Below are 72089 nucleotides of genomic sequence, written 5' to 3' on the forward strand. Positions count from 1 at the left end.
ACCATGTCTCTAAGCACCATGTCCAACCATTCCTTAAACACCCCCAGAGACGATGACTTCATCACCTCCCTGGGCAATCTGGTCCGTTTCATCTTCCCAAGGAAAAACAAAACAAAACAAAACAATACAAAACACAAAACAACAACGACAGAAACAAAAATAAAACCACAAAACCAACACCAAAACCAGCAACAAAAACAAACAGAAAATACCACCACTGCTGCCCAAATAAAACAACAATAGCAACCCCCAAACCCTCTGTAAATCTGTAAGAGAAATAAAAGATTGTGTATGGTCCTTTTTCACCATTCTTAACACGTGTCTCTCTCACTGGTAGATCCTATCTTCTTTTATCTCTATAGCTACTCTTTCACACTATTCCTTTAAAAAAGGAACAATATTGTAAAGCCCAGTGAATTTCTTATTAAGCAAAAAATCATTTATGACAGGCAAGCCAGATTATGTATCTAGTGTGTAATTTTTGTATTAGTAGCCTGTGTAATAGCTGCTGCATTCAACATTTCCTTGTGAGTTTTCATTTATATATTGTGCTTCCATGGCCCTACTTTTGACCTATTCTACTAGATATCACATTGTAATTTCAGATTAGTTTGAGTTAGGAACAGTACCAGCAACTTCCTATCTATCTCAGTGAATTCAGTAACTTGCAGTTTATCGCCTTTTATTAAACAAGCTTCTGCATTGATATGTTTTCAGAATGAATTGAAGAAATACTGTCCACAAATGCAGGATGCTCCATGCACACATACCTTTGACTTGTCTACCTAAGGAATGTGCCAATAGCCTAGTAACCAGTGAATAGCTTGCATGGATAAATTTTTTTATTTCTGCTTGACTGAAGGTCTGGGATTCTTCATATGTTCCTAGAAACAATTACAGACGCTTTTAAATTCAAATACTAGCATTGTTCTCCTCTGACTTTACTAGCAAAATCAGCACTAAAAAACACATAAGCAAACAAATACCCACAAAAAACTGTAAACTCTTGAGCTCTAAATTCTGCTTCTGCAGCAGATGTAACGTTTCATCCAGTCACAGTCTCACAAACCCATTAACTTCTTTTGGCAATACTTCCTCATCACTGGAAATACGCAATTTAGTGATTTGAAGGTGCTGTGTTGTAGTACATGAAGATATTTTCTCAAGCTAAATAGGGAGGAACTCCATGCATTTATGAAGAAAGTTTGTCTGCCTGAACTCAATAGCAAAGGTAATAAATACACACTGATTTACTTAAGATCATAGTCCCCAGACTGGAGCCACAAACACAAGTATAGAAATGCTCTTTTTTCTAATCTACCTCTCACTTGTGACAATGTATAAACATGATCTTATAGCAGTAGTTCCTCTGATTTTTGTGGGTGGGAGGACAAAAACTCTGTGGAGTAGTGCAAACCACAAGTAAAACTCAACTGAAAGAAACAATTTGCATCCAGCCAGAAACCTGAAATCCTGCACTCAAAAACATGTAAGTCAATGGGAAAGTGAAAAGCTGTGATTCATAAAGAGTTGTTCTGCAGCAAGTGACAATTCCCTGTGCTGACTGGTGTGGTGGCTGTGGCTGTGCATCAGCAAGTGCTGCAGGGAGTGAAAGAAACATCACAGTCCCTGTCCCACATGTCCCCTTGCAGGCTGGAGCAGAGTGGGTGGGATTGTAGTGAGCAGAGCAGATCAGATTCAGCTCTTGCTGACAGAGGAATTTCCATTGTAGTTTATTTTATTTTTTTTCTCCCCAAGAAAGTACCTAAGGCGGAGTGACTCCTAGTTTGTCCCACAGCTGTGCAGTTTAAACTATGAGCATTTGTGAAGGAAGAACATTGAGTCCATTTGCCTTTAATAGGGTCCCACTGGTGTAAGCATTGACAGAATTTGGTTGAATGAAAGCAATTCAGGGAAGAAAACAAATAGGGGAAAAAATGGCCAGCCCTTAGGGATGGCAGAATTACATAAACACCACAAACCCCTGCATAACAGTGCTCAGGGCATTGCTGTTTCCAGTTCAGATTAGCCAGTGACAGCCTGACTGTGAAAGGGATAACTGCATGCTTTAGAGAGCCATAAAAAGGATGTAAGCCATTTTACAGGGGTCACAATTGCTTCCAATGTGCAACCATATGTTCACTAGTGCAAACTTTTCACTCCATTCCCTCCACTGGTAAAAGTCTTCTCATCTTAAGAGGGTTTTAAAACAGCAGTTAACTTACCAGGACTTATTAAGTTAACTTAATAAGTTAACTCGAGTTAACTTATTACCGGTAGCTTTGAAGGAGTTAAAACTTGTAAAAACTAGCCTGGGCACTTTAAAATGATTTATTTCAGAATACAAATCTTTCTGTTTGACCTTTGGCTAGATTACAAGATAATGTGGGCCAGCTATATATATGCCACTTATCCTAGCAGTCTTCATCTCACAATCCTTTTAAGCCAGAAAGCAACAGTTAACACCATTTTCTGATATTATAAATCTCTGCAGAGCAACAACGATGATAGTGTTAACAGCCTAGATTTCCCTCCATCTCTTTCCTATTGCTAGCTGCTGAGTTCATGCCCACTACCACCATCAGCTGCCAATAAATTTCCCTGCATCAGGAAACTAGAAATGACCTCTCTCCTTTTTCCAGATGAGCAAGTCAAGCAAATTCCAGGGTATGTTTTCAAATGAAGATGCAGAAACCTGCCAAAAACCTCAGGTCAGCCCTCTGTGTAACAGCATGATCACAGCTCAGGGGAGTTGCCGTGGTTTAGTGGGAGCACACAAAAAGCTGCTTTGTAAGGGAAGTTGCTCCTTCAGATAGCTCAGTGCTCAAGCACTTTTTACGTGGAAATAAACCATGATGCATCAAATATAAAAATAAATGTGATTCCTTAGTCTTGTGATGTTTCTTGATGCGGATGAAGAAGAGAAGATGTCTGGATCTGCAGAACACTGGGAGGAGAGAATTGATGTTTCTATATGTGCTGCCCCCAGGGGCTGGGCCTGTCGTCCAGAAAAGAGCAGTGCAAGATCATGCTGATGTAAGAAGGTGCAAGTTAAGGCAATTCAGGTTGTGGCTTGGCAGGCTGGGTGAGATGCCAAGGCAGCACATTTCTGCCCTCTGTGGTGGGCAGAACAAAACCATGAGATGTATCCAGGGGGCACAATGGTGGCTAAGGGCAGGGATCACCAGGACTGTAGACCTGAACAATGACCCCACCACATCCCCCTTTACTATCACAGATCTCAGCAGGTGTCAGAGAAATATCCATGCCCCTGCTGCCTGGAGAGCAGATGCTCCCCTTCCTTTGCAGTTTCCAGCATCTCACCTGTGATGACTCAGGTTGTGTAACCATCTGATGGGCTGCTCTGCTGCAGAATCATTTCCAAAGTTAGTGACAGTATTTCTGTAGGATCTTTCAAATTTTATGCTGAGATCTCTAAATGACCCACTGAGATGACCTCATTTGTCTTTGAGAAGAATTCCATTCACATTCTTGTATTTGGATAGTTCTGAGAAAGTCACTGCACTCAACCCCTTAATTTCTTGCAAACTTTCTTTAACTAAATGTCATTCTGTTCAGGTCATTGCTTTTGATCTTAATATACTTCTGGTGAATTAGGCTTTTCAAAAAAAAGAAAACAAAAAAACAACAACAACTTATAGCAGAAATGCAGATTGCTGTGCATAGCACTGGCGGGCTCATATAATTTCTGGGCAAGCCATATTCTGTGGTGATTAAAGCTTCTCTGATTAATGGAACAGGAAGATGATAAACATTTATTAATGCAAATATATACCATGACATGGAAGAAAAAAAAAAAAAAAAAAAACAACAACGTTCTGCACAGCAATAGCAACTTAAGAGAACACCAGAAAACATGATCAGAAATACATTGTCTTAGGATCCCTGCTCTCCTCAGTCTTCACAGCTGAGGGCACTTGTACGACTTCAAAATTATCACCAGGAACACAATAACATGGTGAGTATTTATGTTCATTTGACAACAAGAAGTTATTCTTGAATAACCTTGTTAAATTGAATTCTTTGGCTTAAAACATGTAATGAATTCTATAAAAAAAGAAAAAAAAATAATAAAAAGAATTTATGGCATAATTGCATTATTATTATTATTAATTTTAAAGGGGGATTAATTAGGAAAAAAAAAAAGTAAAAATAAGTGGGGGGAATAGTTACCAAGTGGAGTTCTCTCCCCCTCCACCTTCCCCCCCCCCCCAAATCCTGAAATTGGTTATGGTAATGCTGATGTCTTCAAGGTTCTTTTTAATGAAAAGTTTGGAAAAGTTTTTTTTGAAAAAAATTGTAGTGAAGGCACAAACCTCCTCAAACTAAGGAACACTGGTGGGGTTGCCTGAACATCCTGTTTTGTATGGTCCAAGCAGGCCTGACTTCTTGCTATCCTTTGGCCTTCACTAAGGCAGAAATGAGGCAGAACACAGAGAATCTGGGGGCAGGACACCAAGAGAAACCACTTCCCCCTGCAGAACCTTGAGGCAAAGCCACCCATGCTCCGCTTGAGCTCATCAGTGGCAGCAAAGCGATATCGGATCGATGCCGTTTGTGCTGTCGGGGTGCTGTCAGCACCATCAGTGCCCAAAAGCAGGAAGGTGGGAGTCCTGCAGCCCAAACCGGAGGGACCCCAGGGGCAGCCTTGGCATTGTCTCCTTTGCCCTGCTGGCTGCCCCTCTCCCCGCTCCTGGGCTGTGGGAGTGCGGGGCACTGCTCGGTAGGTGGCACGGGCAGGTCCCCACGCGTGCCTTAGGGACGGGACCCCACGGGTGCAGGATGCAGGGAGAAAAAGTGGGAGCTCTTCGGGAGAGGAGCAGGACCTCCACGGTGGAGAGGGGTTTTCCGTGAGCACTCATGAGGGACCCCCGGGTGCAAAGGAGGACCTCCGGTCTCAGTGCGGGACCCCTGGGGCGCTGTGCGGGACCCGCTGGTCTCAGTGCAGGACGCCCTCAGCCTCAGTTCGGGACCCCTCCGGCGTCAATTCGTGTCCCCTGCTCGCAGTGCTGCCCCCCGGGACCCCCCTAACCGGCAGCAGCGCGATTCCAGCCGCCCCGCCGGGAAGGTGCCAGTTTCTGGGCGGCTCCGGGACGGGAACCGGGCTCCGGAGGGGGGGCTCGGGGGGTGCCTGGGGCCGGGGTGGGGACTCGCCTGATCCCGCCCGCCGCCGCCTCCCTTCCCCTCCCACCGCCCGCTGCGCGGAGCCCGGCGGAGCCCGGCGGGGCAGGCGGCGGAGCCGGGCAGCTCCAGGTAGGCGGCACGGCACGGCATGGCACGGTATGGCATGGCATGGCACGGCATGGCACAGCTCGGTACCGGAGGTGCGATGGGTTCTCCTTGCGCTTTGCGGGGCAAACAGCCGGGGAAGGAGGAGGAGGATGAGGAAGAGGAGAGATGCTGCAGCTTGGTGCTGGGGAGCCCCGGCTCCCCTGAAATCGCTCCCGGAGCAATCCGTCCCCCCCCAAAAAGAAGCAGCCCCGGAGGTGGGGAACACTGGAGTTGCGGAGGGGACGAGGCGATGCTGGGGCGGCCGCGTGTTTCCTCGCCGACTTCTCCGCGGGTGCTTCCTAATGGCTTGTGAGGGAGCAGATCAATAGAGATGGCTCTGCGTCCCTTTCGCATTGCAGAGCTCTGCCTTGCCTTTTAAAAACACATTTAGATTAAAAAGTAAACTCGCTTTTAGGAGCCCTAAATCACTGCAGTAGCCACTGTGGGTACAGAAAGGCGAGAGAAGTGGCTTCTCACTGTGTGGCTGGTTTAAAGCAGACTTACTAAGTTGGAGATAGTTTCCCTGGTTTTAGATCCAAGGGGATTTTGAAAGGCCTTTCTCTTATAATAAAGACTTTTCTTACATGCTTCTGTTAGACAGTGAAAATCCTCACTGCTCATTTCTGGATTTTCTTGGCAGTGCGTGCTAGACCTATACCAACACTGTCTCTTTTTTCTGCCTGATCCAGACCACAACTGCTGGTTTTTCTGGGAGCTGGGCTCTGAGGCAGCACGTCTGCTGGGGAAGGTAGACCTCAAGATCTGAGCAGCAGCAGTGTATTGATTCCATTAGCAGAATTTACAGATCTACTGTCAGATCCCTTTTAACACAGTCGCTTTCCCAGAATTAAAGTTCTCCTCGGAGCATCTGTCGCAGGTCTAGGCCAATAGATGGCATAAGTTATTCAGACTAACATGCTAAGAGGATCTAGGAGGCAACAGTACACTTTGTGCAGGAGCCAGGGTTTTCGGGGGGTGTGTGCGAGTCAAATCCTGGGAGTCCTTATGATATATTGAGAAGGTCTCATTTTCAGAGGCATGTCCTGAGTCATGCTTTCTTACTTTCCTCAGTCAGCATTTTCCAAAATCTTTCACTGCTCAAAGCAGTTAGGGTTAAATCAGCCCCAGTTTTGACAGGATTTGATTAGTGATGATGTCCTAGGCTTAAGGGGTAGCAGAGGTGGGCTTTATTTATTTATTTATTTAATTACTTTGTGAGCTATATTTGTTATTCACTACAGGGTGGAAGCTGCCCATTGCAGTGATGTTGAGATCAGTAATCATTTGTTTTTTGTTGTTGTTGTTTGTTTATTTTTTAAATAGAGAACTTCATCTCCTTCTTGTTGCCTTCTACTTTTCTAAATTTCACTCCTCATAAAAGTAGCACTTGGGGCAATGGGAGACAAATGGCTAACAATGAAAAAACTTTGTGGATTCCTTATCCAAACTTCTGCTGAGACAGCACTGTGGATAGGCAAAGAGGATTTTATGTTCTGAAATTGGGTAAATGATTTATATATAGGTAGGTAAATAAATGATGATAAAAGAGCTTTAACTGACAATATTCATACCTAGCTTTTGTGTGGTGCTTGTTTTCTGTCAATTTCAAAATACTTCTTTTTATAAAGAGACACTAACATTTTTTTTTCAATTTTTTGTTTTCAGTTGCAGGAATTGAAAAAATCGGAATGGTACAGAAATAATATCCAAATCTCTTGGTTCTTTACTTTGTCTAATAGACATTCTTTATCCAGGCTTAAATGATTTGTTTAATTTGATCTTAAAATAAGCAAAATCTATGTGTATTTATAGCAGAGGACATTAATGCTATTGTTGAAGAGACTTTTCTCCTTGGACACAATATCTAAAGGTCTGTGTCTTATCAGGCTTAGCACTAAAATGGCTAAAAATGACAGGAGCCCTTCCACTCCCCATTTGTGTCTGTGGGCAAAAGAAAAGGTACAAATAGAGGTTTTCAGTTGAACTGATGCAAACTCCAGTGTGATCCCGAGAGTTATTCCAGAGGCTGGTGGGGTTGGATGTTTTCCTAAAATGTCTTGTCCTTTGAACAAACAGAGAGGTTCTAAGTAAAGTATATCTTTGCTCATGCTCTCTAGGACTTAGCAAATTCCCCAAGGCAAGAAGAATATAAGCACCTTAAACCTGAATAGATGATAAATCAGTATTAAGGCACTGGTATCGCCTTAGCTGTGGAACTACAGCTACAGGCAAAGTAAAACCAGCCATTAACTGTCAGTGCCAGGACCATAGGGTAGGCTCAGCCTTAATGCAAAGCGAAGTTCAGCAGCGACTGAGCTGAGCTGTGAAGGCACCTTAAAACCCGTATGGGGAATGGAGATGGCTGGGCTTTCCCCGTTCAGCCTTGATGCATGTGCCAGGGATGAGCACTTTGTTCTGGTGGAGCCCCCAGCGAAACTGGTGTTGGACACGGTGCCTGCCTCTGTGCTGGGACAGCTGCCAGACACCGCTGCCACTGCTCCTGGGCTGTGCGCTGCGAGCATCCTTCCTCTGTGCCAGCTGGGCATGCTGAGCCCCGTTTACTCCCAGGTAAAATAAATGCCAGTTAGCCAGGAGTGTGTGTGAAAGACAGATGCCCTGACACAAGCTAGAGTTGGAGTGAGCAGCAGAGTATAGCCTGTTGGGCAACGTCTTTCCCAACAGCCTGTCTGTTCTCTTAGTTACTCGTAAACAGGTTGTGGCCAGGCTTGCTTATTGTCTTTCCTCCCGGAATCCCTCTCTGGCTGTGGCTAAGTCCATTTGTTTGCAGCGCGCCTCCTGTCAAAAGGCTCTTGATTTAAAGAACTTGTTTACTTGCTACTGGGGCACGTATATTAAAAAGACCTGCCCAAGGCTAATGACTAGAAACAAGGCTCAAGTCTCTAAACTCGCATCATTCTCTGCCCTGCAAATTTTCAGTTACGGGATGTCTGCCAAGGACACATAATAAAACAGTGCTCATGAATAAATGAAATGTATTCCACTAACCTGTGGATATTTGCTTCTTATCTTGCTTGTGACCCATCTCTTTTTTTTTTTTTTTTTTCTTGTTCTCCTTCCATTCTTTTCTGTTTAGCTTCTTTCTCCTTGTCTAGACTTTGCTTTCTCCTTTGTCATTTGTGGGATCATCCTTATTCTCTTCCTGTGTTGCCTCTTTGTTTCCTGGGGGGGAACACCCCCAGAAGGCCAGGCCTGTTTGATTGCCTCTGTGTGGTTCAGTGCAAAGGGCCAAACCCTCACCTTAGAGCAGCAGTCCTTGACCTGTTGCAGTTGATGGTTCTGCACCAGATGATGCCAGATGTTCAGCTGCTCCAAGGCATGACCCCAATTTGCTTCTCCATTCTCCACCATTTGTTCTTTGATATACATCATTTCCCTCTGAGCCCTTTTATTTTTTCCATATTTTAATAACACTTCTACCCTTTATACTCTATTTCCCATTTTATTTGAATCTGTTCTATTCTGTCTTGTCTTCCTGTCATTCATAGTATATCTAGAGTCCTAACAGTACTGTGTTAAACTGCTGTCATCTCCTATTTGTTGATAACTTGTTCTTTTTTTTTTTTTTTTCTTTTTATTTGAAAGGAAATTCTGTATTTGATGCTTGAATTTATTATTTTTATTTTTATTTTTATTAATTATTCTGCTCTATAAGAGATGCCTTTAAAATATTTATCTTGCCTGGAAAGAAAGATGGTCTTGACTGTGTTGGTCCTTATTTTCTGAGACAGCTCATTCCACACTCATTTTCAAAAGAGATTTGTCTTCTGGAAAGAAGAGATTTTTACCTTAAGTCCAATGTGGCCACTGTTCTTGTTCTGGAGATTTCTTTGCTCTGGAATCAGGTCATTTGCAGTGTTACAGATAAAGCCTGAGACCTTGAACTTCGCTGTAAGGAGCTAGGATAAGTCTGAAGCAAGCATGATCATCTATGTGGGTAAGTTCTTGGTAACATTTGTGTAGAGGACTGTGGAAGGCTTCACTCAGTTTAATTCCTCTAAATTGTTTTCCTCACTGATATCTGTTCTGCTACACACTCCTGATTCAGTAGCAGCAAGAAATGAAATGCAGTTGTCCCCTGTTGCACAGCAGGTTGTCCTGGCAAGGTGTGTGTGCTCTGAAGATGCATCTACTTTGTGGGAGCCACATGTGCTCTGAAGAAAGTTGTCTTGGGGTAAAGACTAATAAACAACCTTTTTTTTCTCCCCCCCTCCTTTTTTTTTTTTTTTTTTTTTTTTTTTTTTTTTAGGAGGGGGTAGGAACCAACATGGAGAAAACAAAGTGTGGCTGGTTTAAGGAGGACAGGTTACTTATCATCTGAGTTAGAAAGAATTTTGCTTCCCTGTTCTTTCCTCCACTTTTGCACATTTTTGTCCTTTGTTCATCAGTGTGGACAAGCAATTTAGATGCCAGCTGGTATCTTAAGAACTGGTTAATTCTTCAATGTGCTCGTTCATTCCAGTCCAGTGCTGTTCTCATGACAGGCTCAGGGCTCAGCCTGTGCAGAGGGTTGCTGGTCTCTCTCCCCTTTCAGTTCTCACAAAAAGCAAAGCAAAGACAGAGCCTTTATAGATTTGGGAATGTTGAGGTAGAACATGTTGGCCTGCTGTGTGATGTTGAACGGGTCACCCCTCAAGTCTCAGGTTCTGCTTCCAAAGCAAAGAACTGAAGGTATCTGCTTCACAGCAGTTTAAAGTTAATAAAATGATACAAGATTTATGGACAGAAAGTGTCTTGTATGTAATAGTGTTGTACAACTTTATATTAGCAATTTGCTGCCCCATATAGGGGGCATTTTATATTCCTCTGCATTTTATTTTTCTCCGAGCCTAACAAATTGATTGCTGATGTTGATGTAACTACAAGCAAGTTACCTGTGGGAGGCAGATAACCAACTCAGGAAAAATCTATGAACAGTTTTTATTTGCATAGAGGATTTAAGAAACAGCCTGGATAGTTTGCCAAAAATTGGAGGTGCTTCTGATAGCTTCATGCTGCTCCTTGCTTCTCTTCTACCTCCTCCCCTTGAGCTGACAAGAGCTGAGGCTGTTTCCAGTGATGTTAACTGCCATGCAGACTTCTGCACAGACACCTCCCTGATACAGGGGGAAAAAGTGCTGCAGAGGGCAAGAGGATTCTCATTTCTTACTTTAGTAGGAGAAAAATTAACCTTGTAGTTTGTGAGACAATAAATGTACAATATAAATTTAGTGTATGATTGCTGTCAATCAGTATATCAGTGTGTTTAAAGGGTAGTGGTGGGGAGGATGTCCCAAAGAAGACTTTTATTACAGTGCTTTTATATATATATATATATATATATATATATTATTTTTAAAATTAAAATTCTTCACTTATCTGAATCCCTGTAAGTGCTGATTTAACTGGATTACAATTCCAAAGCTGCTTTGTAATTTTATGAACTTGGTTTATTGCCAATTGAAAGAAGAACAAATAGAGCCATAAGTTAGATTTAGATTTTGAAAATAACCAACTCATTACTGCAGCCCAAATTTAAGTTAGTCCTTGGTGTTTTAGCTCTAGCTTGTGACAAGAAGCTTTGAATGATGGTTTCAGCATGACATTTTAGTGGCACCTTTTCCCTGAATAAGCTGCAGAAAAGGATGCTGCCTTGTATATCCTTCTTAAGCTAAGAAACTCTGTGTGCCTGCCTGTTCAGTGCAATGTTTGCACTGAAAAGGACAGCCAGTGTGGATCAATACTGCTCTTTTAATTCATCCATGAAACCGGTAAAAGCTTGAGCTGAGGAAAAGGGATAGCAAGGGTCCTCGCTGGTATTTTAGCTCAGTGCCTTTAGTCTGGAAACAGTAATGGTGGTTATGGTCTTTTTTTTTTTTTTTTTTTGTAAGCTGTTCTTCTCAGGGACTTGTGCTTTTCATCTTACAGTTTTCTGTCTGTTACGCCAGGCAAAGAACAGTTTTTCCCCCTTACTTTGATTAATTTGTTAGGATGACAAAAAGGTGAAAAACTAAGGACAAATCAGTTCTTTGGGTCTCAACAGTATATCTGATGCTCACAAGAAGTTTGTGGGTACATGGAAAACTGTGAAGCTCATAAATGAGAAGAGCTTAATGTACAAGCACGAGTCTCTGTTGGCTTCTCTAGCAGTTGTTGGCCCTAGACCTGTGACTTGGATCTCACAGACATTCAGACATTTTTCTCTCGGTGATAAATCCTAGTGATTACAGCAGGTAGCAAGTGTTTTTGCATTCGCATACAAAGTCTGAATGTTAAAGGGCTTCCCAGAGGCCTCTGAGGAACTGCTTGTCCTGATTTCAGCTGAGATAGAGTTAATTTTCCTCATAGTGGCTGCTGTGGTGCTATGTTTTGGATTTAGCAGAAAATTAATGTTGATAACATGCCAATGTTTTGGTTGCAGCAGATCAGTGCTCATAAGTCAAGGACTTTTCAGCTTCTCATACCACCCTGCGAGCAAGTAGCCTGTGGGTGCACAAGAAGCTGGGAGGCCAAAGGGCTATTTCATGCCATAGAACATCATGATGAAAAATAAAACAGGGAGCTGGTTGGGCATTGGTCAAGGACTGTTGAACAGTTGCATTGTGCATCACTTTTTTTTTTTTTTTGGATATACTTCTGTCATTATCATTATTATTATTTTAATTTCCTTTCTTTTCTGTCCTATTAAACTGTCTTTACTTCAACCCATGCGTTTTACCTTTTTTCCGATTCTCTCCCCTATCCCACTGTGGGGGGAAGTGAGTGAACAGCTGTGTGGTGCTGAGCTGCCTGCCAGGTTACACTGCAACACTGCTGCACAAATGAAGCAAAAGGCAGGACACTTTGCACCTCTTCCTTCCCTGCAGAATGAGTTGTCCTTTGGCTTCCTGATGTGATGCACTGCTGAATGTTGGCTGTTTTCTTTGAAACTTGTAGCCTTGCCCTCCTTGTATAATCATTCTGTTTCTCTCTAAGGTTTTATTGAGCACATACTGAAGTACTTCATTTAAATGTAGACCAGAAGAAAGAAATGTGATTTCAGGTGTCTTCTTCTTTATCCCAGTGAATTGTAGATTAGCTCTGCTGCTAAGGTCAAATGGGTCTTTGCTTAAAGTGGTGCTTAGTGATACTTTGCTTTAAGCAGCAGCTTATAAAGGGAAACTACCAACTGACAACAAATATGTACTGTTCTTAAATTAGTTTCTTCTGATGCACTGAATATGCTTAATTAAATCCTGCTCTGAATTCTTCCCTACTTCAAGGCTAAGGAAAGTCTCTGAAACATAACTTCTCTCAGCTCAGAATGAGGCTTGGAAAGTGCCCATGAAGTCTTGTGTCCATGCATACTTATGAGTTTGGGTAGTGAAGTGGGAACATAACAGTGCTTAATTTAACACAAAAAAATTGCAGTAAGGGAAACACTGACAGATTCATCTCCTTTTTGGTGGATAAGTAGTTTGGTTCTTAGATGTCTTTCTGGACCTGTTGGTAGAAGACTGACTCTCCACTGTTTTTCTTTTGCAATCCTTGGGGCTCTTTGTGGGAGTTCTGAATCTGTCTAGCTGAAGTTTACCCCAGGCAAAAACCTAAGAAATCCATTGCCCTGTCAAAATCTTCAGCAAAACCTTTGCTTTCCCTTTATGGGATTAAAATTTTACCTAGCCATCTGTCCTCATTTTTCTCCTCTGGACATTCATATCGGTCATCTTAGACATTAGAAGACTACATTTGTAGAGGTAGGGTGGGAGAAGGATGGAGGGCAAGGGCTGTTTCCACCTTCTGAAATTCCTTCTAATTTGGTTTGTTTTGATACTCTTAACCAATTTTTCTGTCATTGAAAAACAATGGTAAAAATTACCCCTGAGTAACTTTAAAGGACTTGACTTTGAGTCCTGGGTTGAGTAAATGGCTGTATTGTTATGGACTGTGCAAACACATTTATTAGTTTTGCCAGAATACAATCCATTCACATAACACCTCTGGTACCTCACAAGTTATGCCAATATGAGGTATTATTTTACCTGTGTAAATCCAGGTGTTAGCAGCTAGTCTTCCAGAGAAAAAGGGATGGTTAATAATACTGAAAGGTGCTGAAATGAATTGCACTCATAGGCTAATGCTTATTCAGTGAAAAACTTATTTGCTGGCTGTTCCTTTTTGCATAGAAGGACAATGCCTCAGCTATTTCTGTGAATACTCAATTGAACACTTGTGTAGTGATGCAATTTTATATCTTAGCCTGTCTTATACCTGCCTCACACCTTTTCTGGCAAATGCCCTTCTTGCTAAATGCTTTGTGAGAACAGCCAAGTTGAAGTAATCGGGGAGGTTAGTGAGGCTGAGATGGCTAATACTACATCGGTATGCTGAAGGCATGCTGCTAAAAAGGTTTTAATGTCCTGGCAAAATTCCATCCAGGCTTCAACAACCCCATCCAACAGTACAGGCTAGGGGACTGACTGAATGGAAAGTAGCTCTGAAGAGAAGAACGTGGGTGTCTTGGTAGATAACATACTGAACACGAGTCAACAGCATGCTCTTGCAGTGAAAGGCTAAGCTTTAAGAGAAAGGCTGTAGCTAGCAGATCCACAGAAGCAGTTATTTCTATCTGACTGTATCTGGACTATGTCCAGCTTTGGGCTCCCCACTACAAGAAGGATATTAACATACTGGAGTGAGTCCCACAGAGGGCCATCAAAATGGTCAGGGGATGGAGCACACAGCATACAAGGGGAGACTGACAGAGATGTGCTTATTCAACGTGGAGAAGAGAAGACTTGGGGAAACTTTACTGTAGTCAACAGTTACCTGATGGGTGGGTACAGAGGAGACAAAGCTAAACTTTTTTCAAAGGTGTGCAGCAATGGGATGAGAGCCAGTGTACTCAAGTTGGAATGTAAGAGCTTCTGGTTAGACATTAAGAAAATATTCTCATTATAAGAGGGGTCATATACTGGCCAGTGGCCCAGAGGGTTTGAGAATTCTCCACCTCTGCAGACATTCAAAATTCAATTGGCCCTGTGCAACCTGCTGTAACTGGACTTGCTCTGATCATTGCATTGGACAAGATAGCCCGCAGAAGACCATTTCAAAACAGATTAGTTTGTGATGCTACCTGGAAAGTCAAAGAGAGGAGTGGAATAAAGTGATGTCCACTATTTGAGTGCTGGGCATGTGCCCAAAATGCAAGAAATGAAACCGAAGTATGGGTAAACTTTACAGACTGGCTCTGAATAGTATGTCCCTAGAACTTGGTCTGTACCTAATGCTTCTGTAGCACAATGCTACCCTCCTTTTCCCACTCTGAGATGGCATCTGATGGTTACAGCTAGCGGGCTTGATCTGTAGCTAGTTGGCTAGAAGTCTGGTCCCAAATCCTTTGTTGTATCCAGAGGATTCTATGCTTTAAAAAGTGTCTCTTGCAGATATTGTCTCTGGCTGCCTCAGCATACCCTCCCTTAGCACGTGTCCTCATGTCATGCATACTCACACATTCACACGTTATAAAAGTTATTTGAATTATTTGAAAATGATTTTCAGATCCAAGGAGACAGCAGAACTTATATCAGTGAGATCTGGAGCTTTGCTTCAGAGCTGTCTTGGGTCAAGAGATTTTTTTTAATTATTATTATTTTTTTTTTTGTTTCTGAACACAGTGACTCCTTTAGTGAAAGAGAATTACTTCAGACACAAAGGTTTTTACAGTTTTTTAAGCTGAAGGTTTCACCCAGAATATCCACAATAACAATTACTTGTGTTCTTGTTGCCTAAGAGACTCTGCAAATATGTTGGAGAATTTCCCTAGGATAAAGAAAACCTTTCCTTATCACTGAGATTAATAGATTTTCCTCAAAACATTTAAAAATGTAGATATATAAAAAACCCATGTCACTTTAGCTACTCAGACTGCAAAGTAAAATTAGATATGTAGCAAAGGAAGAAAATGAATCATTAAGAAGATTTTGGAGATAGCCTGTTTCTACTGTCTGTCCTCGGTGACTTGATCCCATTCCAAATCTACTCTGTTTATATATCCATGGACTTGAACTGCAGCACAGGATGCTTAAGTAGAAATTAGGAAAACAACTTTGAGGGGACAAGGGCATTCAAGCACTGGACTAGATTCCACAACCTCTCTGGGCAGTCTTTATCGTGGGAGATTAAATAAACATCTGTCAAAATTTGTTTAGGAATAACTGATCCTGCCTTGAAGAAAGGGAGGGTTTGAATTAGATATCTCTTCAGGGTTCATTCCCAACTTAATTTCTGCAGTCACTGGTATGTTACTAACACAACCATTATATATATATATATATATATAAAGTGATTGAGACGCACCCATAATAATATTGTAGACAGAGTTTTTAAAGCAGTTTATCCCAAAGCTAGAGCTTTACAGAATAAAACTTGCATGGATTCAAAAGTTATGGGTAGCCAATTCAGTGGTTTAACATTGTGCCATCCATGGCTGAATTGTCCTTTTAGATATTTTGGTTCTGAGTCTGAGTGCAAGTGAAGGTGTGATTGCTAGTACAGGAAGGACTGATTTCAGATGTCTCATAAAAGGTTTTCTTGCTGTGATGTCCTATACACAGCACAGTCCTGGGTTTTATGTTCATAGGTGTCTCCTCTCAGCATAAGGTGGGAAAATCTTGCTTTTTGTGTGTACAGATTTGTCCTTGTTCAGAAAAACCATTTCATCCAATCCAACTGAGTTTTGCAAATTGACTTTGTGTGCTTTACAAATATTATCTTGCTTCTAAAAAATAAATATTACTACTACTAGTAGAATCATAGAATCATAGAATATCCCGAGTTGGAAGGGACCCGTAAGGATCATCAAGTCCAACTCCTGGCACCGCACAGGTCTGCCCAAAAGTTTAGACCATGTGACTAAGTGCACAGTCCAATCATTTCTTAAATCCAGACAGGCTTGGTGCAATGACTACTTCACTGTGGAGTCTGTTCCAGTGTGCAACCACCCTCTCGGTGAAGAACCTCTTCCTGATGTCCAGCCTAAACTTCCCCTGCCTCAGCTTAACATTCTTCCTGCTGGTCCTATCACTGGTGATAACGGAGAATAGATCACCTGCCTCTCCACTACCTCGCGAGGAAGTTGTAGACTGCAATGAGGTCCCCCCTCAGCCTCCTCTTCTCCAGGCTGAACAGGTGTCCTGGTTTCAGTTAGGACAGTTATTTTTCCTCCTAGTAGCTGGTAGGGTGCTATGTTTTGGATTAGGATGAGAAGAGTGCTGATAACATGCTGATGTTTTAATTGCTGCAGAGCACTGCTTATACTAAGCCAAGGACTTTTCATCTTCTCGCTCTGTCCTGCCAGCGGGCAGGCTGGGGGTGCAGCAAGAGCTGGGAGGGGACAGACCCAGGACAGCTGACCCAAACTGACCAAAGGGGTATTCCATACCATCTGACGTCATGCTGAACAATATATAGGGGTGGCTAGCCGGGGTGGGGGGGCTGGCTGCTCGGGGTTGGGCTGGGCATCGGTCAGCGGGTGGTGAGCAATTGCATTGTGCATCATTTGTTTGTACATATTATTATTATTATCATTATTATTTTCTATCTTAATAAACTGTCTTAACTCACAGGCTTCACTTTCCCGTTTCTCTCCCCCATCCCAGAGAGGGAGGGGGGAGGGTGAGCGAACGGCTGTGTGGTGTTTAGCTGCCAGCCAGGTTAAACCACAACAACAGGCCCAGTGACCTCAACCGCTCCTCATATGTCTTCCCCTCTAGGCCCTTCACCATCTTCAGTGCCCTCCTCTGGACACTCCCCAATGGTTTAATGTCCTTTTTGTACTGTGGTGCCCAAAACTGCACACAGTACTTAAGGTGAGGCCACACCAGCGCAGAATAGAGTGGGACAATCACTTCCCTCGACCGACTAGCAATGCAGTGCTTGATGCACCCCAGGATACAGTTGGCCCTCCTGGCTGCCAAGGCACACTGCTGGCTCATATTCAACTTGCTGTCTACCACAATCCCCAGATCCCTCTCTGCGGGGCTGCTCTCCAGCGTCTCATTGCCCAGTCTGTACGTCAGGGTTGCCCCGTCTCATGTGCAGGACCCGGCACTTGCTTTTGTTAAACTTCATGCAGTTGGTGATTGCCCAGCTCTCCAACCTGTCCAGATCTCTCTGAAAGGCTTTTCCACCCTCTTCCGGGTCCACAACTCCTCCAAGTTTGGTGTTGTCAGCAAATTTGCTCAAAACACCTTCTGGTCCTGCATCCAAATCATTTATAAAAGCATTGAAGAGGACTGGCCCTAAAATGGAGCCTTGAGGGACCCCACTAGTGACCATCTGCCAGCCAGATGTGTCCCCATTTACCACAACCCTTTGAGCCCTGCCCATCAGCCAATTGCTCACCCATCGTATGATGTTTTTGTTTAGCTGTATGCTGGACATTTTGTCCAGTAGGATCCTATGGGACACCGTTTCAAAAGCTTTGCTGAAGTCCTAAAAGGTCACATCAGCTGGTTTCCCTTGATCAGCTAGATGGGTGATGGTATCATAGAAGGAAATCAAATTTGTCAAATTTGTCTGGTGACATGGGTTGCAGTTGTACATGGACAGCTGATCTGCTGTGTGACTTCAGGCATGCTGTTTTCCCTACCTGGGTATCTGCATCATCTTAATTGCTTAGGCAATTAACCTTTACCAATTATCTTTATGAGTAAAATAGAGTTTCACCTCTAAGTAGCCAATGATCAAAATGAGAATGAGGAATTATTTTTAAGAAATAGACCAGTGTGCCTTTATTCCATGCCATTTTTCCTTTCTGGAAAAGTGTCTGAGTCTGGGATCAAGTATCAGATGTTTTTGACTGCTAGTGGTAACACAAACTACCAGAATAAGTGTAGCAATAGGATTTTGTGTTCATTGTGCTTGTTGGAGAAGTACTAGAATGGGAACAATGTAGGACTCAGTAGAAAATAAAGTTCAGAATATTGTTTTAAGGAAGGGAATCATTAAATTGCAGAGCCATTGGGAATGTTGTAGGGTTCCAGACTTGTTACCTGTCAAAATGTGTGTTATTCCCAGGAACATTTCAGGTTATGAAAATGGTACCTTTTTCTTTCTATCTTCTTTTATTTTTTTATTTTTTATTTTTAATAATGTTATAAGATGACATTCTGGTAACTGGGTGGTATGAAATCTTGCTCCCTTCCTTTTATGTATATGAGAAAGCAATTCAGACCACACACCATGTTCCCAAAGAAGCTTCTGTCATGTAGATGCTACGGCTGGTAGTTTTTTCTTGCCCCTTTCTTATTCCCACCCCTTGGCATACACTCTGTTCTCGCCAGCATCCTCATAGCAGAATTCCATATGCAAATTAGGCACCTTATGGGTTGTGTCATCTAGGCTGCTTATCTAGTTAATATAGAGAAGGACTTCTCTAACAGGTGATTCACCCCACCTGAAAACACGTGCCCAAGAAAAGTAGTATGAGATATGTGCCTGAGGGGTCAACTCCTCTATTCTTGCTTATGTCCTTTCACTCTGAGTTATAATAGTTCTATTCCTTCCTTCACCAATACAGTCATTTAGGGCATGTGATGTTTTAAAGGAAACGTATTTTGCTTTGAAGACTGATCTTCCACAGGTACAGATGTTTAAATAATTTTATATTTTATTGCCAGCAGTGCTTATAACAGCTACCATTGTTTCTAGATGATTATCATTTCTTTCTGTTTTCCATAATAATGAAAAGATGTACGAGCATTTGGTGCAATTTCAATTTCTGAAAGTCTGTTGACATCAACAGTATTGTACCAGGGATGAATTTGACCAAATAGGTTTATGTGGAAGTAACATCAGAACAAAATTTGACCTTGGAGGCTATACTGAATCCATTTAAAGAGAAATCTAGCTGCATGATTCTTTTATTCTCAAAACATTTTACTATATTATTCTGGATAAGGGATGTCACTGTTAATACAATATATAAAATAAACAACAACTGAGCAAATAATTTATCTGATGAACTTATCATCTTTGCCTCACAGGATATAAATAACCACAGAACAGTTTCAGATGGTCTTGCTATTTGTTCTAGATGACTTTTTTTCTTTTAGCTTAGCTTGTGCCACCACAGACTGCAAATGGTTTTGCAGTGAACTTGACAGCATCAAATATTACAAAATATGGTTGGTTACAGGTAATATCACAATAAGAGAGGTTGCAACAAATAATATTGCCTTGCATATTTTCAGGCTTAATTATGTGTGCTCAAGTAGTTACAACTGCCCAGCTGACAAGTAGTAACTTCAGTTGTACTGACTGGATTTCAGTCCAAATCATTAAATGTGATTGATTAAGTAAATTATATACACATTTAGCTGTTTTACTATGCTCAGTGAGCAAGAAAGCATACACAGTGCACTTGGTTGGTGCATTAGGCAAGTATTTGCCCTGTGGTGTGTGGTTCCAAATCCAAACACTTTCAAAACTGGTGAAAGTTTTGACTCTGAACCGAAGTTGTTAGGGCCATATCCATAGTTTTAAAAGTAGATGTCTAAAGATCCACATATGTAGGTAGGGTATTTTCTCTGGAAATTAGCAAAGTCAGAACCTAGGTGGTCGTCTGCATCATGAGGAGGAATAATCTGATGCCTGGTGATAGCTGGGTGCCCAAACAAGACGCCTGAGAGTGAATTCTCTCAAAACTCAGATTTCTGAAATGGGGAACTTGGAATGGAAATTGTTCACAATTATTAGATTATTTGGGAAAACAACAACAACAAAATGAGCTCTTGAAAAATTTTCAGTTACAAAGATTTCCCCGTCCTTCCAAGTTCAGGTCAGTATTGTAACTTTTTATTTCACTGTGAACAGGACTAGGGCCTTTTATATTTATAACCTTTCTAATTACAGGAAAACATCATGAAATGTGAGTGTGTCTTAATCTTGAGAGACTTATGAAGTGCTGTGGTGTAATAAGCAGAAGGTGAGGCTATAGACAATTTAGCCATGAAATAAACTAGTAGAAAATCTGTAGGGACTTGCTGCTTTCAAATATTTTAAGTAGCAAAGCATGGCATAGTCTATCCAACCATAAATCAGTTCAGCTTCCTTTCCCTTGTGCCTGGATAATCACAGACAGATTTATGCTAACAAAAGCTGAAGCTGTCCCAATTTGGAATTACCAGTAGTTGAGGCACTACCATAGTTAAATGTGCAACAAAAAGACGTCAAAAAAGATGTGCTGTAGCTTGTGATGAGTCCCTAACTGAGTACAGGGACTTTGTATAGAGAGTATGGGAGTGATAATTGAGAAAGAGAAACTTTCCTGATGAATAACTTTGTGGTGTGGAGTTCACATCCTCAGTAAAAACATTTTAGATGGATGTTCCAGAAGAGGATGGAAACCACAATTTGTGCTACTTTATACATCCATGGTGTAGCTCTCTCAAAGGGACCATATATACAAACACTGTCTCTGTGGCTCTCCTTTTGTGAGCTTTAGGGATTTCACAGCATGCTAAAAGCCCAGAAATTTGCTATCTCCTTTCCAAGCCAGACAATGGGTCTGTGGCATCACCAATAATGTATGACTTCAGAAGTGCTGGCTAAAGCCCATCTACAATTTGGATTGGAAGAGTTGGATCCTGTTGTTTTGATTTTTATTCTAATGTTTATATCCTTTTCACACAGCTTTCCTTATGATTGGCTTTTATTTGGCCCTCAAGCTTAACATTTGGAACTTCTATCGAATGTTTTTTTTTTTTTTTTTTTTTTTTTTATCTCAGAAAATAATGTTGATTCTCGCAGTAAACATCTTTCTTTTGTGTTTTGTTTCATTTTCTATTCTATTCTATATGAGCTCTTATCCAGTAGCTCATCAAACAAACTGAATCAATTAAAGCAACCAAGTAACTAACATCTGCTATGTGTTTGCTTCCTTTCTTATACTCTCTCCAGGGCAAGAAGTATGTGCTTTGGAATACTTAGCAGTCTATTATGGTATATATGAATACTTGTTGTTTACAGAAGGCAAGATCAAATAAGTTGATGGTGTACTTCAAGTTGGGAGTTGCAAAGCTTATGGAAGCTCTGTGTTAGGATGTTCATGATGCAGGCTTTGGCACTCCAGGAAAGCATCATTTCAAGATGAGCACAGTTTTACCATTGAATAAAAATGTCCACCCTGTGCTGAGAGAGAAGTTGTCATCTGTGGTCTTTGCCCAGGGGTTGGAGTCACTTGTTTAAATGCCACAAATTGTTCTGATGGTGCCTGGCACAATATCATGGAAATGTTAGACTGAGTCCAGAGGAGAGCCACGAGGATGATCAAAGGTCTGGAGCATCTCTCCTATGAGGACAGGCTGAGACAGTTGGGGTTGTTCATCCTGGAGAAGGCTCCAGGGAACATTACATTAGCCTTTCTGTACGTAAAGGGGGCCTACAGGAAAGATGGGGAGGGACTCTTTGTTAGGGAGTGTAGAATAGGACAAGGCGTAATGGCTTTAAACTGAAAGAGGGTAAGTTTAGATTAGATACAAGGAGGAAATTCTTTACTCTGAAGGTGGTGAGTCACTGGAACAGCTTGCTCAGAGAAGCTGTGGATGCCCCATCCCTTGAAGTTTTCCCAATTTAGGCTGGACAGGGCTTTGAGCAACCTGGTCTGGTGGAGGGTGTCCCTGCCCATGGCAGTGGAGTTGGAATTAGATGATTTTTAGGGTCCCTTCCCACCCAAACCATTCCATGATTCTATGAATATCCTGGTCCATGTCTCAGTGATCAAGGTCACTGCAAGTGAAACAAGAAGTTCTTCAGATCCTGAAGCTCCTCTTGATCTAGTGTTCTTGAAACTCTCCTGTGCATTCCTGGCTCTATCTAAAAGTCAACAATAGGATTATAACAGGTTCCAGATCATGGCCTTCCTAATCAGGATCCATTTCCTCTTTGTATCTTGCACTAATTATGACTACAGTGTCCTCAAAATAAAGCAGTAAATTCTTGTTCACTGAATTTATTATACAGTGTAATTACATGGAGATACCATTATGAGTATCATCTGCATAACCAATATGGGTTTATATTGCTGTCTCAACAATAAGTCTGTCTAGTGTTCTAGTGTTCTGTGCACTAAAGTTCTTATTTTGCTGTTTCTAAGTAAAACTTATTTTCTTTTTGTCATAGTTTCTGCCCACTCCCAATAATCTTAGATCTTGCCTGTTTTTTATAACATTAGCTTACATCTCCAGTGCTCTCATCTTAATGAATTGTTGAGAATGAAGTAGAGTTTTACTCACTGAAATTAATCAATAAACACAGTTAGTTTGATTTTGAATATACTTTGACCTCCAGTTGCTCCAGACTCTAAGAAATGTTAGGGGGAATTTATGCTGTTGTAAAATCACGGCTCGCCTCTTGATCCTGAGTAAAGTGCTTTACTGTTTATCGGCTGAGTCCTGCTGCCCTTTGTCTGTGATCAGAGATCAGTGCTTTTATTTTATGTCTTAATCATTTGTAAAAGCTGAGCCTGGGGAAATACTTTGAGCAATGGTGTTTTACAGTCATTCTGTTAGCTAATAAATACCTGTCTTCTAACTACATCTTAAGGTGTAAAATCACTTCTATGTACTCAGTTCATCATCCTGTAAAAAACGACCATTCTCTGTCATTCTTGTTTAGAAAGCAGTATTTCTCATACAGTTTGTTTGTTTGTTTGTTTTTCCCCCCTTGTGTTTTAACAGAATGAGAACTTATCGTGATTGTGTGGTAGTCTATGCCACAGTAAAATTAAAATTTTAAAACAAAAATAATAAAAAAGTATTCCTCTTTTCCATTTTCAAAAATAAAAGTTTTTTTGACTACATAAATAAATCTCACTCTGGATACAGATATGCTTTTTCAGAATTAATTACCAGACAATTTATTTATCTGCACCATCTTTAGGGCCTGGCTGTTGAAGTCTTATAGGTGTCAGTAGTTGTTACACACAATAAGATAACTGTGAGATGTTCAGTAGCTTTGGTTTGAAAGAGTCTTCTGAACAAAAATTAGTAAATATATGCTTGTAGCATTATACTCTGTGTTCCTACTTGCACAAGTAACTATGGCAAAACAGTGCAAGGAAAATACTGAAAAGAGAACAGTACTGAATAGATCTATATTGATGTTTGTGGCAATCTTAAACGAAAAAGAAACAACACCAAAGAAACAACAACTATAGAAAAACAACAACAAGAAAATTGCATGTAGGGAGGTTAAAAGTGAAGGGAAAGAGAAGTTCGTGGCTCAGAATGTCCTTTGTAATGTTCTCCTAAACAGAGAAGTGGATCTGCAGTAAAACCCTGGATGTCTTCACTTACTAAAATATTGAGCTATTTTCTCTGTTCTCACTCTGGCTGGAAGGCACCAGAGTGGCAAGAAGACAAGAGAAGTTCTTTCCTTCATGGCAGTTGCAGGGAGTTACTGTTCTTAATAACAGGTGTTCAGCACCACAGAGCAAATACATCATTTCATGTTACAGATATACGGAACAGTCTTGGAGGGATTCAGCTTCTGGCTGATAGACTTTTCAGAGCAGTTTGGTGCTTTCCTCTGAGCATGGATCTATATCTCAATTTCCTTCTCCTCTCCTTGGCATTTAATAAGAAGTTTGAGCCCAGTTTTGTAGAGTTTTTCCCATTTCTGTCTTTTGCTACAGTCAACAAGTGACAAGGAGAGCATTGTGCATAAAGGTTAATCCTACCATGGAGCAGGATGGGACCTCCATTTAGGTCCCGCTGCAGTAAAAGGGGATTGGGAGTTCTGCAGCAGAGTGGATCCCTCCCTCTGAAACAAGCAGCCTTGCTGGGGTATCACCCATTTGGGGTGATAGACTTGGAAATGAGTTGGAAAATGGCTCCATCTCCACAATGCATCCAGTTTAAAGTCAGTCTATTTTAAAAATAAGGGGGAAGTCAATTCTGCATTAGACAGAAGTGCTGAAGAAATTGCATAACAAGTTACTTGGGGTGACTGATGGAGCTGTAGCTGACAGTAGCAGAGATGCAGGCTTATCTCTGATCACTTTATTCACAGTTGTTTTGTACCAAGAGGTCGGTCAGTTCATTTCAGTCAAGTCTTCCCTTCTCCACAAGACTCTGTGGCTCTCGTCTTTTATTTGGAGCTACAGCAAGAAAACATTTGATATCTTTATGGATTGATGGAGTGGGGCTAGATGGCTCTGAGGAACTAGTCTATTAATACAAGTGCCCAAGGCAGAATGAAAGCTGAATTCTTTTAGTTACAATGAATAAAGATTGCAGATTTTTTTATTATTATTATTTTTTTTTCTTACTTGTTCTGGTGCTGTGAAGCAGGACTCACTTGTCAGGGCTGGTGTTCCAGCCATCTACAGTGACTCCTGTTTGAGAAAGTGCATAGGTTTCTTTTACATATAGAAGTGCTGATGCTCCTGTCTCATGTTGATGTACAGCAGGGGTGTAACCATGTTGCACACACTGTGAACAGGGAAATAGATATAACTCTCCTGGTTCATTAACTGAGCCAGGAGACCTTGAGGAGCAGCAGAAAATATTCAAACTCTAACAGATCCCGACTCTGAATCAGAGTTGGTGCTATTTCAGGAGGCACTGAAAAATAGAAATAGGTATAGAAAATACTGTCTGTTCCTTGAGTAACTTGTCCATGCCATTAAAGAGCACTAGAACAATATTTTTATATGTGAATCCATCCAGTAGCATTGGAGGATTACAATGCTCTCTTGCCACAATTAAAATTAATTGACTTCCCTATTAAAATGAAATCAATTAACTTAGTATATACCAGTTAATGTTTAAGTGTCAGAGATCAAAACAAATTTCTCTCCTCATAATCAGAAGTGATATATAATTTCATAAAAAGTGTAAGAACTGCCAGTTTTGGATTGAAGACAATGGTTTCTTAGAAGGAAAGCAAGAGCTAAATTCTCCTGAAAAATTTAACTTATTTTCTGCTAACTATATCTGCCTTTTTGAAATTCAGGTGCAGCTGAATAATTTAATTTACAGGAAAATGTGGAAGCATTGAAATGTCCTTCTGTCTATCTGCAGGTAAGCGCAGTTATTTGCTAAGGCAAAATTTTTGTGGAAGTTCCTTCTCTGGAAGCTTCTGTTTCTAGAAATGACAATTCACCACAAGCTTCTCAGCACTACCGTAGTGGTAGTATCCATGCCGTGGCAGAAGAGGAAGAGCTTCTGGAACTGACCAAGGTCGTGAGACGGTTGAGACACTCCAGGTGAGTAGGAAACCAGTGAGCAAGTACCTTGAGGGAGTGCAGACATCCAAATACAGGCTAGGCAAAACTCTGAAGTCAGGAATTGGAAAGTTTCAAATGCACATTTGATATGTTTTCAAGAATACAGAATGCTTTTCAGTGGATGACTCCAGAAAGAAATGAATTGGTATTACAATGGAAGTAATTGCAGCTTGCACTCATGCAGATAATGCTGAAAGTAGTGGATTATAAATTGCCAGTTCATATAAATCAATACAGCTCTCCTGATACCATAATTGAGATACTTGCTCTTAAGCTTTGTCCTAAATGTTTTGATGGATTATCAAGTTTTCTCTCTTTAAACCAAAGATTTCCAGCTTCATTGCAGTATTCATTAAGTATTAATTTCAATGTGATAGTAATACAGAGACTCATTTATTGATAAATTAGGCATTCTTCCTGCACACTAGAAAAATTAAGGGGAGCTAAAACAGAATCTATAGTTCTCAAATGTTAGTAAAGCTGAGTTAAACTGTCAAATTAATTTAAACCTACTTCTGTGGAATTCTAAATAATTATATCCATCATTTCATTTTTTTGTTGTTGTTGTTACAGCATTACACAGTAACTGGAGATGGAAAAAAAGAATGTGTCACAAGAGCAAAACAGAATTAAATGCTCTAATAATATCTTATGTTCTTTTTAGGTTCAATGTAATCTCATTGGGCACCAGCAGTGGAACTGTTCTGTTCAAAATGGTTTACGGTGAATTTTTCCGCAGACCTGGCAAAGATGCAGAACTTATCAATTTGAATGTGGGTGGCTTTAAGCAATCAGTGGATCAAAGCACTTTGCTCCGGTTTCCTCATACCAGACTTGGGAAACTTCTCAAATGCCACTCAGAAGAGGCTATTCTGGAACTATGTGATGATTATAGTGTTGCAGATAAGGAATATTACTTTGACAGGAACCCTTCCTTGTTCCGATATGTTCTGAATTTTTACTACACTGGGAAACTTCATGTCATGGAGGAGCTTTGTGTCTTTTCCTTCTGCCAGGAAATAGAATACTGGGGGATAAATGAGCTGTTTATTGATTCCTGCTGCAGCAATCGGTACCAGGAAAGGAAAGAAGAAGGTCCTGAGAAAGACTGGGATCAGAAAAGCAATGACAGAAGCATCGACTCCTCTAACGAAGAATCATCCATATTTGATAAGGAGTTGGAAAAGTTTGATAATCTGTGCTTTGGTGAAATAAGAAAGAAGATCTGGGTCAGAATGGAAAATCCTGCATACTGCTTGTCTGCCAAGTTAATTGCCGTGTCCTCCCTAAGTGTTGTCCTGGCGTCAATCGTGGCAATGTGCATTCACAGCATGCCTGAGTTTCAGAGGCTGGATGCCAATGACAGGGAGATTGAAGACCCTGTGCTGGAAGCTGTGGAGATTGCGTGCATCATCTGGTTCACTGCTGAGCTAGTGATCAGGCTCATCACTGCCCCAAGTCAAAAGAAGTTCTGGAAGAAACCACTGAATATCATTGATTTTGTCTCTATTATTCCATTTTATGCCACCTTGGCTGTGGACACGAAGGAAGAAGAAAGTGAAGATATTGAAAACATGGGAAAAGTGGTTCAGATCCTGCGGTTAATGAGGATATTTCGCATCCTGAAACTAGCCAGGCACTCTGTAGGACTCCGATCTTTAGGCGCTACTTTGAGACATAGCTACCAGGAAGTTGGACTTCTCCTTTTGTTTTTGTCTGTTGGGATTTCTATTTTTTCAGTTCTTGTCTACTCAGTGGAGAAGGATGATGACTCATCAGAACTGCACAGCATCCCCGTTTGCTGGTGGTGGGCAACCATCAGCATGACCACTGTTGGTTATGGGGACACTTACCCAGTCACGCTTGCTGGAAAGCTGCTCGGCACCCTATGCATTATCTGTGGGATATTAGTGGTAGCACTTCCAATCACCATTATTTTCAATAAGTTTTCTAAGTACTATCAAAAGCAAAAAGATATTGATCCAGACCAATGCAACAATGATCGCAAAGAGAAATGTAATGACCTACCTTATTTTAACATTAGGGATATTTATGCAAAAAAGATGCACTCGTTCATTTCTAGCCTTTCATCAGTAGGAATTGTAGTCAGTGACCAAGATTCAACAGATGCCTCCAGCATTCAAGATATGGAGGATGTTTATAACACAACATCTTTAGATAATGGTATAGGAAAATGAGTTAATTTACTTTCTCCTTCCTTTTTTTCTCTCTTCTGATCCTTGGTAAATGTGGATTTAGAAACTTCAGTGAATTTATTAAGAGCAGTTAATTCTCAGGGTACTTAACTCTCAGCCATATTTGGACATTCTTTGCTCTGAGGATGCCATACAGGCTTCATTGTTTATATGAGGCTTTAAAATATGCCTCATATGGTGGTTTAGCTTTTACACAACTAATGATATGCATTTTGGGGAGGAAAAAAAAAAAAGTCAGGAAAACAGTTTTAAATGTGAGACTGGTGTTTATTTTTATTTTATTTTTTTTCTTGCAGCAATCTGATAGCTTATATGATATTTGCTTTTATAATTTGCTGCTCTTCAGGTAAACATATATTGCAAACATATAAGAACATCACATCAGTAAAATGGCATATCAGTAAAGTCTTTACCTGCAAACACATTAGAAGAAAGAAGGAATTATGTACATGGAAAACTGTAAAACATTTATGTAATCTCGGAGCTGGGAAACAACTTCCCAAGCTGGGACAGAAAATGTATGGGTACATACTGTTTTTACTCCATGGAAGCATAATATTTATGAATTTCCAAAAGCACAATACATTTTTAGTTTATTAAAATAAATTAATCCCATTGTGCCTGTATTTTTCCCAGTGTTCCACATCCAGCATGGCCAAGCTCGGGCAGGTCCCAAAGGGTCTAAATCATGAGTCCTAGGATGAAGCATGTGGCCTAGGGCTGGACAGGAGTGTATTGTACCTTTTAGCCACCTTTTCTGTCATTGCAAACCTGAGCAATTCTGGTGCCTGGAGAGGATTCTGCTGTGATTAAGACCACCCTAGTGGCTTCCCCAGAGGCTCTGTTTTGTGGGCATTGAAGCAAACATCTGTGGTGGTCTTTAGAAGTTATTGGTCCCTGCTGTCAGCTCTGCTTCCTTGCTGGAGGTTAGAAGAAAATGTGAGCAGCATCTCAACTGCACTGGTTCTCAGTCCAAGACTGTAGTGACAAGGAATGGAGATGAATGGACATGCTCTCTTCTACCATATATTGCCCCTCAGAGAGGTAGGGTGTGCAATGCAGGTAGGCACCCATAAGTAAAACTGTTGCAGCTCATTTTTCTAAGGCTTTTCTGTTGATGACAGCAGCCTTCCTGGCTTGTGCTATGGGCTGGAGCAGCACTCATTGCCTGGCAGAGTGCTGCAGCACTGTGCATCCCTCTCTTCTCCAGGGATTTCTTATGCAGCTAGCTAAACCCACTCTGGTTCAAACTGTATCTTCTAGAGCTACTTAAAAGGGAAGCTGGCCCTTGAGCATAGCAAGAATGAATGCTGGAAAAACTTGAGGACATTATAGTAGTTAATAGTATTTGTGAACACAGGTTTTTTTTAGGTTTTATTTTGGTCATTTTTCTGGTGACTAAATTAGATGCTGGGCAATGGAGAATCCAAGCTACTGTGATGTTGATATTTTACTTAAGGGAAGGTTTCATTTTTTTTTATTTTTATTTTTTTTGTAATCTCAATTGTGGGCTGAATCAGTTTCTACTCAGGCAGATCAAACTCAATAGGAGTTGACTTCAAGACTGAGTAAACCCAGATGGCAATCAATTACTCTGCAGAATAACTCAGAAGGCTGATTTTTCAGGTGTGTGCCAGCATTTCTACTGCAAAGTACACTGAGTAACTAGCTGAAGTGCACTCGTACTTGCTGCGGCACAGAGCTCCAACCTCTTCCCAGGAGAATGAGAAAAAAACAATGGGGTGGATCAACCTATACCCTGGAGGGAGGTGTCCCTCAGGACTGTTGTGCACCAACATAATATTGTGGGACTACTCTGAGCTTTGGAGAAACTTAAGAATTTGGCTTATTGTTGAGTATTGTAAGTGTATGTGATGCTTCACAGATAATTTAGGTTAATTCTTCCCATTGTTAATGCAGGAAAACCAAAAGGGAAAGTTAGCCTAGATGTGTTTTGTTCTTAGTGAACAATTAGCATTACAAAGATGCAATGATATAAAATGCTAAATATGTATGTGCATGTGAATGTAATAAGAACCAGAAGAATAACAGCATAAAAATTGCTCTGTCCACAGAAACTCTCTTGGCAGTTTCCACATGAAGATAAATCACATTGCCATTGAAGTTCAAAAGGAATGAATAAAAAAAAGATTGTAATAAAAAATATTGTAATGCAAGAAAAACTGCAAGAAATTTCTATTAAATCATAGAAAAAAACATGCTATTGAAAAATCTCATTATATATATTAAACATTACCCAAAGATCACAGAAAAAAATGTACTAAACTGTAATTTATCATAAAATTCATAAGTTCTTGATTGATCACATGAATCAATCTTAAAAATATGACACTAGTTCCTCTGACTTTTTTTTAATGCATAGATAAATCTTGCAACACAGTGAGGCATATCATTTGGACCATATCAGAAGGTAGAATACATACCCATGTGTTATGCAATGTGTTATTCTGGGATGAGACCAGAGCTCTGTTAATATCAGTTGTATCTTATTAAAAGGGCTTTGTTGTTGTCTGTTTCTTCTGCTGGAATAAATCCAGCACCGCAGTTTGGCATGACATGGAGCATATAACATGCACCAGTTCAGGAAAGTGACAAAAGTCTTGAGTGCCAGCAAAAAGCAGACGGGAGTAAATACAAAGATACTACTCTTTCTGCTAGTGGTAGTTTTAGTAGAATTTACTGTTAAGAAATGAGTGTAAGAGGAGATTTGTTTCTTATTTATTTCATCTTCTTTCCTGGTCTAGAGTTATATAGCATCAACACAGTATCCTGTACCACATGCTTTTATCTTTTAAAATGCTGCCTAAATTCTCTTCACTCAGCTGCTGTTTCAGATACTAAAACACAGAAAAGGTTATGTTCGGATATGCATCCCACTTTGTATGGGAGCAATTTGCTTATCTTTATACAAAGCAGTTTTCTGGCACATTATTAGTTTCTTTGTCTTGATGGCAAGCACTTCCCTTTTGATATTCAGTATTTCCACAGTAGCAGCCGTGCTAGCAGAGTTCTCACCCAGTGTGGTGTAGGATGAGGTATCGCCCAGCTTCCCCCAGCTCATGCCCTGCCGGGAGCAGTCTCTGTCACTGTCACGTTTTGGTGTGTGTCAGGAGACTTTAAAAGGCAAATGTAGAGGAACAAGAGGGAGGTCTTTCTGAGTCCAGAAAGGCATCTTTCATTTAACTGGTCAGCAGCAGGCAGAGCTTAGCTGGGGTGAAATTAGTGAGTAGTCTTATTGTGTGTATGGACACTCTTATGGGCTGTGCTTTTTTGTGTAGGAAAAGTCACTATGTGGTACAAATGAGTGGCAAAGCATAAACATAAGCTAAATAAGTGATAACACATCTGTGTCAGGCAAGGAAACAAAATACAACTTACTGGTTAGGTAGAAATTAGTGTCAGGCACTCTAATGCAAAATATTACAATTTAAAAGCAGACCCTGGTCTGATTTCCATGCGAACAAGTTGCTGTCAGGGAATGCTGAAAGTGTCAGGCAGCTTTGCCTGGTAAATGCAGCACACGGTCTCACCCGGGCCGGGATGCTGTGTATTAATGCATTTATTCATTTCCACACATCCCTAACAAGTTGAACAAGTGACAGAAAGCCGCTAAGCTATGGAAAGCTTCTCTGATATTTTTTGATTAGCTGACAGTGTTTGTGAAGCTGCTAATACCTCTTCATCCGAAAAAGAACATTTCTGAAATAAAATCAAAATAACCTTGTGCTAGATGTGCAATTTGTGTCTGATAGCAGTAGCTCGGTTGCAGTCAGTAAATATTGCTGTCTGGTGCTCTATAGCTGCAGTGCTGCTGCTTGTATTTCTGAGATGTTTATGTTCTGTCAATCAAGAGGCAGCAGATGCCATTAAACCATCTCAGCACTTTCTGCTGCATCATAATTGCAGCATCTCTTCTAAGCACAGCAAAACATCACGACTCACTGTGACTTACTTTTTTAAATTTCTTATGTGGTTGGAGTTAATTTTTCATGATGGGCCTATGGTCCAAACATGATCTAGCAGAAGGAAGAGCCATTGTGTGCTTCTGGACAGGTTACAAGGTGTTGGCATTTATTTCCACTCTGGAAGTTGCCTTTCCACCTGACTGGAATAGCTAAGGAAGGACAAACAGCAGTAATTCATAGTTAAGGAGCAAAAGGCAGCCTTCCTTCAGGTGTAATAATTAGAATAAATATAAATATGACTGCTTCCTTGAGAAATGATCTACATCTCATTTATTTTTAACGAATATATTGGAGGGGGCGGTCTTTGCTTGGGATATAGGCAGAAAAATAAGTCAAAGGCTCTCTCATCCAAACCCACATCTGATTACCCCAGATCTCATATCAGTGGGAGGGAAAGACTTTGCACCACCCTTAACACGACCATGAACCTCCTGGCCAAGGAACTGGGTTTCCAAATTGAGGGCTGGTTGTGGAGGAAAACCCATTTCTGGCATCTGGCTGGAAAGAGCCTCTCTTGTTTCAGCCATGACAGTGTGGTGCCATGAATGAGGAACTCTTAACCATTTCAGTGTTTTGTTGATTAAAAGCAATATTATGTGGTTTCCTGTAGTGATTTATTAAGGTAATCTTACACTGTTTCTTCAAGACTATTTCAAGTCAGAGCTCAAGAAGGCATTACAAGTACAATGGTTTAATCTTTAGTTAATCTCTACTATTTAATGACATATATACTGTTTAATTTTCCTATTTTTTTTTTTTATGGTATTCAACAGTATTTCCACTCAAATTCTATTATAACTCACACACAAGTATGCTGGACATTATTATGATGTAATTTGCTCTCATTGTCTTGGGATCTTTTATGAATCAGCACAGAGAGAAGGGCACCGTGGGCATTATTTATGTCATCTAACTTCAGCTATTTTGTCGCTGATCATCTGGACTATCTCTGTCAACTGAGAAAAAACAAACCTCTTCAGGAAACAGCAGATCCTATGTACACAAAGGTCCTCTTTGAAGATGGGACACACGTCTGTTGGCTATGCAGAAAGCCTGTATGGTTTAGTTAGGTTAGATGCCTGGCCTTCAGGCAGATAAAGTTAGATGTGATGGGTGCAACACCACAAGGTGTAGGCACTTGACTGTCCTCTGGTGGTGACATCCCCTGAACAGTATATATGTAGGAAGGGCCGTGTTTCTGATGTAGGTGTTTGAACCTGGGTGACATGAAGACAGACACAGGAATTTATTCTGCAACCTTAATGTTGCTCAGTGATGGCTGCTGGGTAGGAATTAATTCGGCATAATATTGCTAAAAAAGGCTTCCTGTACAAGAAGACTCGGACTTTCCCAAAAAGCCTTGCTAGCTGTCTGTTAAAGTCTGGAATAACCTGCAAGTTGAACTTCAATTTCCTGTAGTAATTAAAAACTACATGTAATAAAATACCAGAGGGAGCATACCAGTATTGGCAGAGGCAGGCACAATATGCTGACAGTACTTTTGTGACCCAAATTTGCATTATTTCTTGGCTTCCTGTAAGCTATATAAAATTTTCCGACTGTGCCATGTGTTATAAAGTCTGTACATTAATATAAATATTATAATGGAGCCAAGTCCTGGTATTACAGCTGTGAAGCCAGAAAAAAAATTTCCAAGCTTGGAGAAAATGTAAAAATATTGTTTGGCTACAACTGCAATTTTAACATTGTAGCTGCCTCAGTGTTGGGGAGGACAAGGGACCAACACAGGTGCTGGTACTTGGGCTTCCCTTTCCCCCTTTGCACAGTTAGTACTGAGCTCTTCTTGGTAGTGCGTAGAGGCTGAGGGACCTGTATAACCTTGGTGATGACTCCAAAGACCCTTCCTGGGGCTACTATGTTTGTGGTCCTAGAAAGGAATGGTTATAGGTGAGAGTATAAAGAGGTCTGTGTGGAATAAACAGCCTTTCAGGAGATGGAATAATATCTTTGAATTTGATGTCCCCATGTTCCTACACCCCTAAGAAGCAACCTGGGAGAGAAAGCAGGCAGAGAGAAAGGGAGAAGTTCAAGGTCCAGATATTTAGCTAAAGCCATTTGGAGTCTACTCTGTGTTGATCCATGTGCTCTCATGGAATCACAGGTAGAGATTTATATATAACTTTGAACCTGTTCCACTAGATGCAATAATACATTTTCTTCCCACAGGCTTTTTGTTGCAGGTACAATATGTCCTTTTCTCTAGGCCAGCTTCTAGCCGTGATGCTGTATCTGCTTTTCACGCTGACTGGAGGTTGGATGTTTCTGAAGCGTTACACACGCTATAAATTATCCTTGCAGCTTCTACCCTATTTCCTAGAAACCTCAAAACTGCAAGCATGAAAGAGTTCAATCTGTTTGTCTGTCCAATATTATTTTTTGACAGAATCAAATGTCAAAATGTATTTGGACTGTGGATCTTTGGAAAAAAAGTGTGGTGAATAACTGTACAAAGAGCCAGCTTAATGCTCGGAAGTGCACAAGGATTTTGTATGAAGCAGGAGGATGTTGGTGTCTGACAGCATAACTTCACAAGCCTCCTGGGTGGAAGGAAAAACAGATTTTATTTATTTATTTATTTTTCATTCTTTTTCTCTGAATAGTTCAGGCGGATATGGAGTAACAATCTTGCTGTGCTGTGGTGACTGAGTGTTGAATGAAATGATGGGTACATTGAAGTTAAGGCTATTAAAAACTAACATGACTTCTTTGTAAACACCCCCCTCCCCTGGGTCAATGACTTTTCATGTTGTTACAACTTTTTCTGAACAAAAAAGCATAACATAACAAAAGCACAGCAATATTTTTCCTTGCAGGGTTTTTTTTAAAGACTAAATTAGCTGTAGTTATAGGTGTGGAAAGAGAAATGGCTGGTGGGCAGGATGTTGGGCTGTGTGGAATTTATTAGAATTTATTTTGCAATTCTGTTCTTTTGCTTTTGGCACTACACACTTTTTTTTTTTCTTTTTTTTTTTTTTGGTAGTAACTGAAGAATCAAAATAAATAATATATGAATATATTCTTTTCTGGATTCTGGAGGTTTTTTTTGTTTGTTTTGTTTTTTTTTTTAGACAATTGAATCTGGAGGAAAAAATATGATGCATCATCTATATTGTTATAGGTCTAGAGGATGAATTATAATCTCATCAGAAGCATTCCTAACCAACATATAGATTCACACAGAGGTATGGTATATTTAATGCATCTTAAGTCACAAAATGTAAGTTCAGTGAATGAAAGGTTGAGAGAAAGGATGAATCTAGTTCTGTCTAGTTGCAGCTTTTTGTACTGTAATGCGCTTTTGGCTTTTAGACTGCCTCTGTACATTGGAGACTAGTCCTTTGAGTATTTTTTATATCTAGACATATACATACTGATTGGACAGCTGTCAAAGCATTATTGTGTGGGCTTTTGGAAGTCTGGCACCAAAGGTAACCTCTCTTCATCTACCATGCTGGCACTTGCTGAGGAGTTGCTGCATTACAGGGGTGTGCGGTGCATGCAGAATGATCCCATTAGGCAATGCAGTGCAAGCGTGCAAAGCACAATGTGGGTCCTTGCCAAGGGTGCTTTGAGCTGGAACATCAATTTTTGTTGGCTTGTTTTTACTGTATTATCACCTGCAGAAAATCTGTATGTGCACCACTTTGTGCACCACTTAATGTTTTAAGTCATCCCGATATGATTTAGTGTATCCAGAAAGGGCTTTGAAAATCCAAAGTTTCCTTGAAAGCTAACACTGAAATAAGGGAGAAAAGGTGGCTCTTTTTTTTTTTTTTTTTTTTTTTTTCCCTGGATTTTCTGCCCTGGTATAGGAGTAACGTCAGAACAGCAATGGGAACAGGATAACAAAATGTTGGTGAAAATTCAGTGTTAGGAGAGTCAGTTTAGGGTCACTGTGAGTCCACAAGAAAATAAGTGTTAGAGGAATCTGGGGACTGGGGTAGGGAATATGCACACAGCAGGGATGCGCCATGCAGCTTTTGTGTAGGTGTGGCTGGGGTGCTGGGTGGAAAGAAGATGATGTCTCTGCACCAGCAGTTTTCGGTTGCATAGCTGCGCCACATTGACTGCAACCTTCTGTGCCCTATCCACAATGTCTTTCTCAATCTGATAGCATTTTTCCAAAGTTTTAGTGCTTCTGCAGTCTTGAAATCAGGAGAAAGGTAATGAGAACAGCTGGAGGAAAGTAATGGAGCAGGAGAAAGGGGCCGATGGCAAGAGTTGTGTGTATAGAGGACATACTGCAATGATGCTTTGTTGGGAAATTGGGAAATGCTGCCCCCATGTCTTGAAGCTTTTCTGCTCCTCCACTCCTACAGGGAAAAAAAAAGTATTCAGTGGAAGAGGACTGTGCTATAGCATGACTTTTGCTAAGTGCAGTCTCTCTTCTTGTGGTCATTTAAAACTGGATAAAGCACAGCGAAAGTAACCTGGAAGATAAGTCTGTACTGGGAATAGGACAGCCTAGCTCACTGCATGGTCTCTCTTTCCCTTTTGACTCTGTCCTTTATAGCCCAAGAGGGCTTTGGTAACACATACTCCCCTTTTAGGCATATGGCATGTGTTAGGATATATAGCCCATGCAACGTCCCCAGCTATTCAGTAAGCTAAAAAAAAGGGTGAATGCAATTTTTGGATTGCCAAGATCCTGTTTTTCCTGTACATGTAATTTCAATATCCAGTTCCTTTGAAAGACTGCTGACTTCATCATCAAAAATGCAGTTCAGCACACAAACTATTTACAATAAACCTTACATGGGCTCATTCTTTTTTATTGGACAGAGGAGAAAATGAGAATAAAAATGCATGGCTGTTCATGTAGTGGAAAAAGGCAAGGATATCTGAAGAATAACTTTAATGGACAGATGTTTCCATAGTTTTCAGAGTGTGATCTTTGTTGGATTTAATCATCAACAAGAAACTATATATGCATGAGCATTAAAAAAAAAAAAAAAAGGAAAGAAAATAAAAGAAAAACTGCTGACTTTTTCCTATCTCTGATTCCTTTCAATAAGATTGAGATACCTCTTTCTCTTGGCTAGTCAGATGATGAATCACTTGTTAATTAAGTGGTCAAAAAGTAGCTGAAAAAGGAATTTGGGACCTGATAAAGTTCAACGTCACCGTGATCAATCCTTTCTGGTTCTGACACCTTAATTAAGCGATATCTTTGACAGGGTGATGGAAACTCAAGTGCTGGGAGAGTGTACAGCAAAGCTTTTTGTTAGTCATTACTACAATACTGGATGGAACAGGAGTCAATCCTGTTTCCATTGGGAAGCCCAAATTGCAGGTATATCAAAACGAGTGGGCATAGATTGGGAGGGACAGATTGGGGCTTGCTCAGGCGTGTCACTGTCATGGTGGAGAGCTGTAGCTTTGGGTGACAGAGGATTGGGATCTTCCTTTGCAGCTCTAGTCAATGTTTCATGTGATCCTGTGCCAGCCATTCTGTCATCCAACACTTCTGGTTTCCATCACATCTTTTGCCTCTCTTTTCAAACATTTAAATTGTGTAGGACAGCAGTTGTCTCAATCTGTACAATCCTTCCCTAGGGCAAGCATGAAATGGGGTGGTGATCTTGCAGAAGACCTCATGTTACTGTGAAAATCAGCTGTGGTGAAATGGAAAAACTTGAGGTCTTGCTAGAAAAACTGATTTTAGTTTTGGCCAAGCTCTTTAAAATAATCTGTCTTTAATGAAATGTCTATGGAAAAAAAAAAATCCTCTGTTCTGTCCTGTCACAGTTATGTAAAATTTGTATATTGTATTTGAGTGAACAATAGATTTTTCTGTTTGGTTGCTGAACCAAATTGTCTAAAAAGTCCAAAAAGTCCATAATTTAAGACCCCTTTAACTTTTTTTTATGTCACTCAATGTTTCACTTGATTTTGAGGGGTTAATTCTTTTTGCATCTAAGTAAGTTTAGGCTGGTTTAAAATAGGAAAAAAAAAGTTTCACAATGAAAAAAGTATTTATTTATTATTATTATTATTATTTTTAGAATATGTTGAAATGCAACATTTCAGCATCCTCGGAAACAAGATGCTCTTAGAAAATTTCACAATGAAATGTACACTGTTCCAAAATCCCTCTTTTTTTTTTTTTTTTTTTTTTTTTTTTGGTTTGTTTTGTGGAAAATTCCCACCAACTGTGGGCTGGATTCAGAAATAAAGTTGGTCTCCCTGTCACAGCCCTTTTCAATGAATTCTCTATTCACAAAATATGTTTTCATCCACTTTTAGCTGTATTCTTTGGAAAATGCTTATGTTCCTTGGAGAATTCAGAGCAAAAATCCATGTCACTTCCATGGTTGCTGTAGCCAATCCATTGCCTTCTGTTGTGTGTGACACTCAGATAGTGATTGGTAAAGAAGAATGAATGGTCTAGTTTGCTTGAGTTGCAAAATAAAATGTAGTTGCAAGAAAATCATATCTTGAGAAAGGAAATGAGCCCATTTTAACAAATTTATGAGTGAGAGCTCCATTATCAATGCATACTTAAAACACAACAAACGAGCACATGAAAAGCCTGGTGGACCCCATTGATTTATGTGATTCCTTTGATGGGAATATAACCATGAAATCTGATCATAGAGAAAAATATTTGTTTTAAATAGTAGTTACAAATGGATATTTATGTTCCTCTGGAATAATTGGTGGATGTGTTTCAAAAAGAGCTCTTTCCAGTAGAGAAACTAGCATCAAACAGTAACTGCTTAGGGGCTGGTAATCAGAAGTAGAGTACTAAAGTGGATAGAAGGGCTCAAGAGAGAAATTGTTCTAATATTATTGTTTAATATTTATGCTTTTTAGTCTACAGAAGAGAATACTTGGACAGATATATCATTCTTAATATATGTGAAAGGCTTTTGCAAGAAGGAAATTTTTTTTTTTTTTTTTTTTTTTTTTTTTTTTTTATACCCTTTAGGGAGTAAGGGAGCTGAGCTCAAGCTGGGGAGAGTGAGGATGGAGGTTTGATGTTAGAAGTGGCTTAAGGATTCTTCCTGCTCCTTTGTGGCCCCTTGCCCAGCCCCAGCTCCAGCTGGTCATTATCTCAGTGACACTGATATAAATCGGTGTAAAGATAAAACATATTTTTCAAATCAACTGGGTTTAAAAAAAAAAAAAAAATATCTGCTGAATCACCAGAATCTGAGTGGGTGGAAGGGAGCTGTGAGCCAATTTGAAACCCCCCTGGATTACTGTCTTCTTGACAGAGATCCAGCCCTTTTTTCTGTGACTCCATAGTTGTGGTAACAACCCAACATTTTTCTGAGTTTCCTGGGGATGGAAGAATTTATTCCAATGAGGGCCCAGTTCAATGGCTTCAATAAGAAATCTACCAGGCTGGGTACCTGTGTAACAAAAGTTTCCCTGGACCAAGTATTGGGGTATGAAGTGGAGAAAACAAATGATGGAACCTAGCCTCACACATTTGAATTGCTGTTGTGACACTGTCTTGGGCTTAAAGGGAGAAGCTGATATCTTCTGTGGTGTCAACTAATATTTCCCAAGCTCTCTCTGGCGGAAACATAGGAAGGGTCTTCAGGGATGAGACTGGGAATATGTTTCAATAGAGACTGAAATATTCTCTTATGCAGTAAATGGATCCTTGGGAACATGAGAGGGAGCCTTTGCCAGTCTGCCATAAGCAAAATTCCAGGGCTACTCTCAGCTTTTGGCACATTTGCCTGACTTTTTTTTTTTGATAGAGCTCATTTTGGTATATGAGTGCTGTACAGATTTGATTTATCTTCCTAGAGGCATCCTTGTGTAAGGAAGTACTAATAATTCCATTTCATGTCTGATTTTAAAAGTCAAAGTGTAAAGCAGAAATGTTTAATCATCTTCTCCGTGATCAGTTTGATTTGTTATGCACACACTTGCATGTAGTAGTGAGAAAGATTTTCTTGTATGTTGTGTATATGTTATTATATTTATTATTTATTAACATTTTCACTATGTAAACAGAAGTGAGCTGAACTATAGAAAAGAAATCCTGGTCCTTACTTACACAAAATATTTCACGTCAGCTACATATTTTTATAGTTCTAAATTATTTCTTTTTTCCCCAAAAAAGTTTCTTCCAAAGGAAATTTCAAAATCCCACCCTTCCATTGTGATTGGGAATAGTTTTTGGTTTCATTTCAATTTCCATAGTAACAGAAAATTGTGTTTTCTGACAGGCTTTGCATACAAAAACCTGATTTCCCTGGGCTCTTTTGAATAAATCAGCTCACATTTTTATCCCTGTTAGTATTTCAAACCTCTTTCCTTAACCCTGTAACTCCATTTAGTTCATTGAAACCCTATCTGTTTCTCTTTTGACAAAATTTTTTCCTTATTTTCTTAATTTTTCAAATATAATTTCATTCAGTGTGTAGATATCAGAAATATAACCACATTTTATACTTAGAGCAGAAATTCAATTCTTTTCTTATAGGAGCATTATTATATTTTGAATGAGTTGTAGTTGCTAAATGTATTACAAATCTGGCTTCAAGGTGGTGTAATATAATCTCCACACTATCATTTTAAGGTCAGGATTTACCTTTCTTTGTTATGTTTTGTCTCCACTAATACATATCTTCCTGTGTTTGACATGCTGATCAGCCAGTCCATGTGTGCTTAAAGAATGCATTATGAATAATATAATGGCTACACGATCTTTAAACTTTGTACCAAGTCTCCTGTAATTTTGAACAAAATATTTAAATCAACTTCTGAATAGATGCCAGACTTCTACTGTTTCTAAAGCTTCATCATTCATGGAATAAACAATGAAATCTCATGGTATTTAACACTGGCCTCACCTATGCCACAAAATTATTTATTACAAGTGCTCTAAAGTTTCAAGATACATAGTTTAAATTCAAGCAGCCTCTTAAATTTGGTTATGAAAGAAGAATGGAAGAAAGTCAGGAATATGATAGCCTTATTCCTCTATGCCTTGCCTACCTGTTTAGCTCCTAGCAGTATTGTTGAAAAATTGCAACTCTGTATTCCAATAGGAAGTGTTTCACCTGTCAATCACAGTAAAAATATTGTTGAGCCACTCTCTGAGCCCAGCCACATGCCTTGGCTAGTTCTCTTCAGCTGAGCTTGGCTATGCACATAGCTCTTTAACTGGAGGGAATATATTTCTTGTTAGTCCCCATAGCTTCCCCTGCTCTTTGACCCTTCGACGTAAACCTAAATAAGGCAGCATTCACAGCAACTGTCTGTGAAGATCTGTAGTCCTTCCTCTCTTTGATTAAAAGAGAAAAGTAATGGCATCCCTGACATGTGAGTTATTGGCAGCATGATAAAACCCTGAATGAATTAATGGGGCAGTTCAAACCTTTGAACTCTGCTTTACCACAGCAGTTGGAGAACTTTACAAAGGAATCAAAATAGATGATGTTCTGTGGAGCACAGTTTCTGTAGATAGCATCTTCAGAGGATGGCTGGTACCCTCGATAGGTGTTTCCAGCTGCCTCCTAACCTTTTAGAAAATGGTCTGCTGATAGAAGATAACTTTAATATCATTAAAGCATTAATAAGATTTAGTTTCCAGCACATTCTGTTTGATTTGGGCAGTGCAGTCTTTTTTATTGATAGATTTTTTTCTATATTTATCCATGTCTTTGGTATAGCTGCTTCTCATTATTTATAGATATTTATATCAGAAAGGCTTCTTATTGATGCTGATACAATTGAGTTTTCCATTGATGTTGAGATCTGAACTTAATTAAGTCTCTGAACACGTGTTTGCAAGTTGTGATAAAACTGACATGCTTTCTATTTTTTTTTTTAGTTAGTGAAATATAGCCAGCCTGTATTCATTGTTAACATAGATATTTATCTCTGACCTTTTTCTTTTTCTTTTTTCTTTTTTTCTTTTTTTTTCCTTTTTTTCTTTCTTTTTTTTTTTTCTTTTTCTTTTCCTTTTCCCTTTTCCCTTTCCCTTTTCCTTTTCCTTTTTCTTTTTCTTTTTCTTCCAGTTGTTAGATCTCATTGCTTTGCTTGTATGGATTATCCAAGAAAACTGTGTAGGCACTAAGTTGTGGGAAGATTCAATACTTATATCTTTATATGTGCTAAGCAAACCTATCATGTTGCTCTGCTGATCTGAAAGTTGTTTATATTTTAAATAAATATTTTTAGACTGTATCTATTTATGACTTTAGCCCTTTGTGAATGGTTACTGCAGGTCATCTGTTGTTGATTCAGAAGTATTAGTTAATCATACAGGAAAGGAAGCATGAGTGAAACTTGATGATTTCTTCCTGTGGGAAAGTGAGCAATCATTTTTGTTCACTTTGAGATTCATAGATTAGCTCACTAGAAACTGTATTTTAATGCATATGGCTTTGTAAATGTTTGAAATAACATTTCTGAATTCAGAGGATGTAAAGAAACATTTATTTCCAGCACTTACTCCAACTCAGCTAAAAGACCTGTCTCTCCAATATTCATTTAAGAACACTTTCAATATAAAATTATGTCAGCAATATATCTTTGCTGATATATTTAATTATCATTGCTGATATATTTAATGATTTTTAATGCTTCATTTTCATGTCATGGCATATTGAAATAAGGGGTGCTCAAATAATTCTTAAAACCAAGAGTTTGTATTGTGTCCCAAACTGAATATGCATCCTTAATAAATACCGCGGGCTTTAGAATAACCGAGAATAACTTGTATCAAATCATCTTTATTTCTTCTGAACCCTTCCATAAAATTATTGCTATGAGCATGCTAGAAATCTGCAGTTATGACTGTTGCAGAGGACAGACAGATGTGCTGCTGTCTATGGACCTCAAATGGACTCGGGCTGGAAGAAAGCCAAAATCCGTGAACCAGTCTAAGTCTTCTGTAAGGTCATGTGCATAGGAGAGAGTTGAGAGGCTCTTCTCTGAGCCTGGGGAAGAGCTCTTTGTTTGTTCTTTGGAGGCCACTGGTTAACATGAGCATTTGTGTGGCTCCTGGTCAGAGAGAGTCTTGCTGAGAAGCTGTCAGGTTACTTTGGGAAGCCCAGGAGAAAGCATCTGACAAACCCAGGCTGTGAGGAGGGTAAGGTGCATGGGCAAGGAGGTGGAAGGAGCTGTTCAAGCACTTCTTCCTCTGGGAACTATCTATTTTGAATGACAGGTGTAAGAAGTGATCCTGAATTAGTTTTCTCCATAAACAGAATATTAATTTGCAATATATATATATATATATATATATATATGACCTACAACCTTTCCGGAATTCCACTTATTTATTGCTTTCTACAGTAGAACTTTTTTTTTTTTTTTTTTTTTTTTTTTTTTTTTTTTGACACAAAGATCATCAGAGCTTTAGAGCTTTACAGAAGAAAGAAAGGGCAAAGCAAAGGAAAATATGCAGTTTAGTCACAGCTGTGCTCAGTGAGGTTTAGTAATCCCTGTACCATAGGTCCCTCCAGTCCTTCTGTTTCTGGTCCTCATGGATGGGAGATGTTTGTAAAGCTGTTTTTGGATAGGTCCCATGTTCAAGGTTGTTATGTTCCTGCATCTTTCCTACACAGAGGAGTATATTAAAGTTAGTCCACAGGGCACTCTGACTTTTTCAGGAGAGGGGAGTGATGGCTTACCTTCATTTTTTCTGGAAGACAGATCCACTATGTCTATATCTCCCTCTTTTACTGATTTTTTTATACCCCCCTCCCCCCCTTTTATTTTTTTTCCCCTCCTGAGATAGTATGAGATGGCAGGACTTTATTCAGCATTTTAAAAAAAATAAAAAAAGACTATTGTCTTTTACTTTGTAACTTTGTGACTGCTGGTTTTGTCAAAATCATAGATTTCTTTTATCTGGTCAGCAAATTATTTCCATCCATCTGTAGCCCCAGAAACTTGCCTGGATCTTGGAAGTGCATCTGGTCCCAATTTCAAATTGAATTGCCTCATTTTTACTTGACACGAGTGCATGTGGACACTTAGCTCATAATTCCATTTCTATGCATCACAATCCAAGAAGAAATCTCTCACCCAATCCCTTCCCAGCCCCCAAAAAAATGTCAGTACCTCCCTACTGTAGCTGTTTGTCTGTTGTAAGTTTTGCAAATAGTATTTACAGTGTGGAAGAACTGTGCAGGGGAAGCACATGCCTCCTTCTGTGAGCTCCTAATTGTATGCATAAGCTTTTTGTGGGAGTACTGAAGATGAATTGCATTACTGATGTCAGTGAACCTCTCTTTTTGTCCAGTCACTGCCATTCTTTGTGGGGTCCTTTCAGCTGGCTATATAAAGGTAGGAGAATAAGAAGTTATATGACAAGAGTCAGCTACGTAGGTCAGGCAGCCTTTTTCATTAGTTAACTCTCGTACTTGTGAGCTTCTCAGATGTTCCTAAAAATGGTCAAACCAAGTTTCAAAGTAAACAGAGATTAGAAAATACCTGTATTTTACATCCCTCTGAACACCAAGGATGTTTATAGTAACTAAAAGCTCAATAGTCTTTGTACATGGCTGGGCTGAGTTCATTAGACAACATAACTGTAGTCTAATTGGTTTCAATTAACTTTTGCTCTCCGGATACTCTGTGGAGAGCCCAAGCTGAGCTCTGCCGGAGGTCAGAGTTAGACGGGACATGCAAAAAGCAGCTGGTTGCAGACAACCACTAAACTGACTTCTTGTTCTGTAGCAGTCAGTCTGAGCTGTGACAGGGTGGTAGCAGCAGAGTAATCGCTGACCTCTGAAGTCTTTGCATCCTGTCCTGGGCTTACCAGCATTTATCAGCCCTAGTAGTGGTTTTGTTTCATTTCAGCATAAAGCATTTGCTTTAAAATCTACTTTGATGAGTAGTATTGCTCATAGGATGACAGAGAGTCTGAGTGCATTAACTGATAAACTGGCTTGGGAATGGCTTATTAGCATAAGTATTAAATATGAGATTCAGCAGTGACTAATGGGTAATCCTTTTAATCCCTCTCTCTGACATATTCCAGCCTATGACAGAAAGAGGTAGAATAGAAAGAGGATAGGTTAAGAGACCTGGCAACTTTGGTGATTATTAGCAGTTTACACAGTAATATATATATATATATATATATATTTGTCTTTTCTTGGGTATCACTAATAATAATTGGTATGTCCATGGCTTATCTACATAATTAGCAAAATATATTGTTACTTGAGAATTTGAGGCTTAATTAGACAGATGTTTTAGTTTAACCATTTGATAATGTTTAGTTTCATTTGATAATATTTGCTCACAGAATAAAATGTTTCTCTGTTTCCTTACCTCTTCACTTGTAAAAGGCAGTGGAGATTTGGTATATATCATCCTTAAATTCAATGAATTAATGTGATTTCTGCAAGAGATTTCAGGCGGTGTTTTTCTAGTCTATGAAAAAACAGCAAAATTATTATATGGAAAAATATTTGAAATGACTGGAGTGGTTGATTTTCATCTGAGACATCCAAGCTTTTTGTTAGCACTATTAAAATATTTTTAGAGAGACATGCAAGTTCATGAAACTGATTTCCTGCTGATCTGTCTAAGCATGGACTATGTCGTAAATCAGGTTATTAATAGCCTGAACCAAAGGGTCAGTGTGTGTCAGTAGATGAAAAATAGATAAAAAGTAACTTTTTAATTATTTGAAGATTGGCTGATATATCTCAAACTCATAAAGAATCTCTGTGGATGAAATACAACCATTTTTTTTGTGTGTTTTCCTTTGGATTATTGAATAGGAGCAGGACTTGCAGAGATGATATTTAAAAATTTTGAAGACTTTGGAGATATTATTTTACAAATTATATCTTGTCTTCTTTGGCCATAAAAGAGATTTTCTTAAGCAGTTTGATGTGCTAGTACTCATAACTGTAAGATGTGAGGATGATTGTTTCCTGGTCCTGAATGAAGCAAGACATTATAAAGCTAAAATGCAAAGCTTTTAGCTGTACTGTCAGCTGCTTGGAAAACAACATCTTCACTACAGCGGGCAGAAGTTGGACAAAGTAACTAATCCATCTGGCTTCAAATCTGGACAGATTCTCCCAGAAGATGGCAGTGCACCTATGGGTAGTGTTCAGCCAGCTTTGCAAGCCATATCATTTCTAGCTGTTTTTCAGATGTTGTGTGCAATAACAAAACCAAGTAATGAAAGTTGTGTGTGGATACAAAGGGCACTTTTGATGCTGATATCTGAAGTGAACATAGGTGTTCCAGAAAGGCTGTATGTCCTGCATGGATGGTAATGGACTGGACACTTCTGGATAGGTCAGTAAATTGTTTAGCATGCTGAAGCACCAATCAGCATTCTGAAGGTCCCCTTTCCCTTGGAGTCCTACAGATAATCCCTATGCAAAACCCACATCCAGAGCTTTAAAATGTGTCTCGGTTCTAAAAGTGTCATTGCTTGCAGAGGAGCAGATCAATGTAGGATAACAGTAACTAAGAAATGGAGGAAATTATGACATTTAAAATTCTGGCTATGCTACTTCTTTGCTCCACAGTTTCTCATTTGTCCAAACAGGGATCAAAAGTTGATGTTCAGAAAAAAAAAAACACAAAAAGGACTACTTCTTTATTAGTTCTAGTCTAAGAGCAATAAGTAATTTCTGCAAATATAGGGATATTTCCAGTTCAGTTTCTAAAGTTGTAGTCTAAGTATGGATTTTCATATGTGTAATCAAATGAGAACTACTTAACCTTTCAGAAATTCATCCACCTCTTATCATTTTATTTCAGAATTAGCAGTAGAGAATGCTAATATCCCTTTTAAAAAATCCAGCCCAATTTATAGCTATAATTTACAAATAAAAGTTACTAGCTCTTCGGCAGTGCTTGTTTTATGAACTGTTTGATATGCATGTATTTACATGTATGAACATGTGATGTAACTGAATGAAGAGGGAAGGGAGTTTGTGAAGAGGGGAGGGAGAAGAGAGGAGCTTTAGAAATATAGCAATGCTTACAGGTAAATTTTGGAACAAAAGTTTACCATCCATGTTCTGTCTTACCCAGAATTACTATGTACCTAGAGAAGATTTAAATGTTTATTCTTTGCAGCTTAGTTTGAAAAAAGTTCTGTTATGGCTCATCTGTAACCACTTATTTAGTTTTCCAAACAGCAAAAATGCACTGGTAGTAAAAATAATAATAATAACAAAAAAAAAATGCAGCTGTTTCCTTAATGTAAAGAAGAGATTAAAACAAACAAACAAACAAACAAACAAACAAAAAAAACCACAATTTTGTGTTCTTGTTCTGCAGTCAAATATAATTGCATATTATTGTTCTCCTGCTTAGACACTGTAGGTGCTAGTTTTACTAAACTAACATGAGCTGCATAGTTTCCTTTGAAAAAAAAAAAAAAAAGCACAAAACCAAACAAAAAATTAAAATGTTGTTGTAGTTGTTTTTACTTTCCTCCTCCAGTAAGTCATGAGAGCTGTGAGATACATTATGTTTTTAAATTGTAGATGTCTGCCCTCTGTTTTAAAAGTGTGTTTGTCTTCATCATAGAACAACCATCGTTAGTTTCTTGGAGGACTCATCTGTGATTGGACTTGACATGACCATAAAGTTAGTCAGACAAAATCTTCCTTATTTCCTGAAGGGATAAAGCAGCACTTTCCTATTCAGATGGCCAACAAGCCTGTGCAACCCATCTTTAATGGAAAAAATCACAATCCATAAGTAATATGAAGGGGACAGTGGTGACAGATTTGATCCTATCACTCATTCACCAGTAGAGCCTATCGCTAATTCCCATTTCAACACCCAATAACCACCCTTTCACTACTGAAAGGCATCCTACCCCTTTGTCAGGAGAGGGCTTACATTAAATCCAACACTTCCTCCCCACCAATCACTTTTTAAACGTAATTCATCTGATGCCTGCACATCTCCCACTGTGCGACTGACTGAGCTCTTGGGTCCTGTGCTCCATACTGTGCCTGTTGACTGTCACTGTGTAACCTAGATATGCTGTGATATGTAAATGATACTGCTTGCTATTTTCTTGCTCCTTTTGCGTAAAATCTCAATAAAAGTGAAAATTAACACTAGTCAAACTGTGCAAATATCTTGGCTGACTATTCCACAATAAGGCAAGCTACCTCAGCACCAATAAAATTTTGACATTACTCTTTCTTTGTGTATTTTTTCTGTGTTTGTTAGTGAATTCTCCATCTTTAATCTCACGGCTCAAGGTAAAAACAACCACATGATTTGGTCTAACATAATACAATCCTGTGCCAAATTCTGGGACCCTTACGCTAACAAATGATATTCACATTATAGGCAATAAAGGCATTACTAAAAAGAAAGGAAGGATCACAATATGTGATCTATTATAGGGTCAGTGTCTGACAAAGCTTTTTTTTTTTTTTTTTTTTTTTTTTTTTTCTGAATTGCATGTGAATTATAAATCTGCTGTGCCTTCTGTAATTAAGCCATTAAAGTTATTCTCTATCATATGATATTGTGATTCAGGTGCTTAAGATACTGAAATTCACCTGATGTTAACTTCTACTGGAGTTTTGTGTGTTTTCAGGGAGCTTCATACACAATCATAGTTTTGCCTGCTTAATATTTAATATGGATCATCCTGTCTATCCTGAAAGCTTTAAGAAATTGATTTCATGGGACACACTTAAAATACATAAACAACATTGGACTCTTTCTGAAAACTCAGCAACAGCTTTGCTGTTAAGACAGGAAAACTGGGGAAGCTGGTTTCAGTCTTTCTGTGATAACTGACTACAACTAATAATGTAATGCTTACAGTGCTCCCCTAGGAACCGGGTAGCCTAGTCTGAACTACCCTTCATCCAGAGCGAGTTCAAACATGCAGCTCTGAGGCCAGCCCTAACCTGAAATTCATCCCTCTGTTGTAACTGTGTCCATGGACAGAAAAAAAAAAAAAAAAAAAAGGAATGCTTTGTTGGGACAGAAAGATCATGTAGGTGTCCTCCTGCAGGCATTGTAGATGATCGGCATTAGACTAGTTTGTGTTGACTTGTCCATGGTCTTCCTACAATCTCTGATGGTGCTGTAGCCTCACAATCTGTTCATTTTCTGTCCCAAATGCTGGGCATCCCATTGCTTCCAGTGTCCTGCAAACCAATCCCCTTATTACTGGTGAATTTCTGATATCAGATTGGTTAGCCTGAAGATCCTATGAAGGAAACCAGATGTTTACAGAACTGACCTGCCCTTTTTAGCATAAAAGAGACTCATTGGAAAAAAATCTGTCCAAAAAACATGTCTGCTAGATGCTTCTGAAGGATGTTGTGGGGCTGCACACATTTTGACTGAAAACAGCTGCTCTATGAATATGGGTACTGTGCTGATGGCTGGAAGCAGAAGTACGAAGGTAGATAAGCCATCCCAGGTATTTTGAATACAGTCTCAGACTGCAAGTATAACACCATCATTAGCAATCAGAGGTTATATTGTCTAGGTACTGTTTATAGAGGACCTCTTTATGCTTGGGAGCTCTCACAACCTTTCTGTCATTACACATTTAATTCTTTTTTAACTGAAGGTCCAGACAAGCATCCATTGTATTATCTAACCTTGGAATATATTCACTTTTGTGAGTAGTTCCTACTAAACAGACAACACAATTCCAGCAGAGAGATGAACCTGAGCATTTTCCTGCCAAGTCCTTGTCCCAGGCTAGCAGCATGAACATTTTCCACTAGGTACTGAGCTTTCCTCAGTGCAATGCATGCATGATAAAGGGAAGAGGAGGCTCATATGTAGCTACAACATTGTTTGCACAAATTAGTGAAAAAAAAAAAAAAAAAGGCAGGGACACACGCACACTCTTCCATCATAATGCTCACGTTACAAGGAGTTGAAAAGCTTCTTTTCTTCCCAGAGCCTTGTATTCCTAGCTCCTGAATAAAGTGCATAGATGTCTTGCGAACTTTGAACTGCCACTTCTGGTGATGCGTATAGCTACTGGGGAGATTTTTTGCGTCTCCTTAAAACAGTATCTTGGAGGATGCTGGACCTCATCTGTAATAGGCAGCAAGGGATTCAGACCTTTGAAAGGCCTGCAAAAATGAGATATAAATAACAGATGAGTCTGAGTTCAAGCTTCTTGAAGTGCAGCAATGTGAACCAGACACAACTTTTAAGTAGAGTTTAGGCTCCCTTGAGCCATGAGACCTGGAGATCTTGAGCTGAAACCTGCACTTACCTAGACAGAGGACTAGGACTCATATGCGGGCACAAGATATGTTCATGGAAAATGCATTGAGCAGTTACGTCACAACATGGAGTTAGTATCTATCTATCTATCCATATATATATGCAGGGAGAAGATTAGGAGTATTGTGGGAGAGAATTAATATCTTATTAATAGAAAAGCCCTAGATGGTATTTGGCAGCTGTTTGGGCAGCTTGTCTACTATGCATGTCTTCTGTTGTGGGGTATTCACAACAAAGTGCTAACAAGATTCTTTAATCAATACCCTGAAATGACCATATAAAGGTGTGTTTTTTTTTTTTTTTGTTTGTTTTTTCTCCCATAGATTATATTTTATGATTTACCCTACCCAAACAATTTTTTTTCAATTAATTACAGGCTGATCTCTATGCATTTTATACACATTTCTCTAGGAACTGTTGAGTAAGATGCTCAGATAATGTAAGAACAGGTAATTCCGTGAAGCTTTCTTGTGCTGAAGAATGACTCTTGCTGACAGTCATATAAATAAACCATATAATTTGTCAGGTTACATACAAATAGTATAGTAATAGTATGGAATTTTCATATTGAATTTATATTTATATTCTCATTTCAAACCAGTTTTCGCCTCAGCACTAGGAATCAGGTGGATTGTAGGAGGAAGATCTTAATAATTATTATAGTCAGTGAAGTTCAAAGAATACTCAGGCCTATTGGAGGCTTTCTGTACCCTTACATTTCTCAAGTATCACAGAGGGGATACAAATGCTTCCAACTAAAGTGACTGCAGTGCAATATTTTTGGATCTATATAGCTCAGTCGTTTGAATGGTTGTTTTAGTTTCTTCAGATCTCTTTGGATTTCACCCTAAATCTTTAAGGTTACAAATACTTCTCGGGTCAAGATAATTTCTTATCTTTTTCCAAGTGAATCACCTTCATGTTTGAATGAACTGAAGTTCAGTTACACAGCAGCATGAGGGAATATTGTATTGTTGATAGAGCATTTTTGGTCTGAATTTCTGTGTCAGGGCACACATTAAATGACTACTCTGACAAAGTACCAATCCCATATTTGTAACCAAAAATGCTAAGTTCCATAACTGAAAAGGAAAAAAATTCCATTTGTCTTCTTTGAGTTGAAATCCGAGAGTTTAAGAAAGGCAGTATATCCGGGTATTCTAACTGGAATATCCATCATAAAGAACAATGGTAATTTTTATTTATTGTAGTTTATAATAAAAATATATTTTATTTATTGTAGTTTTTTTTTTAATTTGTTTATACATATGAACATACACATACATATATGAGTACAATATAGAATTTATATATACATATAAATTTTAAAGCAAGTGACTAAACAAAGATTTCAGCAATACCAAGAATGGAGAAAATGCTTTTCCTTTCATCTCCTTGATGCTGCTGGTCTTTCTTAGGGGTAGTCACAGGGAACTGCAGAGAAGGACAAATCAAGAATGAAAATTGTTGGTTGTTTGATAAAGCTAGTTTCTGTAAAACAATCCTTAAGTTTGAACTGAAGAGGTTCTAGCAGATGACGTTTCTCTAGCTGTTGTATGATTTAATGCACTAGGCACGTTACCCAGAAGTTATGTATTACACATTACTATCATGTTACTCATGATACTACTGGAGAACAGTGCATACATAGTAAGCAAGAAAGCAACACTATTGATGTGTTCAGTTGATGTCTTTGTTATATGTAGGTTAAGAGGAAAATACCTATTTCTGTAGTATCGCAAAAGACACAACACAAAAATGCTTCAAATTTCTAAGACCAACATTGTTCATTTCATGTATGCATCTGTATTGGGCTTACATGGCAAGGTTTGGGGGGAGTTAGGGGGAGGGGGGAACATGAGTGAATGATGAGGAGTGCTACGGGGGTGGCCTCTGCGAGCAGAGCCCAGCAGTTGCCCCGTGTCAGATCAGAGCCAGCTCCAGCTGGCTCCAAAAGGGACCCACTGCTGGCCAGAGCCTAGACCAGGAGTGACACTGGGTGAGCCTCTGGGAAAGCAGACTGAAGAAAGGGGAAAAAAAGAAAAAAGAATTGCTACACAACAGCAGCTGGGAGAGAGGAGTGATAATGTGAGAGACCCAGCCCTGCAGACCCCCAGGTCAGTGCAGCAGGAGGGCAGGAGGTGCTCCAGACACACAGCAGAAGTTCCCCTGCGGCCTGTGGAGAGGCCCCTGGTGGAACAGGCTGTCCCCCTGCAGCCCATGGGTCCCACATGGAGCAGATCTCCATGCTATAGCCCATGGAGAGCCCCCGCAGGAGCAGGCCCTGGGCCAGAGCTGCAGCCCGTGGAGAGGAGCCCACGCAAGACCAGGGGGCCTGGGGGGAGCTGCTGCCCATGGGGGACCTGTGCTGGAGCAGTTTGCTCCTGGGGGATGGACCCCATGGTACAGAGCCATGTGGGAGCAGTACTTGAAGATCTGCTGCCTGTGGGCATCCCCTGCAGGGGAAAGACGGCATCCTGTGGGAGGGACCTCATGTGGAGCAGGGGCAGAGAGGGACCGTGAAGGAGTAGTGGAGACCAAGAGTGTTTGCTTTAACTTTCTCAGTGCTCCAGTCTGTTAGCAATAGGTAATAAATTACATTAATCTCTCTATGCTGAGTCTGTTTTACTTGTGATGGTAGTTGGTGAGTGATCTCCCTGTCATTATCTCAACACACAAATTTTTATTTTTTCGTCATATTTTCTTCCCCTGTTTTGTCAAGGAGTGGGAGTGTGAGAGTGTCTCTGTGGTGCATAGCAGTCCATCAGTGTGGAAATACCACAGCTCCATCCTGCACTGCTTGTATGCCAGGTACTCCAGGTACATCAATATTTTGAACACCTTGTATTAGTTTTGAGATGCAAGTCATCTGATATATAACAGCCATGTCAGTAAACCCACCTGAGTGCATCTTATTTAGTTAGCAAGCCGCTGGCTAACAGGAGGACTATAACCGCTGGAAGTATTAGGATACTGTCATAGCCTTCTCCCATTAGCACTTTTTGGGAAAATGCTTCTTCAGTTTCACAGTATACAGTTCCCTTTGTAACACGTCTTACTTCTGTTAGCACTATGCTTTTATTGACTTTTGGTGTTGGTACACACTCAGCTTACACAGCAACTGAAAAATATCGGAAACTGATTTAAATAAAGATGCTTCAAAATTAGGTGTAGAAGTGTCTCTTAAATGTTACCCATTTTGCCAGGATGCTGCATTCAGTGTGTTTTGTGGGAGGTGGGTGCTGGAGTCAATAAATAGTCTGTTGCATAACTAAAGAGAGGCACCTTTATTGAATTCCTTCAAAATCTGAGAGAGGACAATAATATTTTCCAATCTTACCATGGTCTCATGAGATGGAATTAATTACAGAAAAAGATGCTGAGTTCCTCTGATTAAGAGTTCAGTATACAAGGAAGATAATTAATTAGCTTTTATAAAGTGTTTCAAAGTCCTAGGGTGATTCAGTGGTGGTATTTAGAAGAAAGTGTTTGCTGCATTCTCCAAATAGTGCCTCTTACTATATAGTTACTACAAATATTTACGCACATGCTTACTGTTAAGCACATGATCTGTTTCTTTCAGGTTAATTGGACTATTTGTATTTTGTATTTGTGGGAAATAGAATTCCCTTTTGATACTCTATAAATATCACCACTTTTTGTATATTTATAAAATAACATGCATTTATTGGATTGGATTAATGCAATAATCCATTTGCTTTAAGAATGGATGTAAGTAATTACTTACATTTAAGAACGTTTTCAATTATCCTGATTATCACCTCCCATTTCCTCATGTGTGTATCAATTTTTAAGTGAATATTTCTGCACAGGAAACCTAGGCTATTCCAAGACATGAACATTATTGATATTTGTTAATATTACAAAAGATCCTGAAGATCCTAATCACAGATAATACGCTCTTTGCACTGAGCAACTCCAGAACAAATTATGTTCTGTGCTCACGTGCTTTAAAGACAAGTTGAAAAAAATAACAGTTCATCCCAAGCTTATAAACAGCAAGTGAAAGGAATGTAATAGGCAGAAATTCTGCAGGTGAATAGAAGAAGCTAGAGAGACTAAAGGAATCAGTTCTGATTTATGCCTTAGGTGACAAAGGGAAATTTGACACTGACCCCAGTGCTGCAGAGACTTTATCTTTGAATTGGAGGGGTGAGCTTAGCATATTCACACATTTACATTCCACTTTAATTACTTGCTTCCACTTTCATACCCTACAGTAATATAAAGAGATCTGAATAGCTTTGATTATAAAAGTAACTGAGGAATTACTTTAGAAGGATAATAGCCTTATGAGATGCTAGATGCCAACAGCTACAAGTTATTTCTTCAAAATATTTTGCAATTATACATTTAAAGTTTCTGTCAACATTCTGCTCTTTTTTCTTTTCTTTTTTTTTTTTTTTTTTTTTCTTTTTTCCATTGGGTAGCAAATTTTATCAATGGCCCCCTCTTTTAAATAGTACTTTAGTTTTTAAATGAGCATTAGAGACATCTAGCTCATGAACAGTAGCCAAATAACATTTCTTCATGATTGATTATGCAACGTAACCTCAGGTAAGTGTAGCATGACCAGTTAATTGAAAATTGTTTTCAATTTAGAATTCAGTGTTTTCTAGCCAATGATAAATAATTATTTCATCTGGTTCATTTCACATTATATACTTTAAACACTCAAGACCCTCACTGGCTTAAAAAGCCAAAGCTATTATTCCATGTTTCACAACTTTCCAGTACTCTTTATTTAATATTTTATTCTCCTATTTTATAGCACTTTACTTTTAAATTGCACTTATTCAGATAGATGGGGCAGACAACCTATTTTGTCTATGCTTCCTTATTTCCCTGAAGATTGTTCCTTATTGAAATATATTAAAAGAACTGAGTGAACTCTTTTACTCAGCTACTGTGAAGTAGGTGCTATAACCTGCAAGGGTGCATTGTGTTTTCAGATCTGAAATGGTCATGTTAGTGACTGGGAATGTATAAAAATAAACCATGCAAAACAATCAAAGTGAAAAACAGATATCGAAAAATATGGGTATTTTGTATTACTGCCTTCAATATTTTATGGTGGCTTGGAGCAATTTTCAAGTCATTTGATAAAAAAATATAGTCATATAAAATGCCCTGTTATCATATGAAATGAAAAGATGTAGTTCTTTAGATTGCATGTCATTTAGGGACTTCAGATTTGCTTGAGCACTCAGTGACAAGGCACAGGGTGACATCTACCCCTCGAATTTATCAGTGTTATCAGAGCTTGTTTCTGGAAATGATATTCATGATTGTATTTCATCTGGTTATTGTCAATTCGAGTTATAAGTGACATTTAAATATTTATGTGACTGCAAGAGTTTTATGCCTAATTTCCTTCCTTTTTATTACATTGATGTGTTCTGTCTTTCACGTGTCTTCAACTTGTAGTGCAAGCATTTTAGAGACAAACCTTTGATATGTATTCATTCTGTGATTAGCTTTATGGCACTACTGCAATTATTTACAATAAGTGGTATTCATATACCGAGATACTAGTTCTGTTTTACTTTCACCTTGTTGCTGACAACTGGCAGATCAACATGCGAAACAGGAGCCCAGCTCATGTACTTGATTTAAGCTGAGTTGAATTTATGTCTCAAGATTAGTGAAAGGGAATAAAATCTAAAATTCTGATTCTCTAAGCTGTCTCACGTGATTTACTGCAATATATAAAAAAAGAGAGACAGAAAATTGTAGTATGCTTAGTGATTTGCATTTGATGGGAAGAGATAATAGCTGAAATGTTCAATGGAGTGATATTCACATCATCCATTAGAGCCCCTTCTTACCCAATGTAATCAGAACCCCGTGTAAAGTGGTTCATTACTGTGAATGTTATGACTTTGAAGGTTGAAAAGAAAGAGTGCTAAACCCCTTTCTCAGACATGGCATGCTTCTGTTTTGAGCAAAATGTATAGCTTTATTTTTTTAATTATGTACATCATCAAGTTTGTCTCCCATAAAGAAATGTGAACTTCAGCCATTCAGGTAGCATAGACAAAATAAAATAAAAAATAAGAAGAAGAACAAAAGAAGTCATAGTAACAAACATCTTAAACTGTGGAAAATGAGAAAATATTTTGATAAGTAATTCACATACAGTTTTTCTATTTCTACATGAAGCATTAAAAGTCTACACTAGATGTCAGATTCTCCATGCTGTTGTACCTGTCATAAACTAAAGGAAACTTCTGTAAATGGACTTGGGCTATGAGTGTCAGGAACATTTACATTGCTAGAAATATTTTTCTTCCTCATAACAGTAATATAACAGTAATAATTTCATTATAGGAAGAGAAGTACAATAATTTTCTTTTTAGAATGTTATTTTTATACTTACAATTTCACCTCACCCTCCTCACCCTCCAGCATTTAGGACCCTGATTATACATTGAAAAACAAAGCATTTACAACTTTTAACCAAATCCCTGGCTACAAATCAAGAATCCTGGGACAGATGCTATTATGATAAGAATCATGATCATGAAGATGTATTAGCTGGGCTCCTGCAAATGGAATAAAAAGAACACAGTGCACAACAGTATATAAGAAGCATAAAGATATTTGGAGCAATTTTAAAATTTTAAACTATATAAAAATATTAAAGATAATTATTCAATTTTAAATTTAATTTAAAAATATTAAAGAGAAATGCATTTCTCATTAGTTCTACCAAATGCTAGTACCAGTAAGGAGTTACATCCTAGCAATATTCCTTATTTCCTGTTTATCTTACCATTCCTACAGTGAGAAAAAAATATTGTCCTCACAGGTCTGAGCAGGGTCCACACTGCTCACACTACTTCCTTCTACAAAATTCTTGTTACTCAAGAAAACCAGCTATTCTTGAAGTGTTATTTTATTTTATTTTTTCCCAGTTCTCAGTGACATATCCTGTCCAGTAAACACTGAGGAAAAATTTTGAAAGCCAATATTTTTAACAGAAATCTCTTATCTAATTGACGGCATACAAGTATCGTGTTCTAGGTTAAATGGATGTAAAGAGAGAGAATCACAACTAAGTACATATTTCTATTTCAATAGTGCATGGACAACCTTTTCCTTAACCTCGACTGCCCTGTATTAAATATAAATTTATAAATCTAGAGACCACAGCTAGATACAGACACAAGATAAGTAATTATACAATTATTTGTGCAAGAAACAAGGCTTCTTGATAAGTGTTCTGGCAAAGAGAAGCTTTGAGGGGTGTTTTGCAGTTGTGTAAAGGTATTTCTACATGAGAAAAGGGGTGCTGAGAAATCTGAAGGGTACTGATCTGAGGACTGAACTGGGTGATAGAAGCTGACTGTATTGTCTAATCAGAGAGGAATGTTCTTTGCAATGAAATGGGGATAGGAAAAGTGCAGAGAGGCTAATAGTGGTACAGGATCTTGATGAAAATAATGATAACCTCTTCCTGCTCTTGCCCAATAGTATCTGAGTACAGTCCTCTAAAATAGCTAGAGGCCTGGATATTCAGTACCATACATGTTATCTGGACTGCTGTGGAAAACCAGCCCTCCACACTATACCATGCATGTCCCAGGTGGGGGTGAGCATGACTATGATGCGTGACCTCTGAGTTTGGTTTGGCCACCCAATTTCCTTGGGGATGTTACTTCACATCTGCTTTTCCTCTGTCCTTTTCTTCATTGATCTGCTTCCCTCCTCACCTTGTGCCTTCTCTATTTAGATAGGAAGTGGTTTGTTACAGAGGCTGTTGGCTTGTCACAAGCAGTATTATCTTAGACCTTTGTTTTACTTTTCAGTCTGCCACATACTGTGTGGCAAGCTGGATCTCATTGTTTGTCATGATGGTGCCCCTCTACAGTGATCTGACACTGGCAATTAGCATATTAGTATATAACTTTAATTATTAGTATGGAGGAACTCCATTTTATTTTGATAAGCTTATCCTTGATGTGTTTTAGTTGACTATCTTTTGTGGCTATTAGCTCACCTCCTGAAAAAGTTACTACAGAGATCATAGTCCAAATATGACTAATGGATAAATCAAATATCACAAGTACTTGGAAAGAGCTCAGAAGGAAACATGACACCAATATCTCATCCAATATAGTTAATGTTTTGGGCATCCCATACTTCCCGCTCAGCTCATCCCAGGAGACTGTGGTTAAATGGCAGCAGAGTAAGTGTTCCTAGATTAACTGTCTCCAGTTTCAGACTGCAATCATGCTCACGGGATTCACAAATGCAAGCATCACTCAAGAAAACAACAATGAAAGATCATGTTTTTAAAAGAAAACACTTCAATGTTGACATGAGAACCCAGAACAGGGCAAACAGTGACTTATGTCCAAGTATGAAAATGAACAGCAAAGACTTAAAAAGGACTGGCAGATTTAAGGGACAAATTATAATTCCCACTGAAATAGATAAGTCAAAACACCTAAATACTGTCAAAATGGGAAACAGAATTTCAGGATAACTTAAAAATGGCTTCTGGATAGTGAGTATTTAGAATAAACTGTAACCCTTTTTGCACATTAGTGACAAAAACCCAATGCAGTACATTCAAATGTTGCTACTAGAGTATTGAAAGTGGCAATAAAATAAATGAAAGCAGCTTGATTTTCTTCCTAATTTCAAGGCATTAAAGTGAATGTGATTCTTCACAGTACTTTCAGCAGAGTGTAGGCCCTTGTAAGCAAGAATGGTAATCTTATGCACTAGAGCTCTGGAACATGTTGCAGATTTAGACATTTTGGTCACACACAGTAAAGGTCATTAAAAAAAGTATTTGACCCAGCAAAATAATAATAAATATATAAATAAGTAAATAAATCTGGAGGACATAATCTCAGATCAAAACCTAGTGAAGATAAGTATTTATTCACCAATCGGTAAATCCATTTTAAATCCATTTGCATTTGTAGAGAGCATTAAAATACTGGCATTCTAACAACACTCTCATTATTTAAGTTGTTTTCATTATGCAAGATTGTCTATTTCTTTGTGCTTATAGTCAGGAAGAAGTGCCAAATGAGTAGTATTCATAATCAAATAGGATCTAAAGAGAGTCCTATGCCTGATCATTATTTTATCATAAAAATTATTTGCACACAAATATTGGATAAAACACATCTTCCAACTTCAGAGCCTTGAATAAAAGTAGACTTAGAAGGGGAGAAGCATTTTATTTTACCTCTGGAATTTTCTTCCTAAACATATGGCTGTCCTTATGGCAACCATAGAAGCACAGTGACATGCAACATATAATTTAGGATTTGGGGTAAAATATATGGGACATTCATTTTTTTGTTGCTTTAATATAGTTTTCTCTATTTTTAGAATGTTGGGGTGCCAGTGGAAAATAAAGAACTCCCCAAATCTATCTCCTGGCTGTAAAGAATGATTGTCACATGATATTACACTTGACATGTGAGCAAGTCAGAAGTACTGCAGAAACAACTGATAATCTTGTTGGTCTCTGACTTTTCAACTTTGCTTGCGTAGCTGACTGTTTATTCTGCTATTTATATCTCAAATGCCACTTGGAATATGCTCAAAGTATGGCAGAAATTCACAGTAAAATAACTTAAATCAGATACACTGTCTTCCAGTCTTCCTTACTTTAAAAGGGGAAAGAATCTCAGAAGTAATATAACTTGGAGAAGCATACATCTTTATTTTCCCCACCCTGGAACACTTCAGTCTGGTTTTAGCCACTCTAATGCCACCAGAGTGTCTGATGAGAAAGCACTATGATCCGTACAGGCCAGAAATATCCTGTATTTTACATTGCTCGCAGAAGACATTTAAAGTTTTGCAGTAGAACTGCTTATGAAATTAAAACCTTTTTTCCTTTTTTTTTTTTTTTTTTTTTTTTTTAACAAGAGAAATTTCTAAACGTGTGGAATAAACAATGTTTTGTTTTGACCAATATTTTGGTATAATTTTGGATTAAAACAGGACTGGCCCAAAATATAGTTTGGAAGAGGATTTTCCTTCAGAGTATTATTACAGGCTGCCTTTCACAAATGAGATATTGCATGTTTTTTGTTGTTATTTTTGTTTGTTTTCCAAATGTAGTACCTAAGCCTCATTTTAATTTCACGACTTTTAATGAGAAATAGTAAAATCTACTTTCTATGTAGGCTATCTTTCTTTGATCACCCAGCCAGAATGAGTTGTAAGGAATTGTTTTCAGATCCTTTTAGCATATCGTTAGTGTTAAGGGCAGAGATAATATGAAGGTGATCTCTTGCAGAGAGATGCTACCTTTTCTTTCTTAGTTTTATCTAAACATTCCCAACATATACATTGTGGATTCTGAATCTTGCATTTCTTTCAGTTGTCATTCCAATGCAATAATTAAGTGTACATACTTCCAATCAAAATTTAGGGACACACTTTAAGTAACACCATGCAAATGTAAGTTTTGCATGAAACTATTCTTTATCATCTATTCAAATCAAGCATTATAATAATGAGTTATTTCCTGGATATGTGCTTCTGGGTATCTGAACAATAAAGATGCTCTTCCCCATTTCTTCCTTTGCTTTGGTCTTCTACATTCTTCCTTGTCCTTTGCTTTTTTTTTTTTTCTTTTCTTTTTTTAGGCTGAAAGGTAACTTCATTCTCAGTCTCCCATAAGGTCTTTATTCTGATACTGATTTAATTTAGAAACAACAATGGATGCAAGAAAACTGCATCCAAGTAAGCCTTTAATAGCACAAGAAAATCTTCCTAGTTTTCAGTAGCTGTTCTTAACAGCCCGCCCATAAGCAAGGTACTACTGCGGGCTATATGCAACATGAAAAACAGAGACAGAGGAACATGGGATTACTGAAGCATATACATATCTCAAGTAAATTTTTAAAAGTAATGCAGCTGGAATTTAGGATGTCAGCTGAGGAGAAAAATATCTGAAAACTTCAGTTCTTTGGATGCCTTTTTATCACTGGTGAAACTGCAAGGGTGCCTAAAGTTCTGCTCTGCAAATTGTCCTGCCACTAACTCTCCCCCCGAATTGGGATCCTTTAATTCAGTTTGCTACCTAATTCTGTGAAATATTAAATCTAAATGTATCCAAAATATACCTGTGGTATACCTGTGGGAATGAGCACAACAGCATCAGCTAATTTGTGAGAGTAAGTTATTAATTAAGCAGAAAAAGAAGCAGAAATTTGCAGTCCACCTGGAGCAGATGTTGGGGATAATTCACATGGGGAATTTGCAACACACCCCCATGTACTTTTTATCCTGTAGAAGTTAAAAACCATCTAATAGAGACTATCTGAAGTAGGGACAATACTAACATCTGACAGTATTTTTTTTTTTCTTTTTTCCTTTTTTTCTTGAAGATTTCTTGCTGTGCAGCAGAGAACTGGAGAGCCATTGGACAAAGCAGAAAATGCAAGGACAAGCACAAGTCTTTAATCCTGTTATCAGGAAACTTGCCTAAAAAGGGTGAGTTGTGGATTCTTTTTCTTGTCCCCGGCAGTGTTTATGTATTAAATGTTAAACAGTCAGTGAATAAAATAAACAAACATGCTTCAGAGCTGGGACTGCAACATAGTGTTTAATCTCCAAGACGGAGAGCTTTGCCATCTCTCCCTGACCTAGCTAATTGTAGGCACTTTACTGCAGAAATTCAGGACACCATCAAACAGAAATGATTTTAGATTGCTGTCCAAGACTCTTCTGGGAAATGGGTGATTTGGTAACATCCCAGGCCAATAATTCTCCCCTGGTGTGTTACAAGGGGGCTGTGTGTTCAGTTCAAGGGCTGAGCCTTGCTTATGGAGAGCCAAGGATGTGTTCCCTCCTGGGTGCCAATACTGACATCTACATTTGGCTTTACGTGTAGGCAGGGCTGTTTTCTGGCAAGGAGGTCAATGGTCAGAATAGTGCCTGCCTGATCACTTTTGAGTTGTTCTGCTTTTCAGCATATGCTGCCTACAGCTAAACTGTCCATTGGGAATGGCCATTTGCCCACATTGGCTTTCAACAGCTGTCCAGGAACCATCTGGGAGACTAGCACCAGTTTGGGTAATTCTAACAGTTTAGATCTGTAAACTCAAGCTCCTGTGCTTGGAAATATTTCCTTGTGCTGTTTAATTCATTCTTTTAAAGAAAGCCAAATTGATCCATCAAAGTCAAGCAGGAAGCATCTTGCCCTTTTACTAATCTGTGTTTATTAATGCTAAGTGATAGCTGGGGCTCTTGCTGCTGCAGGCAGTGGCCTTTGGTGGTCTCTAGGGGGATAGCTCAGCTATTCATGGATCATGTGTTGGATGCAGCAGCTGACAACACTATGCAGTGAGGCAAGCCAGCACAGTTCAGCATGTGGCCTCTCAGGAGCTTCTTTGCAATCAAGGAAGAGGAAAACCTTCAACAGAAGGAAATGTGGGGAAATGTAGCATACACAACATAAAGCTACAAGCCATCTCTTGGACTGGAAAGTCTTGCTCTGTGCATTTGTTGCTTCATAAAACTATTAAATGCTACCTTTTTTTCACCCTGGGTCCCTGATTGCCACAGTAACAGATACATTTATTTATTTATTTATTTATTTATGTTTATTTTTTTTCATAGAATCAGCATTGATCATCCTAACTTGCTTTTGTTATTAGTTTTGAGTGGAAAGGATCTAGTTGGGTCTTCTTGGGCCCCCTGCCAGTTCCAGATGCATGAAATCCATTTTAACATCTCAATTAATGATTGAAATACTCTGAAATAGCTGGAAAGATCATTTCTAGTTTTGGATACTAAAATATGCTAAAAAATGTAAAAAAGTCAAGATGTCCCTTGACTTAGTTCAAGCTTTTTGATGCAATACCACCCCAGAATATTAGGATATTTACTTACAATTCAAGTATATACGTAAGAACTGACTTTTTAAGACTTTGGCCCCAGTGTGCCAATGAAGCAGTTCACCTATTCCATGGCAAGCCACAGCTTTGTGTTATAGAGCAAAGGCATTGGGTCTGAAGTAGAAATTCACTCTTCATTGTTCTCAGTTGGATAGCACTGGATTAACAGCAGAACCTAATGAGCCATGGGCCAGTTCTCACGCACGCTTGAGATGGAGGCAGGACATTCTGGTCCAACACTGACTGTTGCCACCAGCCTCCTGTCAGTGCTCTAAATCAGGGCAATATCACTTCATTATTGCTTTTAATGAATATTGATGCTCATTGAATCAGCTACGTGAGCTGGGCTTAACTCACATGCTGCAGAATTGTCAGACGTTCTGAATGCAAATGAAACACAGATATTAAGTTTTCATGGAAAATAAATCACGGAAAATAAAACACATACTATTTAGGCTATTTATTTGGATGTTACATACAAGAAGAAAACTTCTTTCAAGGAATGAAAGTTATTAACTGCTTAGTGCATTTCTTTGCATGTCAACCACCATCTTTTTCTGTTTGGAAGATTTATACAGCTTATGGGTAAACTTTATGGATCAGCTGGTTGACTGATGTCATGACGCAAATTCATAAATTCTTCAAAGTTACTAGAGTTACATTATTTACATATATTGAAGAGTATTTTTCAGGTTCACACTTTTTATTTTTGTCCATATTCTGTAGATTCCAAATACCAGCTAGTCTGCTCATTGGGATCTACTGAGCTGTTATTAACAGCAATAACATAAACTTTGCACTTGCAAAAAGGAGAAATGATTTGATAGCATTTTACTTCTCCTTCAGGAGCTATATTAGCATGTCTCATCTTTGTGCCTCACTGCCAATTTTCATGAGAATTTCCAAAAAAAAAAAAGATCATGATCTTGATGTTTCACTGCTAGGAGTGAAGTTTCTCTATAGGAAACTGGAGAGAAACTTTCTCTATAGGAAACTGGAGAGAAACTTTCCTTTCTCTATAGGAAGTTTCCTTTCTCTATAGGAGTTTCCTTTCTCTATAGGAAACTGGAGAGAAACTTTCTCTATAGTATAGTTTCTCTATAGGAAACTGGAACACCTGTTTTCTCCTTTCCCCTATAATTCATCCATTTCAACAATGTCTTTTGACATAAATGTGCAGGACAAAATAGAAATGTTTTATGATTAAAAAATGCAGTTGCATGAATTTGAGCTATATGATTTCTTTTATTCTTGTAGCATTATATTTTCCCAAAAACAGATCCTGTGGGGAGGTCCCTTGAGTTACAAAATTTACTGTTCCTTTTAGTTGTCTTGATTATCGTTGTTCGCAAATCTTTTGCTAAGCCTAAAAATAGATAAAAATAGATTAAATATATGTTTTTAAGACCAAAGCCCTACATATTCATGACAAAGAGAAAGGATATACCTACTGTTAAATTATGTTATACTGCATATGTGCAAAAAAGAGATGTTAAAGCTTAACATGGACAGAAAGCAATTCAGCGTTATCAATATAGTGAAGAAAGCTATCTGAATCATGTGTCTATAACTTCTTTCAAGTCCTTCAAGCAAGCAAATCTTTGGCTATGTTTTTTTTTTTGTTGTTGTTTGTTGTTGTTTGCATTTTGTTGGTGTGCTTGCATTGGCCTTATTAGTTTCTCATAGACATTTATCACATATATGGTATACCAATTTTCTTTTCATTGTGATTTCTAAACTATTTGTAGCACAAATGATTTTTTTTTTTTTTTTTGGGGGGGGGGGCGGGGGGCAGAGGGGATTTCTTTTCTAAAGACACAACAGTTGTTACATATAGTACAAAATCCTCTTTTACATTTAACTTCAATGTTGCTTACCTAGATCACCCAGATCAGGAGCTGAATTTCAAACTCAAATAGAGAATTATAATGCTCACTTCCTATTATAAAACATATTTAAATGCAGAGATAGAGCTTGAATTTACTAGCTAGGGAAATTACAGCACAGCTATAAGCTAATTCTCCTGTAAAGTACTTCATAGCTTTGGAAAATCATATAAGATATCAAAGAAATTAGTCACTTCTGACATTCAGAACAGATCTCTCTTTGAAAGCTTTGTCATTTGGTATATATTGTTGTAGGCGTATAAGGTGTTTGAGAAGTAGCTTACAGGCAACAGGCCAATCTCTCCTGAGATAACCTTAGAGGAACAGTTATCTAATTGGTGGATGAAGCCTCTTCAAATTTATTAGTGCCATCTTCAATTATATGTTCTCAAATTTGCATATCAGTTTGTGTCATAAAGGAAACTGAATTAGTCTGAAAATAAAAGGATTTTTTTTTCACTTTTTAAATTTAATAATATAATTTTACATTAAAGGCAGTTTGTTGATGGATAGCTCAAACATTTTTCTAACTTAAAATATATGAAAATAAAAGTATCTCAATAAACTTTTTGGCTAGTTTTAACCGCACCAATTTAGCTACATTATTTTCAATTTGCACAGGAGGGATTCAAATAACTGCAACTTCACTAATTGCAGAGAAATCCATTTGAAACAGGTATTGAAAAGTCAAAGAATACAGAGGACATAATAATATTATGAACCCTTTAAAAATATAAACCATGGGAAAATAGATTTATTTTCTTTAGTGAAAAGAATGTTCTTCAGAGTTTCCCTGTCTGGAATAAAGTGCTTGCAAAGGAAACAATGTCAGATTATTTTCCATGTCTCCTCTTACTATAAGAAAACATGAATTGGCTTTGTTATCAGATAAGATTTATGTTAGATATTAATAAACTTACTTTTTTTCCCTTAGCCTTTCTATGAAGCTGCGGTAGAGCAGATACTTAGAAAAGTCATGTTACCCATTTAGCTCAATGTATTTAAGTGGATCACAGTAATATGTGGGATCAGCAACCCATAGCACTGTAGTAAGTCTGCATGTTGGAAGATTTTTAATAGTAAAAATACAAGGTGAATTACAGGGCTAAGAGCAACAGCCCCTTAGGTTTTCCTATATACATACATAAGAAAACAGCAGATGAACTGACCAACTGAGACCTGTCCCACCAAGGTATGTTTGTGCTGGATGGAGTTTAGGAGTGAGTTTGGGATTAGAATCAGGCAGGAAAAAGGATTATTGGTTGAACCAAAGCAAGCTGAGGAGAAAACAATCTGTGAACTAGCATCCAAAAGTTGTGTGTCACCTTGAGCAAGCCACAGCAGATTTTACAAGCCAGTTAGGCAATGAACCAGCAAATGGGACCCTGGTGGGATTTTCAAAAGCACTTAGACACAAAGTGTCTAATTTTTCACCTGAAATTAGAGTCTGAGGTGCTTTAAAAATCTCACTCAGGGCTATGCATGTCTACAGTCACAGTGATACCTTGAAATTATGGCCTCACTGCAGCCCACTTTCCATCTCTAAAACTGAAATAATAGCAATAACAACAGTATCATTCTCTTGCAGGGTGGCTCTGAGAGTAATTTTGTTTAAAAAAAAAAAAAAAAGACTTTGAGATTCTCAGGCACTGTGTAAAGAAAACTACAGAAGTAGCAGAAACATCACTCTCCTTGCTGGTATTCAGGTTCAGGTATGGGCTCCGAGGTTCAGCTTCACTCCAAGCAAATAATGGAGGCGGCTGTGGGATAACGTTGGGGGGATGACCCTGCTATCACTTCACAGATAGCCCCGCCATGCAAATAGGTGAGTGCCTGTTTCTGTTTCTGTTTCTTTCCCATCTTAGTGAAGGATTATTTCCTCCTTCTCTTGCCATCAGCAGGATTAAGTTAATAAAAGAATTGCATTGAAATAAGTGTGGCCAGCAGGTAAAGGGAGGTGATTCTCCTTATCTAATCTGCTCTTGAGAGACCCCACTTGGAGCACTGCATTCAGCTCTGGGGGTCCCAGTACAAGAAGGACATGGACACATTAGAACGAGTCCAGAGGAGGGCCACAAAGATGATCAAGGGGCTGGAACATCTTTCCTACAAAGACAGGCTGAAGGAGTTGGGGTTTCCCAGTCTAGAGTAGAGAAGGCTCTGGGGAGACCTTACAGCGGCCTTTCTGTAACTAAAGGGGCCCTACAGGAAAGCTGGAGAGGGACTCTTTGTCAAGGGGTGTAGCAATAGGACAAGGAATAATGGCTTTGAACAGAAAGAGGGTAGGTTTAGATGAGATACAAGGAGGAAATTCTTTACTGTGTGGGTGGTGAGGCACCGGCACAGGTTGCCCAGAGAAGCTGTGGATGCCTCATCCCTGGAGGTGTTCAAGGCCAAGTTGGATGGGGCCCTGGGAAACCTGATCTAGTGGGTGGCATCCCTGCCTATGGCAGGGAGGGGCTGGAACTAGATGATTTTTAAGGTCCCTTCCAACCCAAACCATTCTATGGTTCTAGGAAATACACAGGACTTATTGGAGGTTGCATCCCCTGGATCCCCTGGTATTGCATACGCAGCTATGTTTACCTATGTTATTTTTGGTCAGATGAACATATCCGCAGTGGCTGTGCTGGGAATTTAAGTGTCTCTTGACATGAGAAACACTCTGTGGAGACAATGATCTAACAAATGTTAGTTTTACATGGAAGTTCAGATATGATCTAGTAGAAGATATTATATCCCATTGCAAAATGGGACTGTCTTATCTAATTATATTTCGGTTATATAATTACATCATGGTATCAGGTACAACACTTACTACTGATCCACTGCTTGGAGTGCTATATAATAAAAGCATAGCCTTCTCAGAAGACAGTTCTCAGCTTATTTAAGAACATTTTATTTTAGTTTGTCTTGGCTTCTTTCCCTGCATGTCAGGAGGTAAAATGTGTAGAAATCCTTTCCTATGCTAAGACGCTCCAGTGTCCCTCTGGTCAGCGCAAGCTGCATCTTCTCCATTTGCTGCATGTTATCAGCCCACTTCTAGCCTGAGAGCACAGTCGAAGTTAGGTTGAAAAATTGAATGTATTTACTGGTTGTTAAGATTTTGCAAACCTGTGATCTTTATTGTGACTTCTGCTTCTAACAAAGGCAGTTAAAATGCCAGATATTTATGCTTAGAAGAAAGCAATAATCAATTTATGGCAACTATTAATACATTCCTTTTTTCTAAACATTATATTTGTTGATTTAATCTGATTTCCAGGGACAGGAAAAAGTAGAGACTTTAACTGAAGTAACTGTCATACAGCACTATTTAGCTGGTCATAGAGTACTACTCTTAATTTTCTCCTTCCTGACAGAAATATCTGAAATCTCCACCAAATGTACTCTTTCTTGCTCCCTGCTTATACTCGTATATCAAAGAAAAGAGAGGCCATTTTGGTCCATTCCCACAGAACTGCAGGGAAATATTTTGGTGCTTAACAGACTCTCTCACTCTGAGCACCCCTTATTCCCCATACTTTGGCCTCTTTTAGTTTCCATAAACATTCCTCTCAGGCTGCAAAAGCAGCAGTCAGCCTGCTTTGGATGTGTGCACAACTATTAGAAGCCTGTCCCAGAAATATATTCAGAAAGATACCCTCTTGTTTGACCCTTTTGGCTTGCATTTATGCCCTAGCAAGTGCTATAATTTGGGATACTTTACTAGTGATTCAGAGAGTACTTTTTTTTTTCTTTTCCCTTCAATCCTTTTTCTCTGTAGCTGTTTCTCTCACTCTCTCTCTCTCTCTTTTTTTTTTTTTTTTTTTTTTTTCCCTCTAGGCATAATGCAAAGTCATTCTCAAATAGTCAAACTTGTTCCTACTGCTAATGAAAGACATATACCAAATTGACATACTTGGTGGCAGTTGCTGGTTGATTAATTTGTTTGCTCTAAAACAAGATTATTTCGTTTACATTGAATTTTTGGTATCTCAGCATTCCCAAGGGGAAGAAAAAAAAAAGGAAGGAAGGAACAGGAAAGAAACAGTGGTAGTAAATCACATGAGGTTATCTGTAGTCTCAAATCTTTGCTGCAGTGAGCCACCAACACTTGATCTTCATGCAGGGCAGGCAGGGTGCTCCACGGACCATGGGGACATGCAGAACGGTTGGAAGGGATCTTAAAGACCATCTAGTTACAGCCCCCTGCCACTGGCAGCGTTACCTCCCGCTGGATCAGGTTGCTCAGGGTTCCATCCAACCTGGTCTTCAACACCTCCAGGGATGCGGCATCCACAGCTTCTCTGGGCAATCTGTTCCAGTGCCTTACCACACTGAGTGAAGAATTTCCTCCTAACATCTAATCTCCCCTCTATTAGTTTAAAACCATTCCCCCTTGTCCTATCATTATCTGTCCAAGCAAAAAGTTGCACTCCATCTATGTCTTTTAAGCATTGAAAAGCTGCAGTGAGGTCTTCCTGGAGCCTTCTCTTCTTCAGGCTGAACATACCCAGCTCTCTCAGCCCTTCTTCATAGGAGAGGAATAGGTCCAAGCAGCCTGCAGAAACTTTAGGTGAAAACTTTAGACTGAAGATACAGAGAAGGGCATGTCTGAGGGCTGGAAAGCAAGGGCTATTTTAGAGTGTGTTGCAAATACCTTTTACCTTTCTCCTTAGTGGAGTCCTAGAGCTTTAATTAAACACTAATGTTTTACTTTAATGACAGATCCTGTTTTTTGATAGGCCTGGACACACACATTTGTGCCAGAGGCAGGGCAGTCATCAGCACACAACAAGTACACTGTATGTTGAGTTAATGGTGGGGAGGAATGACATGGTCAGGGTTTTTCAGGGCAAATATAAACTTGGAAATGGAAGTATTGTTGAATTTTTAGTGTCCCTGTGGAATAGGGACATCACAACTTTCTTCAAAGTTCTCTACAGAGAGACCCACTCAGTAAAATTACATTGCACCCATCTTGTGTGAACTCATTTGCATTTATCTATCTTTTCTGGAATTTAAATTTGCCAATACTTTTATTAGGCACTGCAGTTACAGAACCCTTTTCCTTATGTGCTCTGTCTGCAGGCCTTGAAAAAATTTTGCTACAATGAGATCTTCAATCTGCTTGATATGAAAGAGCAAAGATAAATTAAATAACAAGGCTAGTAGATGACAAATGTGGCTTTTAACACCATCAGTCACTTTTCACAAGTGTCTGAGTGGGCTATGCCATCCTGGTCTGTTCAGTACATTCCAAAGCATCTATCTTATACCTACATGGACACTAAATACACCTATTTTAGAGAGGACAGACTGAAATTCTAGTTGAATGAACTGATTTGAAATCTGTTTCTAAAAGGAGAAAAATAATAGAGTGGGTATTTCTTATGAATGTTTGGAGAATATTAACTGAAACAAAAGAAAAACAACAACAAAACCCAGTGTAATGATTCTATAACATTAACAGCTATTGCTAATCTTACAGCATGAATAGCTTGAGTTTTCATGGACTTATTAGATTTAATGGCCAGGTCAACGTCCTACCTTCCTGTGGCCTTCAGTGTTCTGCACTTTTGCATTTTGTAACCTCCATCTTTGAGATGATCGGATAAAATTCAGTTAGCTACTTAAAAATTCACACACAACACACACACACAAAAAAAGTCTGTCTGTCAATCCAGGAGATCCTGTTTAAGGGAAAGGCAATGGAAAATGAGGTACTGCAGCACAAGATGTAAGTAACAGACTGAGTGGAAGGGATGCCATACAGAAGGCCCTTGACAGGCTTGAGAGGTGGGCCCATATAAACCTCAAGAAGTTCAACAAGGACAAGTGCACCTGAATCAGATCAATATCAAGCACAAATACAAGCTGGGTGGTGAATGGATTGAGAGCATCTCTGAGGAGAAGGACTCTGGGGTATTGGTTGATGAGAAGATTGACATCATCTGGCAATGTGCATTTGCAGCTCAGAAGGCCAACCAAGTCCTGGGCTGCATCAAAAGAAGCATGGCCAGCAGGTAAAGGGAGATGATTCTCCTTATCTAATCTGCTCTGTTGAGACCCCACTTGGAACACTGCATTCAGTTCTGGGGGGCCCAGCACAAGAAGGATGTAGACATATTAGAATGAGCCCAGAGGAGGGCCACAAAGATGGTCAAGGGGCTGGAGCACCTCTTCTATGAAGACAGGCTGAGGGAGTTGGGGCTGTTCAGCCTATAGAAGAAGATATAGCAGTCTTCCAGTAACTAAAGAGGGCATACAAGAAAGCCAGGGAAGTGTTTTTATTATTATTATTTTTTATTATTTTTTTTAAACTAGGGAATAGAGTGATAGGACAGGGGTTAAATTTTAAACTGAAAGAATGCATGTTTAGAACAGATATAAGGAGATTCTTTACTCTGGGGGTGGTGAGGCACTGGCACAGGTTGCCCAGAGAAGCTGTGGATGCCCCATCCTTGAAAGTGTTCAAGGTCAGGTTTGATGGGGCTTTGAGCAATCTGGTCTAGTGGGAGGTGTCTCTGCCCATGGCAGGTGGGGTTGGAATCAGGTATGGTTAGTTCCAACCCAAACCATTCCATGATTCTACGATATTTATAGAACTGATTCACATATCTCTAAATCATAGCTATAGCATTTGAAGTACTGGATGACAGTGCTTGTTTGACAAGGGATTCATAGGATGTAAACCATTTACATTTAAACGTTCAATCTAAGCTGTCTGTGTACCTCCACAAGGTAAGTAGCAAAGTATATAAACAAGCAAAAGAAAATTGGGAAGGAGTGGGTAGTTCTTGGGAGTTTCTGAGCTCCATATAGTAACTTTAGAGAGAATCTGATGACTGGATTTGACTACATTTCTAAATTCAGATAGCTAAGGTAGACAGAAGGAATCCCGCTCAAATACTCCTCATCTTTCTGCAACAGTGGAGATGAACTGTCATTTCAGCAGTGGAAATATATAGAGCATCTCAGGCTAAAGACAGGGTCAAAAGGTCAAGCATTATCCTGTAGCTCAGCTTTAACTCTAAAGCCAGGGCTTGTGTCCAGACTGCAGATAACACTGAGCTTTAGTATCATGGGGGAGGGGAGCATTAAAACCAGTGTTGGATTTACTTTCATATGTTAAACTTATTTTGGTTAGTGACCTCTGCCACCCTGACCAAGAGTTTTCAGGTATTTTGTGCCTCAGGGGGTAGGACAGCTTTTTCTAGAGCAAATGCTAGTTTTAAATCTTGCAGGAATTGCAATCCTGAAGTACGTTATGTAGCACACTTGATCCAGCAAGTTTTAGAAAGTATTTATCTCAGAAGACAGACAAATTGCATGGAAATAGTAGC

The 72089-nt window shown here is 39.0% G+C and overlaps 1 protein-coding gene across 8 annotated transcripts; it reads left to right on the plus strand.

The window, feature by feature from the left end:
- The first annotated feature begins 5198 nt into the window (after window positions 1-5198).
- On the plus strand, window positions 5199-47897 carry KCNS3 (potassium voltage-gated channel modifier subfamily S member 3). Of its 8 annotated transcripts, XR_004749894.1 has the most exons (6): window positions 5211-5274; window positions 6964-6983; window positions 25356-25540; window positions 26226-28821; window positions 34903-34966; window positions 43104-47897. XR_004749894.1 is itself a non-coding variant. In XM_035323035.1 (4 exons), the coding sequence occupies exon 4, from the start codon at window positions 26275-26277 to the stop codon at window positions 27757-27759; it is 1485 nt and encodes a 494-aa protein (XP_035178926.1). In that variant the 5' UTR covers window positions 5211-5274; window positions 6964-6983; window positions 25356-25540; window positions 26226-26274; the 3' UTR covers window positions 27760-38009. The 8 variants fall into 8 exon arrangements, 5 of the variants coding, with proteins under 5 accessions (XP_035178928.1, XP_035178926.1, XP_035178927.1 ...); XR_004749893.1 differs by having other exon boundaries at window positions 26226-34966; window positions 43104-47896; XR_004749892.1 differs by lacking the exon at window positions 43104-47897 and having other exon boundaries at window positions 34903-38009.
- Window positions 47898-72089: the final 24192 nt, after the last annotated feature.

The sequence above is a fragment of the Oxyura jamaicensis genome, chromosome 3 (assembly GCF_011077185.1).
Source record: "Oxyura jamaicensis isolate SHBP4307 breed ruddy duck chromosome 3, BPBGC_Ojam_1.0, whole genome shotgun sequence".
NCBI lineage: Eukaryota > Metazoa > Chordata > Aves > Anseriformes > Anatidae > Oxyura > Oxyura jamaicensis.

Excerpts from the sequence above, each read along its gene's own strand:
- KCNS3 (XM_035323037.1), top strand. The coding sequence starts at position 26,275 with ATGGTTTACGGTGAATTTTTCCGCAGACCTGGCAAAGATGCAGAACTT.